Source organism: Lolium perenne, chromosome 3 (assembly GCF_019359855.2).
Source record: "Lolium perenne isolate Kyuss_39 chromosome 3, Kyuss_2.0, whole genome shotgun sequence".
Taxonomy (NCBI): domain Eukaryota; kingdom Viridiplantae; phylum Streptophyta; class Magnoliopsida; order Poales; family Poaceae; genus Lolium; species Lolium perenne.
Window position 1 is genome coordinate 350,731,256 of NC_067246.2, and position 53,144 is coordinate 350,784,399.

Sequence of the window (53,144 nt, forward strand, 5' to 3'; positions counted from 1 at the left end):
GAATAAGTGCACCTCGTCCTCCTCCAGGCCGCATCTGGAGCATTCTTTATCAATATGATTAGAGAACCTACCTGCACGCTTACCGGTGGGAAGAGCTCGTCGCAATAGTCTCCAAGCAAAAGTTTGTACTCTTGGCGCTAATTCCTTGTCCTTCCATGCATGAATGAGCAAGTTTTTGACTTCGGGTGGTATCTCCTTAGGCTGTTGACTTGCTGGCAGTACCATATTGTTCCTGCAATGCTTATAAGCACTCTTTGATGACCATTTTCCTGCAGGGGTTAGTTTCCAACAAAGGTTATCTTGTCCAGACGCCTTTATAATTGGAGTGGAAATAATTTGCTCGGCTGTTTGAGGCTCAAAAAGGCTTTGGATGAGATTGACATTCCAAAGGTTTTGATTTGGTAGCCAAAGATCTCTGATGATAGCCGGGTAAGTAAAAGGATGTGGCTGGATGATCAAGTTGTCATGGATTTCTTCCCATCCAGAGAACCAAGGAGAGCTCCAAATGGAGGCACTGCCGTCGATAATCTGGTAAAAGGCGGCTGATTTGAGGAGTGGCTGGACTTTGAGAATGGCTGCCCAAAAAGCGGATTTTGGTCTGTTTGGCTTCGCCCTCCAAATGGAGGTGTCAGGGTGATATTTGGACTTCAAAATCAAGGCAAGATGACTATTGGGTTCTTTGGCAAGTCTCCAAGCCGCCTCCTTGCGCCGCATCTCCGCCTATATATTCGTCCCTGACCTAAAAACATCGACAAGTTCGACGGAAACAGAGAAAACCATCCAGAGCCGCCGCCATCGCGAAAGTCCAATTCGGGGGACAGAAGTCGCTGTTCCGGCACCCTGCCGGGACGGGGAATTGCCCCCAGAGCCATCTCCACCGCCGTCTCCACCGCCATCTTCACCGCCATCGCTGCCTCCATGATGAGGAGGGAGTAATCCACCCCCGAGGCTGAGGGCTCCGCTGTAGCTATGTGGTTCATCGCTCTCCCATGTACCTCAATACAATAATCTCATGAGCTGCTTTACATGATTGAGATTCATATGAGTTTTGTATCACTATTCATCTATGTGCTACTCTAGTGATGTTATTGAAGTAGTTTTATTCCTCCTGCACGGTGTAATGGTGACAGTGTGTGCATCCGTGTTAGTACTTGGCGTATGCTATGATTATGATCTCTTGTAGATTATGAAGTTAACTATTGCTATGATGGTATTGATGTGATCTATTCCTCCTACATAGTGTGAAGGTGACAGTGTGCATGCTATATTAGTACTTGGTTTAGTCGTGTTGATCTTTCATGCACTCTAAGGTTATTTAAATATGAACATTGAATTGTGGAGCTTGTTAACTCCGGCATTGAGGGTTCGTGTAATCCTACGCAATGTGTTCATCATCCAACAAGAGAGTGTAGAGTATGCATTTATCTATTCTGTTATGTGATCAATGTTGAGAGAGTCCACTAGTGAAAGTATGATCCCTAGGCCTTGTTCCTAAATACTGCTATCGCTGCTTGTTTACTGTTTTACTGCGTTACTACTGCTGCGTTACTACTGCTTGTTTACTGTCCTGGGCAAAGCACTTTCCTGGTGCCGTTGCCACTGCTCATATATATTCATACCACCTGTATTTCACTATCTCTTCGCCGAACTAGTGCACCTATTAGGTGTGTTGGGGACACAAGAGACTTCTTGCTTTGTGGTTGCAGGGTTGCATGAGAGGGATATCTTTGACCTCTTCCTCCCTGAGATCGATAAACCTTGGGTGATCCACTTAAGGGAAAACTTGCTGCTGTTCTACAAACCTCTGCTCTTGGAGGCCCAACACTGTCTACAGGAAAAGGAAGGGGGCGTAGACATCACCTCACATAGCATTTAAGTTTATGAATGAATTTAGAAATCTGCGCCACTGAAAATTGGTTCTAGCTAAGTCCTACTCACCTCGACTTAATTTCACGAGCACACCTCGTCGCGCTTCTCCTCCTTCTGTGAGGACTCTTTTGTCTTCGCAACCACGTTCCTCAAGAACTTACTTTCACCGGTCCGGCATGTGTCGTCTTAGTTCTGCCTCCGACATCCATATCTATTGTCTACGGTCTCACGTTACTTTTCATCTTCCTCGAGGTTGACATCAACATCACTTGAAAGCATGTGTAAAGTACACAATAAGGTTTCTAGCTGAAAGAAACACACCGAAGTACAAATGTATTTTCTAATCACTTTCATCAGATCGATCTTTTGGTTGCATTGGCTAGAGCATGCAGTTATACATGGTACCGGCGTCAAGAGGTCTTAAGCCCTAGACCTAGCTAGCGCAATATATAATGAAAATATTGTAGCCCACTTTTAATCAATGTTTAGGCATGAGCGAGCCACACGATGAGAGAAAGAGTTCCAATATAAACATATTTTCTAGTTTCTTCCATAGTAATATAGTAATGGGTTGCAACAAAAACACATAAATAGAAAAATAAACCCTTACAACAAGTCCAATGGTGAGCGCTTCTATAGATATTTACCGAATAAACAACCGGGCGAAAATTTTCTCCTCCAATTCTAGGGAAAAAGGCTAGTGATCTAGGGTTCCATCCGCCCGTCTTATTCATACCCGGCTGGGAATCAATGGTTCCTCGCCTTCTCTACTTGTTGTTCCTACAATGGGTGGAGGTGTGGACCTCAGACCTGCGCTCAGCATTGTAGTAAGGTCCCTAAAGTTAGAGTTTGGTCAACATCAATGATGTTAATGGTGGCTATGGCGGTGCCGTACTGGACAAGCACAAGGTATCCCTTCCTCCTCGTCCACCTCGTCAGCGGCGATCTCGACGGTGGCGTTGAGGAGGCAAGGGAATCGTCTAATCCCTGCTCCCATGAAATGGTGGATCTCGTTCAGTCTACGTGTGTTACAGGTTTGGTGTTAGACTGAAGGGTTCAATGGCGATGACTTCACCTCTCGGACGCTGGTTCTTAGGGGCACGTGCACGAAAACTGTCATTAACAATGTCAGGCCAACTCCGGTAGGGGAACGGCGTGTCAGCAGATCGCTCTGGCGGTTGTAGTGGTTGTTACATGGTCGAAGGACCTCCCTGTAATGTGTACTATGTTTGGGGTGTTTTGTACTTCCTCCGAATTTCTATAAAATATCTAAATGATTGTCGCAAAAAAATGGTGAGCCCTTGTATAGACGTTGGGCGGAGGAAAAAAAAGGAACTAATCCTCGCGTCTGATGCGAGAGTTAAGAGCTTCGCCGCAAGCTTCTAATAGCAGGTGCTTGTTTCCCTAACTATTTCCGGTCCGATGCCCCAAGCAAAATTCTAATGATGTGGCCAGTGCAACATTTTATGTAGACTCCTATAATTAAGCGGCTATAGGATCGTACGATACAACTACCGATCAACCGAAAACAAAATCCCGACGCCTGTTCGTAAGCGTCTTCGTTGTACATGACCTTAAGCAAGGATGGAAGACTGCAGGAATTTGCAACAAAGAGCATTTGACATCTGGGAGAAAAAAAAAGCATTGCAATGGAACTTTCCTAAGTATTCAATCTTGCGTATCAAACACCCTAATAAATAGAGAAAAGGGCGCTCATAAAAAATCAAAACCTCAACATTTACGTATAATTCTTTTATTAAATCAAAGGAGCCGTACTATATTAGTAAAATAAAAGAAAATAAAAAGCTAAAGAAATTAAGATGTCAGCAGTGGCGAGATGGGATCGGAGGCATTGGCGGAGCTAGACTTATTCAAGGGTATGTGTTATCACCAGAATTTGACCGAGTCAGAGGTGGGCCACGATTGAGAAAGACTTAAAGATATACATGGAAGGAAAAACAAGAATTGGCCATATACACGAAGTTGGGCTGAATTGCCCATTGTATCTGTAATTTAGTGGATCGTATCTTTAGATTAAAAGTCAGAGTTTTACTCGTGCACGGTTAGGTGCACGTCCGAATTAGAAAGTCCGCCGGACTATAAATATGTATCTAGGGTTTATGGAATAAACAACAACACAACGTTCACCCCAAAACAAACCAATCTCGGCGCATCGCCAACTCCTTCGTCTCGAGGGTTTCAATCAGGTAAGCGACATGCTGCCTAGATCGCATCTTGCGATCTAGGCAGCACAAGCTCCACGTTGTTCATGCGTTGCCCGTACTGAAGCGTCTTTGATGGCGGGCAACGTAGTTATCATAGATGTGTTAGGGTTAGCATAGCTCTTCGTATAAACATGCTTACGTAGTGCAACCCTCGCATGTCTAGCCGCCCTCACGCCTATCTCAGGCGTGGGGGCGGCACCCTGCTTGTTCATCATTTAGTAGATCTGATCCGTTATTTATTGCTCCTTGCTCCGCAAGGATTAGTTTAATATCTGCAATAGTTAGGCCTTACGAAGGGGGGGAGGATCCAGCGGCACGTAGGGTGGCGTTCGCAAGTCCTAAACAGGATGTTCCGATGATCAACGTCACGTTGGTTGTGTGGCCTTGTTTAGGATCGGCTTACGAGCACCGTGCGTGGCCGCGAGGCCCAACCTGGAGTAGGATGATCCGATTATGCGGTGAAAACCCTAAATCGTCGTAGATCTCATTAGCTTTATCTTGATCAAGCAGGATCACCAAGTATTCGTGCACCGTACGGATCATGGGTGGATCGGCTCTTTGAGCCGATTCACAGATAACCTCGAGAGCCGATCGAGGCTCTTATTTAATGTTTACGTGTATGCCATGCAGGAACTAAGCGAGGCGTCCCCATCACCTTCCCGACCAGGTATAGGTCAGGTGGCACGCCTTGCACTTCGCATCGCCGCGTGTGACCAGAAGAGCATTGCGGGCCATCGCTCGGAGGGGTCTCGGCCAGCCGCAGCTCTAGGCTCTTCCCGGCTCTACCGTGTTGACAGCCGCCGCCCGCCGGTGGGTTTTGGCGATCAACACATTCTCGCACGCCCGGTGGGACAATCATCTACATCAACCACATCGCCATCTACATCCGAGATGGCGGCGGACGGCACGCCGCCACCTACGAGGAGCTGCTGCCGAGCTCAAGAAGAAACATGACGAGATCAAGGCCACCCTCGAAGCCGACCTCATCGGCTCTTTCGCAGAACCCGTACCCATGGCATCAGATGGAAGGGGTTCTCACCACAAGGTGCACTCGATGGGATAGATCTCTCGCCCGTCGGAGGAACGCACCAGGGCCCTACGGCAGGAGATCAACTACTTGGTGGCTCACTCGCTACACCGCCACTCTGAAAACTTGGTCAACGTGTTGGAGCGTCTCGCTCTGCGCGTGATCCAGAGATCATGAGCCACCGGTACTCGCCGTCAGGACCAGCTCTCGGGACGCATCAAGGAGAGTTGCCACTCCAGTCCCGTCCACCGCTGCCATATGCGTTGGCAGCACCACCTGAAGTGCCGGCTACACCGCATTCGTCGTCTACAAGATCGGTGGTGACCCTAGTGACTACAGTTCTTGGCTGAGGCGCCCAAGGAGATCCCTCAAGGATACGCGTGCACGTATGTGCCGGATTGTGGCAACCGGCCACTCTCAAACCAGGCCACAACTTCGGGGACTCCGGCGCAAACGGGAGGAACGTCGGCAACGAGCTTGAGAAGCGTACGTGGCTAACTAAGTACGCCACCCCGACGAAACTCCAGAGCCCAGCTCCTGCAGTTGGCTCGTAGCTGGAAAAGCAAACATGGCTGGCTAAGTACGCCACCCCGGCGAATCTTCGTAGTGCAACTCCTGCAGCCCAAAGACAATGGGATCAGATCGGTACCATATTGAGAGACCAGTTCGGCATGGTGCCGAAAAGAAGGGCAATCGGCTATTCCAAGCCGTACTCGACGAGTACGAGATGATCCCGCTGCCACCTAAATATCGGCTCCACGACTTCTCCAAATTCGGTGGATCGGATGGCTCCAGCTCCATCGAGCACATCGGCCGATATTTGGCGCAACTAGGACCGGCTTCGGTGTCGGATCAGCTACGCGTGAGGCTCTTTTCACAGTCCCTCACAGGATCGGCTTTTGGATGGTATACCTCTTTGCCAAAGAACTCCATCCAGTCTTGGAAGCAATTGGAAGAACAGTTCCATACGCAATACCATTCGAAGCTTCCGAGTCTAGCATTGCCGATCTAGCACAACTACGTCGAAGCGCGGAGAAACGGTGACAGAGTACATCCAGCGCTTCAGGAATCTTAGGAACCGATGTTATTCGGTTCGTATAATCGAAAAGGAAACGATCGAATTGGCGTAGCCGGCCTTGCAACGCAGCTCAAGGACATGGCCTCCCAAGCAGATTATCCCTCGCCGGGCGCACATGGTTCGAAACTATCAGATATGAACAGCGCCACCTGCACTGTACCAAGACAAGTTCAAGCGTGCGGTAGTCATGGTCGATACAGAGGAAGGTGAAGTGCTGCGGAGACCAAGAAGTAGCGATGGCTGAGTGGACTCGGGGAGGAACCCCGTATCCTGCAAATGGGTAAAGCCACCGGGGCCGCCTGTGGGATTTGATTTTGACGTGACCAAGACTGAACAAATCTTCGACCTCCTGCTTAAGGAGAAACAGTTGACGATTCCCGAAGGTCTCAAGTTCCCTACGGCGCAAGAGCTAAACGGAAAGCCGTACCGCAAATTCCACAACTCGCTTTCCCATGCCACCAACGACCGCAGGGTGTGGCGTCGGCACATCCAAGCGGCGATAGAGAAGGGGCGTTTAATTTTCAACCAAGTACGCCATGAAGGTAGACACCCAGCCCTTCCCCGCCGTTAACATGGTAGAAGTCATCTACCCCGAGGGCTGCCGGCCAGGTCCCACGTTCAGCATCAACATGGTAGGGCACGGGAACCACTGCGGCAAGGATGGAGATGAGGGCAGCTGCTCTCGTAGCAAGGACACGAAGAGGCCGCTCCACGCGATCGGCTCCATCATGATGGCAAGCGCTACGTCACGAGAGGGAGAAGTGAAGAACATAAGATATCAGCGACCTCTCTCCGATCACCTCCTCAACAAATATGTGAGTCGCATGACCAACGCCGACGGTCCAACCGTGATGATGAAGGAGATCGTACGGCTAGAGAAGCCGAGAAGACAGCGTCGGCAGGATCGCGATGAGGAGGAGCACGAGCGCCGTGCCACGGACAGGCCAAGGGAGCAAGATGACAACGCCAGACACTGGGACTGCCCTTTCTTCAGACACTGCTGGGATTCAGGAATGAGCCGATTGCCCACAATCGGCAATTGCCCAGAATGCAACAAGAAGAAGAAGGAGGCAGCCAACGTGTCTGTGTTTGAGCGCTTAGGGCCTCTCCCACCACCAAGCAAACGCGCTGAGTCACCTCGTTGGGCAGATCTTGAGGATTCAGAAGACGAGGGACTAGAAGAAGAAGAAGACAGGTACCACCGTCCAAGGTGGTGCCCCGACGGACTCAGCCGTTCACGTAAACGCAGTGGTTCGGCGGTTGCGCGGCCCGGAGGAAGCCGAAAGGTTATACCTGCATACGCTAAGAAAGGCACGGCCTGATCTGGCCGCAAAGGTTCAGCGAGCCCTGAATGAAGAGGGTCGTCCACGGAGAATGGAGTGGCGCCCCAAACAAAGGAGAGCCGATGATGAAACATCGGCTGGCACGAACATGGTGTTCATCCTCCCTTCAGAGTTCAGTGCTCCAGGGTTACATGAGACATCCGTGGCACAACTTGACTGCGGCCCACGGCCGGTTATCTTTGAGAAGCCACAAGATAAGAGCTACAGGCATCTGAAGGCCCTATATTTGCGAGGATATATCGATGGGAGGCCTGTGAACAAGATGCTGGTAGACACCGGAGCGGCAGTTAACATCATGCCGTATTCTATGTTACGTCCGGGGACGCTCTAGCTCGGATTTAATCAAGACCAATGTAACATTGAGCGATTTCAACGGCCAAGCGTCCGAGGCACAGGGAGTTACGAACGTGGATCCGACCGTAGGAAGGAAAACTATCCCTACAACGTTCTTCATCGTCGATAGCACGAGGTTATCTTATGTCTGCTTGGGAAGAGATTGGATCCACGCCAACTGCTGTATTCCCTCCACGATGCACCAATGCATAATACAGTGGGATGGAGATGAGGTAGAGGTCGTCCAGGCCGATGATTCAGTTGAAGTTTCAACGGCTGGCATGAACGCATGGGAAGCAGCAGGCCAAGAACCCCTCTCTGGCATCAACTTAGACGACTGCGAACGCATCGATGTGACAAAGGGAAGGGTTAAGCTGGTTTTATCCACCGGCCTGACCATGTAGTCGAAGCAAAGCGACGTGTAACTTGGCGAGGCTGATCCTTGTGATCGGCCCCAAAGGTCTATGAAGGGACATTACGGAACCTTCAGTCAGTGCTCCAATCATTATGGAGGCCGATCCCAGCAATCGGCCAAAATTATCCTCACCACATGTTCTGCTTGTGTTCACCTTTGACCCTATCAGGAGCCGACGTGCGAATTACAGAGCCGATATCTGCCATTCTTTAACAGATTCGGCTCGGGGGGCACCTAAATACTGGAACAGATGCGGGGGTACATGTGTGCAATGAATACTGGGGGCTGATAGGAGAAAATCGGCCAGTAAAAAAAAAAAAAACAAAAATTTACAGCCGATGCAAGGGCATCGACTTTAGAATTGAAAGGCAGCCGATGCGCAACCATCGACTTTAGTGGAATTATGCAATGTCTATCGAGTCTCCGCCAGATCCAGGCCAACGGTGGTACCTTCTGTTGCCTCGAGTGAGTAAAACAATGGAAACTTCTTCAGCTACTTCGAGCCGATCCGGGTTCCTGAACCCCGTTGTCAAGGATTTCCAATCTTTGGGGCTAGTTCAGCTGAGACGGAAGATTATCGGCTGATTGGAGGAAGAAAGAGGATCGGCTGTGGCGCATTCTCTTTGACATTCTCGCCCCGAGTAAGGCTCGGGGGGCAGTAGGCGCGAGTAAGACTCGGGGGGCAACAGGCCTAGTGGATACTCTGTAAGAGCCGATGGGGATGCCATCGGCTGATTTTTCATTGCAGCCTCCTTCACAGATGATGAGTATTGAAAAGGACCATTGGTTTTGGTTGGAAGAATTCCAAGGTTTTCCTAAAGATTCTGCATTATCCGCCGGAATTTAAAAATAAAAATCATCAGTTGAAGAAGGAAAGGGCGAATTTCGGAGGTCCGATGCGGTGCTATCGGCTCATTACGCATTGGCAAAGGGGACGAATCGGCAAGGTCAGTAGAAGGAGGAATCGGCTAAATTAAACTCAAAGGAAATCGGCAAGATCAAATTGGGGAAAGTTATTCATTGATTAGATTTCTTACATAAGGAGCTGATTGCTCTCAAAAGGAAGTACTAGGGGATACATTGCCCCATCTACTACTACTGGCCCTATTCTAGAGGTCCTATCTACGGGCCATCACTGCCCTCGTCGTCGCCGTCGTCGCCGCTGTCGGCGCTGCTCCCGGCGGGCTCGTCGTCGCCCCAATGGCCGCCGACCGGGTCCTCGTTGTCTTCATCCTCTTCGTCAGCGTCGTCCTCGTCGCTGTCGAAGTCGCTAAGATTGCCCGGCCAGGGGCAGAACCGCTTGGCCGGCGGCTCGTCGGAGGAGCTCTCGTCGTCGTCCTCCTCCTCCTCTTCCTGCTCCTCCTCCTCCCCGGAAGAGGTGAAGTCGCAGGAGAAGCTGTCGTTGTCGCTCTCCTCCTCCGTTGCCCCAACGGCGAGGAAGCGGAGGTCGCTCTCCCCGTCCGTCGAAGACTGGTCGTCCTCGGACCAGATGGAGAAGTCGTGGTCTGACTCCTCCCCGGCCGCAATGGCGCGGCGGATGTTCGCTGCATGGGCCTCTGCCGGATTGTACTCCGGCGTCGGCTCACGGGATGCGGAGGACTGGCTGGAAGGACCCGATGGAGCAGAGGAGGAAGAAGACATGGTGGCAGGAGGGCTTTTGGAGTACTAGTGCGATGGAGATACGGAGGAGAACTGTGCGTAGCGGTTAAATAAAAGGAGATATAGTGGAAATTCAATGCCACAGCAGTTTCCGAGGAAGTGGTGCCTAAGAAGAAAAAAAAAACTGCCAGATCACGCGGAGAAGTTGAGGAGGCAGGGCATCATGATGAAGGATACTGCGACGGTTCTGCCACGACATGACCCGACGAAGGAAAACAGAGTGATTTTGGAATTACCAATTCCAAAACCAGGGGGGCATGTGTTATCACCAGAATTTGACCGAGTCAGAGGTGGGCCACGATTGAGAAAGACTTAAAGATATACATGGAAGGAAAAACAAGAATTGGCCTTATACACGAAGTTGGGCTGAATTGCCCATTGTATCTGTAATTTAGTGGATCGTATCTTTAGATTAAAAGTCAGAGTTTTACTCGTGCACGGTTAGGTGCACGTCCGAATTAGAAAGTCCGCCGGACTATAAATATGTATCTAGGGTTTATGGAATAAACAACAACACAACGTTCACCCCAAAACAAACCAATCTCGGCGCATCGCCAACTCCTTCGTCTCGAGGGTTTCAATCAGGTAAGCGACATGTCGCCTAGATCGCATCTTGCGATCTAGGCAAAGACAAGCTCCACGTTGTTCATGCGTTGCCCGATCGAAGCGTCTTTGATGGCGGGCAACGTAGTTATCATAGATGTGTTAGGGTTAGCATAGCTCTTCGTATAAACATGCTTACGTAGTGCAACCCTCGCATGTCTAGCCGCCCTCACGCCTATCTCAGGCGTGGGGGCGGCACCCTGCTTGTTCATCATTTAGTAGATCTGATCCGTTACGATTGCTCCTTGCTCCGCAAGGATTAGTTTAATATCTGCAATAGTTAGGCCTTACGAAGGGGGGGAGGATCCAGCGGCACGTAGGGTGGCGTTCGCAAGTCCTAAACAGGATGTTCCGATGATCAACGTCACGTTGGTTGTGTGGCCTTGTTTAGGATCGGCTTACGAGCACCGTGCGTGGCCGCGAGGCCCAACCTGGAGTAGGATGATCCGATTATGCGGTGAAAACCCTAAATCGTCGTAGATCTCATTAGCTTTATCTTGATCAAGCAGGATCACCAAGTATTCGTGCACCCCGTACGGATCATGGGTGGATCGGCTCTTTGAGCCGATTCACAGGATAACCTGAGAGCCGATCGAGGCTCTTATTTAATGTTTACGTGTATGCCATGCAGGAACTAAGCGAGGCATCCCCATCACCTTCCTGACCAGGTATAGGTCAGGTGGCACGCCCTTGCACTTCGCATCGCCGCGTGTGACCAGAAGAGCATTGCGGGCCGTCGCTCGGAGGGGTCTCAGCCAGCCGCAGCTCTAGGCTCTTCCCGGCTCTACCGTGTTGACAGGCCGCTGCCCGCCGGTGGGTTTTGGCGATCAACAGTATGCAATGCATACCCAATAAATTTTGTAAAAGATTTTTCGTAATTATGCCCATATATACATGCATGTGTATGGTAGCCTCTTTTTTACGTCTAGAACTAAGAAAAAATCGATACTAGCAGCCTCCAGCAGACCAGCACTCTCCAGAGCTGGTAACTTGGGTAAAGTTTACTTTGGGCTGCTATTGGACTGCTGCCACACCTACCAGCCACTTTACTTTGGGCTACTATTTTCCTCGGGTGTCACTTAGGAGTTAGGATGGAAGATAATAATTCTTCATTCAGTGTTTAGCAACTACTTCATTTCACTAGAATAACACTCGGTTGGATTTAACCAACAATTTGCACTGGCTCATTGGTTGATTTGGTTCGATTCATATTTGGTAGTAGACAGTGACAGTTATGGTCCATTGCCATGCTGAATTTGAGATGGTTAAACCGTAACTTTCTACTCTATTTTTTAAAACACAACCATGATGTTGCTCCTAGCAAGAACAATTTGTAGTTTCATTGACTTCAATACAAATTTTTATGTTATGTATTAGTATGCTCGAAAAATTTGTAGCTCCGCATACCCGATTTAAAAATCCTGGCTCCGCCACAGATCGGAGGTGTCGCCACAATCAAAAAAATCAGTTGGATCAGATCATCATCATCATCATTTTTCGTTAGAAAAGTTGTGTGGTTGTCCCACCACCAAAGGCCTATTCCATATCTTATCTTCCAAACAACTACTCTACGAACCAACCACTGGCGCGCTACCATTCATCTCTTCTCAGCCTAGTTATTAGAACACAGCTATCTCTCCGAGGTGATCATACTACTAAAAAACAATTCGTGCGAATAATTTCCAAAGCAGCTAGAGGCCTTAATTAGTTCTGCTCACTTAACCCACTTCAGATTTATCATACTCCTTTTGTTGTTGAAAAAGAAAGAATGTAATGATAGTGATTAACAGAGGCAGCTATCTGAACTGAATTTTCTGGGAACCATCCCTGATCCGTTGGTAATTAATTGATTTATTTATTCACAGCTGGCTGCTGTTCTGCTTGTTCTGGTGCCCTGTTTCACATCTACAGGTTATAGTCTGAAATGATCACAGCTTTTTTCAACCCCCCATTTTGTTCAAAATGTCAAGCCAGTTGAACACTTAATTCATACATAATTACATGCACATAGGATAACTGCTGAATTGGACCATATGAATATGACATACTGATTGACCTGACATGAAGTCAATGATCGACAGTTATAATACTCTGGTGTTTACTGTCCATATGTGGAGTATTAGGCTGTAAAAGCATTTTTTACATTAGTTATGGCCGTACAGATCGAACCAATCAAGCCTGAACCTCTGTACGCACGACCATTCAGTGTACGATAACTGTCCGACGAGCAATCTTGTGGTTTGCCTCACTTTTATCAGGCTGATGGATGGCTCGATGTGCATGTTGTACGCATAGCAGCTCTCTACATATAATACGTACTCCAGGAGGAGCTGTCAGTTCAGGAATCCTGTTCTTTCGTGACGTTGGTGCACGTGTGGGCCCACATGGCAGTGTCCCCAGCAGATTACATGGTACATAGAGATAGTCTAATCCACAAACAAATCCTTATCTCTGGCCTGGCCCTTCAACAGGGATAGCCTCCATCCACGTCTCCTCTCGCCACCCATCATAATCCATGGAAAAACACATCTACATCTCTGTCACCTTATCCCACTACAAATTTTAAATAAGGATGAGATGACAGTTCAATTCAGACCAAAATACTAAAATGTATATATATGTTTATTTTGCTAGCTTCTTCCATATGAACTATCCTAGATCTGCAATGATGTACTCCCTCGTTCCATAATTCTTGTTGTACTTGTAGTTCAAGTTTGACAAAAGGAATTTATGTCCACTCAAGGGATAACTGCACGTACACATTTCCTTCATGCTTGTTGAAGCCAATTTCATGGAAAGTTCAGTACAGTTTGTCCAATATACAAAAGAAAAAGTGTTGACAAAGAAGTAGCCTCCACTATAGTTTATTTCCTATTTGGCAATAATCCTTTAGTTGGCATAGTTAAGAGACATCTATTTAAGAGCAATTATGCGGTACTGGATAACATGGCCCACAAAATAATACCTGGCCACAAGAACACACATAATGTATAATTATTTATTTTGGGAGGAATCATTATTGTGGAGATTCCTTCCTTCGAAAGCGATGTGCTACCGTTCAGAAAGACATTGTGTATACCGCAAGGGATGTACAAGAAAGCTGTTGCTCATAGCCAATATGTAAGAACAGGGGAGGTAGAAAACACACAAGAAAAAAAAATCTGGATTTTGTGATTGGCCATTGACCACTTTTAGTTGAAACCAAAGCCTGCATTTGTTTATTTAAATCAGAATATGTACCACTAAGTTACTATTTTGACACCTAATGTTGTAAAAAAATAATGGTGCTGGATCTTCTTATGCACAGACTGTGTTAGCCTAATATAAAAACTAGCACCGTCTGTCTGCTTGTGCAGTATGCTAGGTTTAGTTAACAATGTAGTTCTGGCAGATCTTGGATTTTTAACAACCTCACAGACCAATGACAACTATGATAATACTTAATCAACAAAGTGTTTTTGTCCCATGTAATGCAAAAGCTAGACTCCTTTTCCTCCCCTGACCAAGCAAGAAAATCCTACCCACCTTTTTTTGTTCCCAAACAAAACAAAAATTAATCAAATTCGATATGATCTTAAATGCTATTTTGCATAATGTATGGGAAATTTCATGGCCAGTTATGTGCACCAGAAAGACAGTGCACCTACCATACCTACCAGCTAGAAGGCCGGTTAGACACACCACTAATCAACCCTGGCCTAATTAACGCTGCTTGCAACAGACTTTTCTATCTTATTTTATCAATATAAACTCATAACCCCACATGAGCATATGTATGTGCATATGGGACACGTCATCAGATCTGACTGAGCTTACACCAAGCTAGAACCAACCGCTGAAAAGGTAGATAATAAAAACCAAATGTAGATCTAGATCATACCATTCACCCTCTGCCTACGGTAGTAAGCTTGCAACGGTAGATCTACTTCCACTGAACAAGCAGTTAACAGGTGAGTACACACTGACACACATATACTCCACTTAAAAATAGAACTAAATTCCACACAGAAGTAACACTACCAGGTAAAGATGATAGAGAAGAAAAAAAAGTTGGCAAAAATTGTCCAGATACTTATATTATATCTACTATTTGCATCTACTTTGGACGCTTCTTTTATATAGTTACTTTGAGCACTTATATATATATAGTATAATTACTTCGAACATTTTTTAAATGAGATAAAATACTTGTCATTTTCATTAATAAGGAGAAGAGAGTTGGCTAGTTTATTAGTAGAAAATCGACCAAAAGCAGGTACAGACACACTCGTCGATCATCATGTAACACGGCTGTCGTGGGGGCACATACAACCACCCTTGCTACCAACAAAGACTACACACACAACACCAAAGCGAGGGTCTTCGCCGAGGTTTCTCACTAGTGTCGCTCTCCGATTTCACCAAAGAATGACCATCTAGGAAGATCTCATCGTAGCTCCTCGTGAAGCCTAAACCACCTATACCAAACAAACAACCCTTCCCACAGATGATGGACAACTCCGATTCTAATGACAATGTCCAAAGAGAGGATGGGCAAGGCCACACAAAATAATATCTTTACGACCCGGACACCACTTGCTAGGTCAGTGTCTTCGGTCGATGAAAGCTCGGAAGAAGAGATAGCAGCTTCGGTTTCATAGCAAGAGACCAGTCGGACACTAGAGAAGAAGCAGACTAGTAAGGTCTTGCCGCGACCAAACCATCACTCACCATCACCGTCGTTGCCGCGCAAGACGCTACACTAAACGCAGTCATCGCTGGGTGGGCACTTGGCAATCGCAACTCCAACACATGCATCTAGCTGAATTGTTCAAGGGAAGCATGGACATGGTCACTAGTCTTTTAACACAACGACCTAAAGGGAGAACGACATGGACAAACCCTTGTCGCCTAACCCTTCGCCGGGTCTAGGACCTTGCCAGAAGAATTGCCCGAGGCCAGATTGTGGATGTAGAGAGCTCCACAGTGGCGCCTCCATGGAGTACCGCGACGCCCACAAAAGTGTCACTGGAGGTCGGCAAGCAGGGTAGACCTTCTCCCATAGCCTCAACATACCACAAGCCCGTGCATCTGACTTAAGTCTCTGGCCCGCACATTCACCGACCCATGAACCTCCAGAGTGGCAGGAGCGCCACTGCCATGCCCAAGAGGCCAAGACACCACAAAACTCGTCGCTACAGAAAACTTGGCGACCCAGTGCCAGCCAAGCCCGACAAGATCCAGCAAATGCCCCGATGCATCTCGAAGAAGCTAAGAGTGTACGAAGTAGCCTAGGAGGTGAGGGCGCCTCCTCGCCTTAACTGGCCGCAACAGGGGGCCAAAGCCTGTCGTCGCCGTAGGTCAAACCATGACGATGCCGTCGCCACAACCCACAACCCAGAGAAGGAGACACCCGATATACGCACATGTAGGTCCCCATGCCCCATTACGTTGGACGGTCGCGCGCACTAGGGTGATGCGAACCGCCGCCTGGACACCATCAACCACCACATCCGTCGAAATCGCTAGAGTCCGCATCACGCGTGAGGTCCGAGCCTCCCACCTATGGCTATAGGAGGAAGGCCCCTCCATCGCCATTCGCCGGGCATGCTTAGCTCAATTGCCTCCTCCGGCGGCAGCGAGGGGAAAAAAGGGGCCTGCCGACGTGATCTAGGGCACCACCCGAGGTCGGGGGTTGTCTTCCACTTAAAATTAACGCTATCAATGGAAAATAATAAAGGGAAATGGCAAATTTTGTTTACTTGCATCTAATATGAACAGTTGATGAAAGCAAAGCCAATAGGTAAAGAGGGCCCGGTTCGTCCAGACCGAACCGGACCGGACCGGCCGTCCCAAGAGAGTGAAAAACCGGAGGAGGATGTGAAAAAAAAGTATATAGTGGGTGTGGTGGTATAAAGAAGAGGGACAGGAGAGGATAGCTGAGGGTTTAAGCGAGGAGAGAACAGAGCGAATCGAAGGACAGAGATTCAGAGAGAGGCGGAGGTTTTTCTCCATCTTCGTCGTCCCCCGATCGATCCAGGAGGGAACCGCAGGGTACGTATCTGTGGCACCGGCAGAGATCCAAGTTCATCGAACAAGGGCGGAAATTTCGATTCTTTTTTGGCGATTTCTTATCTTTCCCCGCGCGAGATCCTCCCACTTTCTTGTTGGCACCCCTGCTTTGATTTGATCTGGTGGTTTTCCGCGCGGATCGACCGCCTTTCTCCGGGGGCGCGGTTTCCGATGGGTTCCGCCGGGGGTAGCTCGGATTCCGCGAGGGACCGGTCGAATTATGCTCCGTGATTTGGTTTTGGACATGGTCGACGGAGACTCCATCTGGATTTGTCCAGTCCTGTGCTGATGGGTGTGAACACATCACTTGCAGTTTCAGATGGATTCTTCCGGGGGAGGGGGGCGGGGGAGGGGAGGGGCGGATTCGACCGAATTATGCTCCGCGATTTGGTTTTGGGGGCCGATTCTCGGCTGACGGAGCCTCTTAATTCCATCGGATTTGGCAAGTCCTGGTGTGTGCACGCTGCACTGATGTGATCACAACACTTGCCATTTCAGACATTTTCGGAGTTGAATTTTGTGAGTTGTCCCTTCGATTTGGTAGGAGACATGATTCACGCCGTTTCTGCAGCTTTCAGCAAAGAATTACTGTTCATCTCCTCAATCAGGACATGATTCATGCCGTGGATGTGATTTTGTTTTTTCTTAATTCAGAATTTGGCTTGGTAGTATCTTTCTTGGATCTGCAAAACATGCCCTGTTGATTCCTCTGTCTTGACCACCAGAGATTTTTTCTTCTTCAACTGAATAAAATCGTGTCTCTGAATTTGTTTACAGAAACCAATGAAAAGGATTCCTGCGCAGGTGCTCAGTCTTGGGTGACTCGTTCCAGATGCTCCTTGGAGGTGATCTCACTCTCCTATAAAATCTTCACCGTTTCTTGCTGCTATGGCAAGTCCTACAGCATCAAACCATCCGACTTCAGGTTGCCCTGGGATTGGCCAAAGATGGCCTCTTTCCCTTTTAGAATGATCAGTGTCTTTTTTTTTCTTCTGGTTGGAGCTGAGCAGTTCCTGCTTTGCTGTTTGAGCAATCAGTGATTGGGAATCGTCAATGAACTCGATCTTATTTGTTGCAGATAACGATAATCCATGTGCGATTTCTGTTTGTTTACTGCCTCCAAAAGCCATTCTTTTAAGTGAGATCAAGATATGGTGGTGCGGAAGAGGTTGGATTATGGATCTCGCGGCCACCAGGTTCCCGCTATGCCGCGTGTTCCAAGCTCAGCCCGGGTACATATTTGATCCTGTCTGTCATGAACCACAATTTACATATTGGATATATTTATTAACTGTCAACGATAATTCAGGGGAAACGCTCAACGAGGAGAAAGAAAGACGAGATGTGTGCGTTTGATTTGCTTGCCACCGTAGCGGGATCACTGTTAGGGGATCAGGAGAACTCGTCCAGTGTTCCTAACATCGGTACATCAGCTTCAAGCTATGCCAGGAAGAAGAAATCAGTGAAAGCCGAACAGGGTGATGATGTTCTGCCGCTCAATTCCATAGCTGTGGGGAACTGTATAGTGGGTTCTGGTGGTGCCTGTGCCTCTCCTAGGCAAACTAACATCTGCTCTGCAGAAAACTCGTCGACACGAAATGAAACTGACTCAGTATTAGAGTCACTAACTGTGGAACCAAATATGTTGGTTAAGGACTCTTTGTTTAGTTGTACAAAATCGTGTAACCGTGGTCATGGTCTTGGCGGGATTCCAGGGTGCTGTCCTGGAGCACTGTCACTAGAGGCTAACCAATTGCAGGTGAAGCAACCTAAAGATGGTGATGCCGCAGCTCTGTACAGTTTGGTTAGCTCTGTGGATCTAGATGGCAGACCTCCTGCTTTGGTTAGCTCTGACAGTAGCTCAGGAATGCCTTTGTGCAGCCATGACAAAGACCGCAATACCTCCGGCTTATGTCGTGCTGAAGTACAGCATGCTGCAGATAAAGATGATGACGAAAATTCTTCCGGGTGCACCCATCCATGCACCACGGGAAATAAGAGTTACGCGCCACATTATACAGGCGATAGTAGTATAAGAAAGTTGTTTGCCTCCAAGTTCAGGAAGGCTGCACGTAATAGGATGTGTGGAGAGATGTCAAATAAAGGTATGGCAATCCCTACAAAGTTAACCTTTGGCTTATATACAGTCTTCATAGTTGCCATAGAGAAGAAAATTTCTGTTGATTCTCTCCACCATTATGGCACACTAAATATTGCAGGCATTGGACTAAATAAGGGCTATTCAATTTTTTTCATTGAACTAGGTAGCAAGCAAAGTTTCTGTGGAAATAAGATATCCACCACACGTCAAAAGGTACAAAGGGCAATGTTCAAGAGAAAAAAGATAGTGCGCCGTAATTTTACAGCATCTTCTACTAAGGGGGTTCTAACTGATGGTATGCTGCTTCACTAATTCACATTTATGTACAATTGTTCCATTGCACATAGTCATTGAAACTTGCCCTCTATATGCCATTTGATAGCCTCAGTCCTTATTTTGGTATACTTCCTAAAAGAAAATGCTGCTTGCCATTTCAGCCAGCGGGGCATCATTTTCTGTGGAAGGTCAAAATCCTGGATCTGAGGACTACAATGGTACTCTTGGACATATAGATTTGCTAGTTACTTCGTCAACAATGATAGCTTATCATTTTGTTTGTTTTTCGTTTCAGTTAAGCTAAGAATCAAGTCATTCACCATCCCTGAACTGTTCATTGAGATCCCTGAAAATGCAACAATTGGTACGTTGAAGGTAAAGGCTACATCGGCTTCTAGAAGTTAATTTGTTGGTAATATTGCATTATAGATTGTTTGCGGAATCTGCAACATTTGTTTGTTAAACTAATATTTTGTACTCTGTTCTACATAATTAAGGAAAAGACAAGTTACTTCCTGTAACTGTTGAGTTGAACTATCATGGTTAGATTTCTAAGTTTAAGCAACTGACCAAATATTACCTTCTTATGAGTGTTTCAATGTTTGTTCTCGTGATAGTTTCAATGTTTTCCAGTTACTTGCATTTCCTACCTAGAATGTCTTGCATGCTGTTGACCCCCCTGCAGATAAATATTACCTTCTTATGAGTGTTTCCCAGTAATATTCTTCATTTTCTGTACAGAGAACTGTAATGGACGTTGTTACTAGTATAATTGAAGGCGGCCTCCGTGTTGGTGTCTTTCTTGAAGGAAAGAATATTCAAGATGACAGCAAGACACTTCGTCAAGCTAGAATTTGCCACGGAGAAAATCTGGATAATGTAGATTTCACACTGGAGTGTGAAGCTGCACATAACTCTTCCCCTGGGGTCAGAACACCAGAGGAAACAGATTTTCTTGGTGCAGATGCCATGAAACCATTAGCCATGTAAGGCGTAATGTGCTACTGTATGGTAGTTTTTATTTAGGAAGAAAATTGTCAAGATGCATCTGACTGGACCATAACCATATCTGAAGATCATTGATGGTTTTAATATTCCATGATTTGCAGGATAAAGTGTGAAGAGCCTTTTTCTGAAACTAAGGCCAGTGGTAACAACCAGCATTCTATTGTGGAAATGACCATGCAAGAAACACCAGGGAGCTCACGAGCCATTGTCCCTGTTGCCTCTCCAAACGCAGATGCTCTAGCCATTGTTCCTGTCTGTAAGTCAAAGCGAGCCACCATGGGGCAAAGGCGCATAAGGAGGCCTTTCTCTTTGCCTGAGGTGGAGTCCCTAGTGGACGCTGTTGAACAGCTTGGAACAGGAAGGTTTGTGCCCAGTTGTTCTCTCTATTGGCACGAGTTCATTGCCGCAAACATGTTCTCATGCTGGCATCTTGGTCTGTTTTGTTCAGGTGGAGAGACGTTAAAATGCTCGCGTTTGACAATACTGATCATAGGACTTATGTTGACCTTAAGGTAATTCAGTAACCAGAGTCCACAAGCTCACCTCCCCACTACATTTTGTTTCGAGCTATTACTTGAAATATCTTTTGACGGCAACTTTGTGTTATCGCTACCATTTGATCAGGAACTACTGTATTGTATTGTATTGCTCATTGCCTACTGTTAGCTAGTGTTTCATTTCTTTCTGTGAACATACTGTACCAATGGGTGTTACTCAGATGTGCTAAACTCTGAAATATTTCATGGATGAACCAGGACAAGTGGAAGACCCTGGTGCACACCGCGAGCATATCCCCGCAGCAGCGTCGAGGCGAGCCCGTTCCGCAGGGGCTGCTCGACCGCGTGCTGGTGGCGCAGGCCTACTGGTCCCAGCAGCAGCAGCTCTCAGGCAAAGCTTCAGGACAGGGCTCCTCCAGCTGCTGAAATCTGGCTTGCATCGAAGGGAAAAACTGATGCTACTTCTGTACAAAAAAATTGTCCAAAGGAGGTCGACTAATTTCTGTATTTATTCCAAACTCACAGATCAATTTCCCCTTTTTTTTTGTGTTCTTTCTTTAGTTTCTGTTCAGGTCAGGTGCTCTCTTTCCTCTGTTGATTAATAAGAGAAAACACCTGGTTTGACAACCCCTGTAAATGATTTTATAAACTATTTGGATGCTTCAGAATTTTACTAGAAGCTCATAAAGAAACTTAAACTATTTCCAGTTGTTGCACATTTTCCCACAAATATTGCAGATTGTTTCCCCCGTAGAAGATTGTTTTTTGTAATTGGTTGGAAAGAGAAGACAGTTAAATATTTTAGGTTAGAAAAAGACAGTTAACACTTTTGTTTTAGGAAATAAGAAAGACAATTAAGTTTTTTTAGTGCATGAAAAAGTCAATTAATTTTGTTTTGAGAGATTTTTTAAAAATTCTAGCGCACTGGATATGGCCCATTTGCCCAACATCCAGCAGTTACCACTCCCGGAGGCGCACGCCCGTGGCGTCGTCAGCCAAGTTGTCCCGGACCTCCTCCACGGCTACTCCAAGCTCGGCCATCTCTGCGACGCCCGCCGCCTGTTCGACCGGATGCTGCACCGGGACCCCTCGTCTCCTGGTGCTCTGCCATCGTCATGTATGCGCAGCACAGCTGTGAGGAGGACGCGACCTCCATCTTTGCCGCCTTCCGGAGTTCCTGCTCGCCTGCGTGCAGTCCTGGGCGGTTTGGTTCAGCGACCAGATGCATGGAGATGCCTTGACCGGTTTGTGCTCGCGAGCGCCGTCAATGCTTGCTCTGCAGTTGGCTTTCAGTAGGGTGGCAGGCAAATGCACGGCTATGCATATCGGTTTCAGCAGAAATGGATGCTTCAGTGATCAATGCACTCAGCCACTGACCGATCTGTACTGTAAGTGCTCAAGCCTCTCATTGGCTCGAAGATGTTTGATTGCATGCTGCTTTGGCTAGGAAGCTGTTTGATTGCATGGTGAACTGTAACCTTGTGTCTTGCACAACGATGGTTGCTGCTTATATGCAGAATTCGCTCTATGTTGAAGCCCTGGCCTTGTTCTTGCAGCTGAACCTGGCTGGCTGGCTGGCAGCCGGATGTTTTTTTTAGGGGAATCGTGAGCTTTATTGATTATAAATTATGGTTTTTACAAGTATCTTGAACTTGCGTGGCTCTTGGGCAGCGATATGGCAAGGAAGGCAGGTACATGCTTCTGGTATAAAGGCTGCTCTGGAATTTGGTGATCATGTCAAGAATTCTCTCATTGGCATGTATGCTAAAATATGAGCATCTAATTGAAGGCGGAGAGGTTTTTAAAGCCTGGCAAGAATATGACGCAGTTTCGTACAATGCATTGATCAAGGATGCACAAGGCTGGGTGATCTTACATTAGCAGTTGATGTATTCACTGAGATAAGATATTGCTCCTTAAAGCCAAGCCTACTGACTTTTGTTTCGCTCCTTGGGTTCTGGTCATCGCAGCCACAGCCAGACATCGAACTCAGCAAGCAGATTCACAGTCTCATCATCAAATCAGGAACTTCATTGGATCTATATGCAGGTAGTTCTCTAATCGATGTCAATTCAAAAATTTCCCTTGTGAATGATGCCAAAGTTGTATTGAGTCTGATGCACAACAGGGACATGGTAGTCTGGGATGATATGGTTTTTGGTCTTGCACAGAATGAGCAAGGAGATGAGGCTGTGAAGCTCTTTAACCAGCTTCCTATCTCTGGGTCAACACCTAATGAATTCACATTTGTTGCACTTGTAACCATGGCAAGCTTGTTTCATGGCCAGCAGTTTCATGCCCAGGTCATCAGAGCAGGTGATAACAGTGCTCCCATGTTTCAAATGCTCTCATAGACATGTACTCTAAGTGCGGCTTCATCAAAGAAGTACAGCTGTTGTTTGAGTTAACATTGGGAAAGGATGCCATCTGTTGGAACTCCATGATTTCGACGTACGCGCAGCACCGGCATGCCGAGGAAGCTCTTCGTGTTTTGGGGATGATGAGAGGGAATGGAGTAGAACCGAACTATGTGACACTTGTTGGTGTGCTATGCTTGTTGGAGTTTTGGCCTCTCTCGCAATGCTCGTCTCTTGGGAAATTTGGAAAGAAAGGAATGCTCGGGTCTTCCGTAACAAGTCCGTCACCATCGCTATGCTTGTGACAAAAATCAAAGAGGAGGCAAATTTGTGGTGTCTAGCCGGTGCCAAGGCTCTAAGTAATGTAATGCCGCGAGAGTAGTTGCTTGTAATATTTGGTCTTGGCTTTTAGCCGAGACGGGTTGTAAAACTTCTAAAATCTTCTCCTTAATCAATGAAAATGGCAAATCTTTTGCCTTGTTTCAAAAAAAAAAGACACTTGTTGGTGTGCTATCAGCACGTGCTCATGCAGGCCTCATGGACGAAGGTTTACACCATTCTAACTGTATGAAAACAAAATATATATGCCATCGAACTAGTCACCTTTTAATGTGTGACCAACGATGCACAGGTGTACAACTGCAGAAAGCAATGCTATGCTTGAGACTGATATTTAAGGAAATTTCATTGATGCATACAAATAGTCAACTACCAATTAAGCGACCTGTCCATGAGGTAATATTAACACTGAAATTCTTTGATAGAGTTTGAATCTTCTGTACAAGAAGTGTTTTTTTACCACAGAATATTTACAAACTTGAGCACTGTTTCTGAATTTGGTGAGAGAATTGCACAGCTCCCACCTGATAATAGAAGCTCCTGAAAAAGTTAGTTGCTACTCTGGTTCAGCTGTCCAACAGATTACGGTCACTACATAACTGTAATGGAAATCTTCACTAGCATAATTGAAGGAGGCCTCTGAATGGGTGTTCTTCGAGGAAAGAGTATTCAAAATGGCATTGTGAGTTTGTGACATCTACTTAAGCTAGAATAGAAAGCTAGATAACATGGACTTTACGTGATCTCATTTTTGTGAAACTATATTTAGTGATAACAGACAGGGTTTGGAATGATCCGGCTTCAGTTCATTCAATATTAGCATGCTGACAAGCATTGCCATTGTTGTCTCTCCCCTCTAGTGGCCCAAAGACATATAAGGAGGCCCTACCATTTGCCTGGGGGGGGGGGGGGGCCGGACGGACTAGTGGGAGCTGCTGCATTGCGTGAGATCAGAAGGTCAGTGCCCAAATATTTTCATCATATCGGCCACAAGATCAATGCATGTGATGTCTAATGTCACACTGCGTCTCGTATCAGCCTCTTGGTCTGTTTGTTCAGGTGGAGAGTTATTTTAATGCTCATGCTTCATGATGTTGATCACACGACCTATGTTACCCTTATGGTAAATTTTCAGTAACAAAACCAGCCTCTTTCTGCTACAGTTCATTTTCAGCTATTATTTGAAAATCTATGATAGTGCATATGCTTCAATTCTAGCCATAGAATTGATAACAAAATATTTTTTATTTTCATGAATAAACTACAATATATGTTAACGGTAAGTTTTTAAAATATAATTAGAAAGAAGAACAATAAGATGAATTGACAAGTTTAGAAATACACGGTTTTATTTGTTCGTCGTATAATATTTTGAGGTGTTTTATTTTACTGCTCCGTCTTTCCAATGCTAACAACCCATGGTGATTGCCATTAGAGACGGCGTTGCCTGAATCATCTCTAGAGAGATGGATCCGTTGCAACAGATTCGAACGACGGAATGCAAGAACTAACAACCTGATATTGTTGCCTGATGCAAGGTGTTTTGAGTCACAACTCAAAAGAAGTGGCGGATCCAAAGGGTGGCCAGGGTGGTGCATGGACCACCCTGGAATTTCTACATAGCCTATATATTATAGATTTTTTTTAAATAAATATAATTAAATGAACAATTGAACTGTTGGACTACCCTGACATTTTGTGTTGGATCCGGCACTGTCAAAAGTGAGTTGCTAACCCTGTGACTCAGTGATTAGTCAACGGAATCCGCTTTATAGTCGCCATAAGTCGCTGTTTAGTCGCGAGTTGCCGTGATTTTGAGAAAACGACTTGGCAACTATACAGCAACTCAAAAACCTTGGCCTGATGAGTTAACAATACAATATGAGTAACCAAACAATGTCCATTACAGATAAACATATTAATAATATTAATTAAAAAATCAATTCAAGAAACAACATAATAACAATATCAGAAAGCAGAACCATAAGACAAATTGAGGAGGTCACACCATGTCAAGGAAATCGGACCTGACACTTTTACCCAACTGAAATCTGAGCTTCAAGACAGGCCATTTGCCCAGCAGCCAAGTAATAATGGGCAGCAAAGCTACCAGAACACATATCGCAATTGCCAACCAGTGGAGACGTGAGGCCAGCACCGTGTATAAACCAGTTGAAAAGGCCATAGTTGTTGCCAAGTATGCAAATGACATTAGCTTCTTAGTGAAGGATGTATAATAAAGCAAGAACTCGTAATCCTCCCACCTTGCTATTATGCATATGAAAGCCACAGCAAAAGAGGAACACATTGCTAAGACGTCAAAAATCAAGAATGTCTGAAATGCAAACTTCTTAGACATGATGGGAAGTCCCTCGCTTCCGGCATCACTGCTATATCCTCCAGGCAGGGTGAAGGCAGCAGCAAAGGTGATTGTTGTAATGAGGATCGCCACCAATGAAGTGTTGCTTGTGTATGTTTGAGTTAGTGACTTTGCAGCTTTTCTCGATTCATCAGTGGTCAGTTTCTTGGCTTCCATGTGAAGATTATGAAGAGAGTCAGCCTCTTGTGGATTAGCTTTAGACATAAGCATTATCACTTCATTCTGCATGAATCCAAAGGAATGGGCTGTTTAAAAACTTGCGGTATTAAATCATAAGTACTGCCTCCGTTCCGTATTAGTTGTCGCTGATTTAGTAGTGAAATCAGCGACAACTAATACGGAACGGGGGGAGTAGTTTACTGTGTTCACAAAATTCTTGCATAAAACTATTTTTCTGAATTGATCATGAAACAATCAACTAAGAATAAGCTTAATGCTATTTTTTTAATGTGAAGTACCACATATAATAGTATAAACAAATGGTTTGGGGATTTTATTTGAACAATGGTTAGTACACTTCAATAAATTGCTTCATGCGACTTAAAAGCTTAAAATGTTTCTTATTGTTTATTTGTCTAAGCTAAGAGCTGCCAACAGTTGTGTGGCATTGACTAAAATTGTTTTGTTTGTTGCATTATATAGAATGATTCTATGATTAGTTTGCTTGTATAATAGAGGGAAGATTTACAAAAGAGTTAAACTAATATTTTGCCATATTTGTAACACTGTTTATATGCTTGATCAATATTGTAGCATACGTACATACCCAGTTTAAAGTCTTGGCCTTTTTCATGTTGTACAACAGTTCCCAAGCCGCTGAAAGACCATCATTGTCAAGCACTGTTGCATCAACATCCTCATGAGACAACAAAGCAGCAACTACTGTAGGAATGCACTTCTTGACTGCATAATGCAGAGCAGTTTTTCCTTTGTTGTCTTGCACGTTAACAAGCTTGCGAAGTATTGGCATCCTTAAAACAAACTCAATGAAATCTTCTTGATCATGCAGTACAGCTGTATGAAGCAATGTCTCACCCTTGGCGTTGTGATAAGGAGCATCAGGACAGTGTTTCAGAAGCTCTCGGGCAGCAGCAACTTGACCTCGATATGCGGCATCGGTAAGGAGGGAAGTACCCGCGCTGTTTATTTCATACCCTAGAGTTGAATCATGTTCCAGCATTACTCGTAACACGTCAACCTTGCCATCAAGCACAGCATGTCTTACTGGATTGCGTATATCTCTGTCAGTTTCTCTCGCCAATACAGGACATTTCTCCATAACCATTTTCACAATTTCTGAAAAAAAAGGGTGTTAGTATCATGGATAACAAACTGCACGAAAATGTAATTTACACTCTGAATATTATATATATATCTTACTTTCATCGCCATTTTTAACAGCAGCATGCAGACAATTGCGACCATGTCTCCCTCCCGAATAGGCACAAGAAGGAGTTTCTATTAGTTTCTCGCAGACATGTGTATAATTTCGCATCGCCGCGAAGAACATGGGTGACTCATTGCATTTGCTCACAGCTTGCGACAGTTCAGGCTCTGCTTCTATCAACTCCAGTGCAAGCTTGGTGTGACCGTTGCGAATGGCATGGTGCAGGGCGTTAAATCCGTACCTGTCTTGTTGCAAGATTGCCTGCCTCAATCGTGCTTGACAGCAGCACGAGAGTAAAGAAGACGCCAAAGTGACATAACCATTTGTCACTGCAGCGAGAAGTGGCGTCTCCTCGTCCAAGTTTACAGAGCTAAGGAGAGACTCCTCTAGCGCCACCACATCTGTGCAGAATACCTGGTGATCATGGCTGGAGGATATGTGAAGGCAGGTGTTCCCCTGCAGAGTCTTTCCGAGAAGGATGTTTCTGTCCTGTTAAGCCATGGCCTGCATTGATGCGGAATTACCAGACATGGCTGCTTCCATGAGTCGTTTGTCCATCTCTGGATGTGCCTCGATCAGCTACTCCCGATGACCTGGTGCTGCACTCTGTCCTCTGGATCACTGCAGGAAGAAGGAAAACAGCCACTGATGGAGAGGCCAAGTAAATGATGATTCAGAAGAGGAAAACACTAAGGACTTCACGTATGTTCACAGTTTGCACGGCAGATTACAGTGCAATATTATTTCCCTTTGTGGTCTTTGGGTGAAACCCGAGGCTCACTTGAAGGGGGAACAGAAAGGTCAAGTCATCGATGCTAGTATGAATATTAGCTTGTCTGAATCGAAGCAAAAAAGATAAAGACCATGGTGTTGTCTGAATGCACAGGCAAGTTTCAGTAGAGTAACTATAATCTTAACCCGAGAAGATGAAGAACAAATCCAAGGTTTTGGCAGAAAAAAATACAGGTGGCAATTTGTTTCCCAATAAAGGCTCACTTGAACAAGACACAGGAAGGACATGGCCTAGCGTGGCATCGATGCTAGCATGAATATTAGCTTCTCTAAATCTGGTGTTGCGCATATACTGATCCAGTCGAACGCAAGAAGATTCATGAGAACAGCTCTCAATGCACAGGTGTAGTTTCAGTAGAGCAAGTCTAACCTGAATTCGAGAAGATTAAGAACAAATCCGAGGTTTTGGCACGGAAATAAAAAATTAAGATGCCAATTAGCACAGCTCATAGTTATAGCAAAGGCAGCATAAAACTGGAGCCCCAAATCCAGAAGAGAGAGCCATTTTACGGATTTAGGTTCTAAAACAGGCTCAGGCTCAGTCTTCCAACAAGGTCCTAAACTACTTAAGATCAGTGCAAGAAAATCATGTAAAGCCAATGAATCTGGTAACTGAAGGAAAAGCGAGTTACGCACCTCACACAATAGGAGAGACTAGTATGTAGCTAGCAAGATGAAGATTGCACCCAGCAGCAATGTTCTATGGAGATGGCAAGACTTAAAGAGCTGCAAGTCAAGTCAATGTTCATGGAGACCAATTCAAGTTAACATTGCATCACTCAGTTCGATAGGAAGGTGAGGTATAGTCCATAGGATGGATTACCACTTGCCATGTTTGCAATGTCATCTAAAATTTGTCCCTTTTCTCTATCTAAAGTTAATTGTTTTTTATCAAAAGAAAAGTTATGCGCAAGTTGCGATTTTTTTATCAATGGAAAGGTTAATCTGTCTAGACGTCATGTTGGCTCAATGGGATCTAGGAGGCGACGCCAGAACTTGTTGGCCGCGCATCCGGCTCCAACAAGGAGATCCTGACTCAAATAATCGCATCGCAAGATGGAGTTACTATTTTAGTAATTATATAGACCTATCAATAACTTTTTTTTTTTGCGGGTAACCTATCAATAACTTAACTCTGAGCAGTTGGAGATTCATTTTAATCATTAACGTACGGACGGATGGAGACAAGTAAAATTGACTCGTCGAACAGAATAGTCTAGCCAGCTTGGATTACCACTTGGCTGATGTATTGGCTGCCATCTATAGTATTCTTTCTTTTGTTATTCCGTCTTTGGAGGACATGACGTTTTCGCTCCCATGTGCGTATGTTCTCTTTTTTGAAATGCATCTCGAACATATCTGAAAATGTAAAAAAATCAAAACAAAATGTCCATCTATATGTCCTTATCCTACGTGCTTACAAAGTTGTTTCAACAAAAGTTAACTTTTTGTGCATCATGTGTAAAAAAGACAAATTTACATGCCAATTTTTCCCCTGAATTTTTAACATTTTGAAACTCATATTTTAGATAAAGGGGTATATACACCTGAGTCAAAAGTGTATTTCCATCTTTTTTATTTAGTCAATTACATACTCCATCCCTCCCTAGAGAGTGGACAAATGGAGATCGAGCTACATGAAGAACTTTATTTTTAAAATTTGGAAATCATATTTTTAAAACTTAAAAAATCTGAAAATGATCGTGGATGTAGCCAATGATGAAATCTAGAAACAAGCAAAATCCCAATGTAAAATTATCTGTATTTTAGACTACACAAAAATAACAAATATGTAGATCTGAATATAGTGAATAGTGCATATTTCAGAACTATGAAACTTGTTAGATTTTGTCATTTTTGTGTAGCCTAGAATACAAAGAATTTTATATTGAGATTTTGCACGTTTGTAGCATACATCCCTAGCTACATCTTGGATATTTTTCATATTTTGAAACTTTAGAATATAACTTAAAGAACTATGTGTAGCTTGGTCTCAATTTGCATTATTTGCTCCCTCCTACCCATAATGTGTTCCCCATAATTATTCATGCAAGACAAACTTTGATCAAGAATATTTCCTCCATTCTAAAATGCTATACATCTTAAGTCTAAAATTTGTTCTAAATTAATCTACATTTTAGCTTTGTAATCAACAACAACACAGAAAATGAAGCGGTTTTGTCTTTTCAATTGGATGTCACTATTTTTAATGTAGCTTAGATTACTTAAAGCAGTACTAATAAATGTAGTACTAGTTTGTATCATCTTTTCTAGAATGTTGATTAAATCAGAATGGTGAGTATAGATAATAACTTGAAGATCTACGACTAAATGCATATGATATGAAAATATATTTTATGATAATTCTAAAAAATATTATTTTTTATTGTATATGTTTTTTTATTTTTATTGATCAAACTTTATATCATTATATGCAACATATTTTGGGCAGTATGCACGGAATAAATAGATATGCAGATTATACTCTTTTTTTGAAGAAATAAACAAAACAAATGCACATTGGTTATGTATAAAATAACTATCAAATGTGTAAAGAAAGAGCCAGTAGCATAAGAAAGCCAGGACTCAGTGCCATGTGTCCATTCTCCAGACCACTCTCGATGTCACATGATCAAGATATTAGGCTGGTGCCAACGCGGGCGGCAGCGCGGGCGGTACCGCCCGCCGCACTACTAGAAAACATGCTATCAGTGGCGCACCAGTTTTTGCTATCAGTGGCGTACTAGTGGTGCGCCACTAATATCACGCCACTGCTAACTTTTAGTAGTGGCGCACCTGTGGTGCGCTATTGGTAAGCTAAATAGGAGTGGCGCATCATAGTGGTGCGCCATTACTAACATATAGGGTGCGCCACCAGGTATTGATAGGATGCGCCATTGCCGGTTACTTTGAAAGAGGCCTGTGCTGATAGGGTGCGCCACTAAGTATTGATAAGGTGCGCCACTCCACTGCTGGTTATTTTAAAAGAGGCAACATGGGCTGGTGGCATGCGGTACTGAATGCTTTTAAAAAGGTAACATGCGGTTGGACGAGCGTTGAGCGGTCTAAATGCATTTTTATTATCAATCAGAGGTATTACAGGACCTAAATAAACAATACAATCAAAATTACTACACTTTGCAACTAGGACCCTAAAGGGAAAGAAAAAATGCAATCGAATCCCGCTCAGCTCCTCCGCCTGGACGAGGCGAGCGCGGCCGCGAGCTGCGTGTCTGCGAGGGGGGCTAGTGGGGCGGTCTCGAGGACGAAGAACAGCGGTCTCGAGGATGGAGAACTGCTGCCGGGGACGTAGGCGAGGGTGGCCTGGACGTGGGTGTCCGCTGCATCTTCTTCCACGGATCTCCGGCGCATACCGCCCCACGGCCGCTTCCTCAGGCACCTCGCCTCGCCGCCGACCCTTGCTCCTGCGCCTCTAGCGCCAACTCCGCCGCCCGAACGCGAGCAGCATCAGGCACCGGCTGAGTGCAACCGGGAGCTGGAGTGAGCCCCGACCGCCGGACGCGGAGCGACGAGGCGAAGACGGCCGATACGGGGCGGGTGGTGGGGGAGAGAATGAGGGGGTGGTGATACGTCTCAAACGTATCCATAATTTCTTATGTTCCATGCTACTTTTATGATGATACTCACATATCTTATACACACTTTATGTCATTATTATGCATTTTCCGGCACTAACCTATTGACGAGATGCCGAAGAGCCAGTTGTTGTTTTCTGCTGTTTTTGGTTTCAGAAATCCTACAAAGGAAATATTCTCGGAATTGGACGAAATCAACGCCCATGGTCTTATATTTCCACGAAGCTTCCAGAAGACCGAAAGGGTTACGAAGTGGGGCGACGAGGCGCCGCCACCATAGGGCCGCGCGGCCAGAGGGGGGCCCGCGCCGCCCTATGGTGTGGGCCCCTCGCGCCGCCTCCAACCCTACCCTTCCGCCTACTTAAAATCTTCGTCGCGAAACCCCCTGTACCGAGAGCCACGATACGGAAAACCTTCCAGAGACGCAGCCGCCGCCAATCCCATCTCGGGGGATTCAGGAGATCGCCTCCAGCACCCTGCCGGAGAGGGGAATCATCTCCCGGAGGACTCTTCATCGCCATGATCGCCTCCGGATCGATGTGTGAGTAGTTCACCCCTGGACTATGGGTCCATAGCAGTAGCTAGATGGTTGTCTTCTCCTCATTGTGCTATCATGTTAGATCTTGTGAGCTGCATATCATGATCAAGATCATCTATTTGTAATGCTACATGTTGTGTTTGTTGGGATCCGATGAATATTGAATACTATGTCAAGTTGATTATCAATCTATCATATATGTTGTTTATGTTCTTGCATGCTCTCCGTTGCTAGTAGAGGCTCTGGCCAAGTTGATACTTGTAACTCCAAGAGGGAGTATTAATGCTCGATAGTGGGTTCATGCCTCCATTGAATCTGGGACAAGGATGTAAAAGTTCTAAGGTTGTGAATGTGCTGTTGCCACTAGGGATAAAACATCGATGCTTTGTCTAAGGATATTTGTGTTGATTACATTACACACCATACTTAATGCAATTGTCTGTTGTTTGCAACTTAATACTGGAAGGGGTTCGGATGATAACCTGAAGGTGGACTTTTTAGGCATAGATGCATGCTGGATAGCGGTCTATGTACTTTGTCGTAATGCCCTGATTAAATCTCATAGTAGTCATCGTGACATGTATGTGCATTGTTATGCCCTCTCTATTTGTCAATTGCCCAACTGTAATTTGTTCACCCAACATGCTATTTATCTTATGGGAGAGACACCACTAGTGAACTGTGGACCCCGGTCCATTCTTTACATCTGAAATACAATCTACTGCAATACTTGTTCTTTACTGTTCTTCGCAAACAAACATCATCTTCCACACTATACGGTTAATCCTTTGTTTTCAGCAAGCCGGTGAGATTGACAACCTCACTATTACGTTGGGGCAAAGTACTTTGATTGTGTTGTGCAGGTTCCACGTTGGCACCGGAATCCCTGGTGTTGCGCCGCACTACACTCCGTCACCAACAACCTTCACGTGTTCCTTGACTCCTACTGGTTCGATAACCTTGGTTTCTTACTGAGGGAAAACTTGCTACTGTACACATCACACCTTCCTCTTGGGGTTCCCAACGGACGTGTGTTACCTGCACGCATCAGTGGCGGCGGAGCCCGGCGAGCGGCGCGACGCGACGCGGCGGAGGCGCAGATGAAGAGGCAGGGGCGGCGGCGGAGCCTCTGCAACGCATCTGCAACACCGACGCGAGGACGGTGTAGGATAACGTAGCATAGAAAACAAAAATTTTCCTACCGCGAACACGAAATCCAAGCCAAGATGCAATCTAGAAGACGGTAGCAACGAGGGGATTGTCGAGTCTCACCCTTGAAGAGATTCCAAAGCCTACAAGATGAGGCTCTTGTTGCTGCGGTAGACGTTCACTTGCCGCTTGCAAAAGCGCGTAGAAGATCTTGATCACGGCGCCACGAACGGGCAGCACCTCCGTACTCGGTCACACGTTCGGTTGTTGATGAAGACGACATCCACCTCCCCGTTCCAGCGGGTAGCGGAAGTAGTAGCTCCTCTTGAATCCGACAGCACGACGGCGTGGTGTCGGTGGTGGTGGAGAAATCCGGCGGAGCTTCGCTAAGCGTGCGGGATGTGGTGGAGGAGAGAGGGCCGCTAGGGTTTGGGAGAGGGGGGGCGCCGGCCACTATGGGGTGCGGCCACCTTGTGGTCTTTATGGGTGGCCGGCCCCCTCCCCTTGGCCCCTCATTATATAGGTGGAAGCCCCAAGTGTTGGACTACAAGTCTCCGAATAAGACCCGAACCCAAAACCTTCCATGTGATAGGGAAACCTACCCAAGGTGGGAATCCCACTTGAGGTGGGATTTCCCCCTTCCATGTGGGGGGTGGCCGGCCCCCATAGGGGAGTCCACTTGGGACTCCTCCCCCTTAGGGTTGGCCGGCCATGGGAGGTGGAGTCCCTCCGGGACTCCGCCTTCCTTAGTGGTTTCTTCCGGACTTTTCTAGAACCTTCTAGAACCTTCCATAGAACCTTCCGGATCATTTTAAATCACATAAAATGACTTCCTATATATGAATCTTATTCTCCGGACCATTCCGAAACTCCTCGTGATGTCCGGGATCTCATCCGGGACTCCGAACAAATATTCGAACTCCATTCCATATTCAAGTTCTACCATTTCAACATCCAACTTTAAGTGTGTCACCCTACGGTTCGCGAACTATGCGGACATGGTTGAGTACTCACTCCGACCAATAACCAATAGCGGGATCTGGAGATCCATAATGGCTCCCACATATTCAACGATGACTTAGTGATCGAATGAACCATTCACATACGATACCAATTCCCTTTGTCACGCGATATTTTACTTGTCCGAGGTTTGATCATCGGTATCACTGTATACCTTGTTCATCCTCGTCTCCTGACAAATACTCTTTACTCGTACCATGGTATGTGGTCTCTTATGAACTTATTCATATGCTTGCAAGACATTAGACGACATTCCACCGAGAGGGCCCAGAGTATATCTATCCGTCATCGGGATGGACAAATCCCACTATTGATCCATATGCGTCAACTCATACTTTCCGGATACTTAATCCCACCTTTATAACCACCCATTTACGCAGTGGCGTTTGATGTAATCAAAGTACCTTTCCGGTATAAGTGATTTATATGATCTCATGGTCATAAGGACTAGGTAACTATGTATCGAAAGCTTATAGCAAATAACTTAATGACGTGATCTTATGCTACGCTTAATTGGGTGTGTCCATTACATCATTCATATAATGATATAACCTTGTCATTAATAACATCCAATGTTCATGATTATGAAACTAATCATCTATTAATCAACAAGCTAGTTAAGAGGCTTACTAGGGACTCATTTGTTTGTTTACATAACACACATGTATCAATGTTTCGGTTAATACAATTATAGCATGGTATATAAACATTTATCATAAACATAAAGATATATAATAACCACTTTTATTATTGCCTCTTGGGCATATCTCCAACAGTCTCCCACTTGCACTAGAGTCAATAATCTAGATTACATTGTAAGGTACCTAACACCCATAGCATTCTGGTGTTGGTCATACTTTGCCCTAGGGAGAGCTTTAGTCAACGGATCTGCTACATTCAGATCAGTGTGTATTTTGCAAATCTTTACTTCTCCTTCTTCGATGTACTCGCGAATCGAATGATAACGCAGCTTGATATGCTTCAGCCTCTTGTGTGACCTTGGTTCTTGTGCATTGGCGATGGCACCCATGTTGTCACAGTAGATGACTAGTGGGTCCAATGCACTAGGAACCACACCGAGCTCTACAATGAACCTCTTCATCCATACCGCTTCTGATGAAGCCTCTGAAGCCGCTATGTACTCCGATTCTGTTGAGGATGTCGCCACCGTGCACCGCTTCGAGCTTGCCCAGCCATCGCAGCACCATTCAATATAAACACGTACCCAGACTGTGACTTAGAGTCATCAGGATCAGTGTTCCAACTTGCATCGGTGTAACTTGTTACAACGAGCTCTTGGTCACCTCCATAACAAAGAAACATATCCTTAGTTCTTTTCAAGTACTTCAGGATATTCTTGACCGCTGTCCAGTGTTCCATTCCTGGATCACTTTGATATCTGCTAGTCAAACTAACAGCATGTGCTATATCCGGTCTTGTACATAGCATGGCATACATGATAGAGCCTACTGCCGAGGCATAGGGGATCTGACTCATCCTTTCTCTTTCTTCTGCCGTAGCCGGACCTTGAGTCTTACTCAAGACCTTGCCTGGTAACATAGGTAAGAATCCTTTCTTACTTTCATCCATTCTAAACTTCTTTAGAATCTTGTCCAGGTATGTACTCTGTGATAGCCCTATTAGACGTCTTGATCTATCTCTATAAATCTTGATGCCTAATATATACGATGCTTCACCAAGGTCTTTCATTGAAAAACTATTATTCAAATAACCCTTTACACTGCTTAATAGTTCTATATCATTCCCAATCAATAATATGTCATCTACATATAATATCAGGAATGCTACAGAGCTCCCACTCACTTTCTTGTAAATACAGGCCTCTCCATGACACTGTATAAACCCGAAGTCTTTGATCACCTTATCAAAACGTCGGTTCCAACTTCTTGATGCTTGCTTCAATCCATAAATTGAACGCTGAAGTTTGCATACTTTGTCAGTATTTTTAGGATCGACAAAACCTTTGGGTTGTACCATATACAACTCTTTCTCAATGTCTCCATTTAAGGAACGCCGTTTTGACATCCATCTGCCAAATCTCATAATCGAAAAATGCAGCTATTGCTAACAAAATCCTCACAGATTTTAGCTTCGCTACAGGTGAGAAAGTCTCATCGTAGTCAACACCTTGAATTTGTCGGAAACCCTTTGCGACAAGTCGAGCTTTATAGACAGTAATATTACCATCAGCATCTGTTTTTCTTTTGAAGATCCATTTATTCTCGGCAGCCTTGCGGCTATCAGGTAAGTCTACCAAAGTCCATACTTTGTTATCATACATGGATCCCATTTCGGATTTCATGGCTTCTTGCCATTTGTTGGAATCTGGGTTCATCATCGCTTCTTCATACGTCGCAGGGTCTTCATCATTGTTGTCCACAGTCATGACATTTAGACAAGGATCATACCAATCTGGAGTGGCACGTTCCCTTGTCGATCTGCGAGATTCAGTAGCTATCTCATTTGAAGTTTCATGATCATTATCATTAGCTTCCTCTGTTGTCGGTGCAGGCGGCACAGGAACATCTTCCGGTACTGCGCTACTCTGATCAACGAGCAGAGATTCTTCAATCTCATCGAGTTCTACTTTTCTTCCAGTCACTTCTTTAGTGAGAAATTCTTTCTCAAGAAAGGTTCCGTTCTTAGCAACAAAGATCTTGCCTTCGGATCTGTGATAGAAAGTGTACCCTATAGTTTCCTTAGGGTATCCTATGAAGACGCATTTCTCCGCTTTGGGTTCTAGCTTGTCCGGTTGTAACTTTTTTACATAGGCTTCGCAACCCCAAACTTTCAGGAACGACAGCTTAGGTTTCTTATTAAACCATAATTCATACGGTGTCGTTTCAACGGATTTTGATGGTGCTCTATTTAAAGTGAATGCGGCTGTCTCTAATGCATAACTCCAAAATGATAACGGCAAATCAGTAAGAGACATCATAGAACGAACCATATCTAAGAGAGTTCGATTACGACATTCGGACACACCGTTTCGTTGTGGTGTTCCCGGCGGTGTCAATTGTGAAAGTATTCCGCATTTGTTTAAATGCATGCCAAACTCATAACTCAGATATTCACCTCCGCGATCAGATCGTAGAAATTTAATCTTCTTGTTACGTTGATTTTCTACTTCACTTTGGAATTCCTTAAACTTCTCAAAAGTTTCGGATTTATGTTTCATGAAATAGATATACCCATATCTACTCAGATCATCTGTGAAGGTTAGAACATAACGATAACCACCGCGCGATGCTACACTCATTGGTCCGCACACATCGGTATGTATGATTTCCAATAAGTCAGTAGCTCGCTCCATAATACCAGAGAATGGAGTCTTAGTCATTTTTCCCATTAGACATGCTTCGCATCTATCAAGTGACTCAAAGTCAAGTGATTCAAGTAATCCATCGGTATGGAGTTTCTTCATGCGTTTCACTCCAATATGACCAAGACGACAGTGGCACATATAAGTAGAATTATCATTCAATTTAATTCGCTTAGCATCAATGTTATGTATATGTGTATCACTATTATCGAGATCTAACAGAAATAAGCCATTTTTTCAGGTGCTCGACCATAAAAGATATTATTCATAAAAATAGAACAACCATTATTCTCAGACTTGAATGAATAACCGTCTTGCATTAAACAAGATCCAGATATAATGTTCATGCTCAACGCGGGTACAAAATAACAATTATTGAGGCTTAAAACTAATCCCGAAGGTAGATGTAGAGGAAGTGTGCCGACAGCGATCACATCAACTTTGGATCCATTTCCAACGCGCATGGTCACTTCATCCTTTAGTAGTCTTCGTTTATTCTTTAGTTCCTGTTTCGAGTTACAAATATGAGCAACCGAACCAGTATCAAATACCCAGGTACTAGTACGAGAACCAGTAAGATAAACATCTATAACATGTATATCAGATATACCTTCTTTCTTCTTCTTGACAAGGCCGCTCTTCAGATCCGCCAAATACTTGGAGCAATTACGCTTCCAGTGTCCCTTCTCCTTCCAGTAATAACACTCAACATCAGGCTTAGGGCCAGTCTTAGGTTTCACAGGAGGTGTGGCAGCTTTCTTGCCACTCTTCTTGTTCTTGCCTTTAGACTTGCCCTGTTTCTTGAAGCTGGTGGTTTTGTTGACCATCAACACTTGGTGCTCTTTCTTAATTTCAATCTCAGCAGATTTTAGCATGGCGAAGAGTTTAGGTAACTCTTTGTTCATGTTCTGCATATTGTAATTCATCACAAAGTTCTTGTAACTAGGTGGCAGTGATTGAAGGACACGATTAATCCCCAGTCTGTTAGGAATCACTATTCCCAAGTCACTGAGTTTCTTCGCATGCCCGGTCATGGCGAGCATGTGCTCACTAACGGAGCTGCCTTCTTCCATCATGCAGCTGAAGAAGTGTTTCGATGCTTCATAGCATTCCACGGCCGCATGAGTTTCAAAGATAGTCTTCAACTCATTGATTAACTCATGTGGATCGTGGTGCTCAAAACGTTTTTGAAGATCGGCTTCCAGACTGCATAGGATGGCACACTGAACTTGAGAGTACCGAGTTTTCCGAGTCGCGTAAACATTCTTTACTTCATCGGTTTCAGTTTCTGCAGGAGGGTCACCTAGCGGTGCATCAAGCACATATTGCAGATTTCCGCCATTGAGGAAGATCCTCACATGACGGAACCAGTCGGTGAAGTTGCTACAGTTGCTCTTAAGCTTTTCTTTCTCTAGGAACTGGTTAAAATTGATTGAGGACGCCATATCTACAACATATTTGCAATAGTTTAGACTAATGTTTATGACAAATTGAGTTCAAATTTTAATTCAACATAATTAAAAACTAGGTGAACTCCCACTCAAAACAATATCCCTCGCATTGTCTTAGTGATCACACGAACCAAATCCACTACACCAAGTCCGATCATCACGAGACAAGATGTAACTTCAATGGCGAACACTCAAAGTGTTCATCATATCAATCATATGATTCATGCTCTACCTTTCGGTATCACGTGTTCCGAGACCATGTCTGTACATGCTAGGCTCGTCAAGGCCACCTTAGTATCCGCATGTGCAAAACTGGCTTGCACCCGTTGTATGCACTTGTTGATTCTATCACACCCGATCATCACGAGATGCTTCGAAACGACAAGTCTTGGCAACGGTGCTACTAAGGATGAACACTTTATTATCTTGATATTTTAGTGAGAGGGATCATCTTATAATGCTACCGTCGCGATCTAAGCAAAATAAGATGCATAAAAGGATTAACATCACATGCAGTTCATATGTGATATGATATGGCCCTTTTGTCTTTGCGCCTTTGATCTTCATCTCCAAAGCACGGACATGATCTCCATCATCAACGGGCATGATCTCCATCATCGTCGGCGAAGCACCAAGGTCAATGGCGCCGTCTTCATGATTGTCCTCCATGTAGCAACTATTACAACTACTTTGAAATACTACTCAACATGAAATTTAAAGACAACCATAAGGCTCCTGCCGGTTGCCACAATACAATAATGATCATCTCATACATAGTCATCATCACATTATGGCCATATCACATCACCAAACCCTGCAAAAACAAGTTAGACGTTCTCTAATTTGGTTTGCATATTTTACGTGGTTTAGGGTTTTCGAGTAAGATCCAATCTACCTACGAACATGAACCACAACGGTGATACTAGTGTTGTCAATAGAAGAGTAAATTGAATCTTCACTATAGTAGGAGAGACAGACACCCGCAAAGCCACTTATGCAATACAAGTTGCATGTCGAGCGTGGAGCAAATCTCATGAACGCGGTCATGTAAAGTTAGCCCGAGCCGCTTCATCCCACTATGCCACAAAGATGCAAAGTACTCAAACTAAAGATAACAAAAGCATCAACGCCCACAAACCATTGTGTTCTACTCGTGCAACCATCTATGCATAGACACGGCTCTGATACCACTGTAGGATAACGTAGCATAGAAAACAAAAATTTTCCTACCGCGAACACGAAATCCAAGCCAAGATGCAATCTAGAAGACGGTAGCAACGAGGGGATTGTCGAGTCTCACCCTTGAAGAGATTCCAAAGCCTACAAGATGAGGCTCTTGTTGCTGCGGTAGACGTTCACTTGCCGCTTGTAAAAGCGCGTAGAAGATCTTGATCACGGCGCCACGAACGGGCAGCACCTCCGTACTCGGTCACACGTTCGGTTGTTGATGAAGACGACGTCCACCTCCCCGTTCCAGCGGGCAGCGGAAGTAGTAGCTCCTCTTGAATCCGACAGCACGACAGCGTGGTGTCGGTGGTGGTGGAGAAATCCGGCGGAGCTTCGCTAAGCGTGCGGGATGTGGTGGAGGAGAGAGGGCCGCTAGGGTTTAGGAGAGGGGGGCGCCGGCCACTATGGGGTGCGGCCACCTTGTGGTCTTTATGGGTGGCCGGCCCCCTCCCCTTGGCCCCTCATTATATAGGTGGAAGCCCCAAGTGTTGGACTACAAGTCTCCGAATAAGACCCGAACCCAAAACCTTCCATGTGATAGGGAAACCTACCCAAGGTGGGAATCCCACTTGAGGTGGGATTTCCCCCTTCCATGTGGGGGGTGGCCGGCCCCCATAGGGGAGTCCACTTGGGACTCCTCCCCCTTAGGGTTGGCCGGCCATGGGAGGTGGAGTCCCTCCGGGACTCCGCCTTCCTTAGTGGTTTCTTCCGGACTTTTCTAGAACCTTCTAGAACCTTCCATAGAACCTTCCGGATCATTTTAAATCACATAAAATGACTTCCTATATATGAATCTTATTCTCCGGACCATTCCGAAACTCCTCGTGATGTCCGGGATCTCATCCGGGACTCCGAACAAATATTCGAACTCCATTCCATATTCAAGTTCTACCATTTCAACATCCAACTTTAAGTGTGTCACCCTACGGTTCGCGAACTATGCGGACATGGTTGAGTACTCACTCCGACCAATAACCAATAGCGAGATCTGGAGATCCATAATGGCTCCCACATATTCAACGATGACTTAGTTATCGAATGAACCATTCACATACGATACCAATTCCCTTTGTCACGCGATATTTTACTTGTCCGAGGTTTGATCATCGGTATCACTGTATACCTTGTTCATCCTCGTCTCCTGACAAGTACTCTTTACTCGTACCATGGTATGTGGTCTCTTATGAACTTATTCATATGCTTGCAAGACATTAGACGACATTCCACCGAGAGGGCCCAGAGTATATCTATCCGTCATCGGGATGGACAAATCCCACTATTGATCCATATGCCTCAACTCATACTTTCCGGATACTTAATCCCACCTTTATAACCACCCATTTACGCAGTGGCGTTTGATGTAATCAAAGTACCTTTCCGGTATAAGTGATTTATATGATCTCATGGTCATAAGGACTAGGTAACTATGTATCGAAAGCTTATAGCAAATAACTTAATGACGTGATCTTATGCTACGCTTAATTGGGTGTGTCCATTACATCATTCATATAATGATATAACCTTGTCATTAATAACATCCAATGTTCATGATTATGAAACTAATCATCTATTAATCAACAAGCTAGTTAAGAGGCTTACTAGGGACTCATTTGTTTGTTTACATAACACACATGTATCAATGTTTCGGTTAATACAATTATAGCATGGTATATAAACATTTATCATAAACGTAAAGATATATAATAACCACTTTTATTATTGCCTCTTGGGCATATCTCCAACAGACGGGTCGATCCCCGCATCTGCAACGCCAGCGCGAGGTAGGAGGAGGGTCTCAATTGAGCCGAAGACGCCAACGCGGCGGAAGCGGCGATCTAGGACGGGGGCGAGGCAAGACGGGGACATGGATGGGGTCGATCTGGGATGGGGTGATCTGGGACGGGGATGGGGGCGATCTGGGATGTGAGGCGAGATTAGAGGAGAGGGGATGAGAGATCGATGGCAAGTGTGCGGTGGGTGGGTGGAGAAATGGTAAGTGTGAGTGGGTGGAGCATGCGGCCATGTGCGGTGGGTGGGGTCGGGGGACAGCGGGGTGCCGCGTGGCGTGGGACTGGGTTTGTGTCCGTCGGTGGGAAGTAGTAGTGACACACTGCTATTTGTGCTCCACTGCTAATTGTAGTAGTAGTGGAGCACCTGTATGAGGTGCGCCACTGCTAACTTTAGACCTTATTTATAATATAGCTCCACACTTACGAATGGCGCATCATTTATAGGTGCGCCACTGCTACCTTAACTAGTAGTGGCGCACCAAGAAGTGGTGCGCCACTGGTAAGTCTGTGGGAGGGGGTGGATCTGGCATAGCCATAGTGGTGGCGCACTACTGACCATGTGCGCCACTGGTAACATGACTAGCAGTGGAGCACCTCTTTGTGGTGCGCCACTGCTATATAGTAGTGGCGCACCAGTGCAGTAGTGCGCCACTGCTAGTGATATTACGGCTAGGCCTTTTTCTAGTAGTGCCGGGAGGCGAGAGCGGGGCTATAGGGAGGCGAGACGGCAGCGCGGGGCGGTGGATCCACCGCCCGGCGGTAGCGCCCGCTACCGCCCGGCTACCGCCCGCGCTGGCGCCGAGAGGGGGGCGAGAGCGAGGCGGTGCGCTGGCGGGTCGGGGCGAGAGCGGGGGCGAGAGGGAGGGGGTAACGGCTAGCTGATGTGGCGCGATCTGATTCGTCCACGTCAGCTAGCCGTTGGGGTAGCCGTTGCTGGCTCAAAAAATTCAAAAAAAGCCAAAAACCCCAAAATTTCATCCCCACCCCCTAAAAATATCCCCCATATGGTTTCACTCATTCCACACCTCACTTCATCTCCTCCACTCTCCATTTCCACTCCTCTCAACGGCATGTCTTCGTCTAGCAGCAGTTCGAGCGACGGAATGGAGGGTGATATGATCGGTGCATTCCAGGCGGAGTATGAGGAGGCGATGCTCAACCTCGAGGCGGAGCCAAGACGGCCGCGACGCCATCGAGAGTTCATCAGGCGTGATCGTCTGGGTGCCCACGATCGGCTCTACGACGACTACTTCACCGACAACTGTGCTTATCCTCCGAGCTTCTTTCGGTGAAGGTATCGGATGAGGCGATCCCTTTTTCTACGCATTGTGGATAGATTGGGTGAATACTCTCCGTATTTCACCCAAAGAGTTGATGCTCTCAACCGTGCTGGTTTTTCTCCCCTACAAAAGTGTACTGCGGCTTTGCGTTTATTAGCTTATGGAGCCGCTGCAGATACGATAGATGAGTGGCTTAAGTTAGCTAGACTAACTTCATCAGATTGTCTAGATAGATTTTGTGAAGGCATCATTCACTGTTACGGGGAAGAGTTTTGCCGTCGACCAACTATCGCGGATACTCAGCGTCTGTTAGCGAAAGCCGAGGAGCGTGGCTTTCCGGGCATGTTAGGGAGCATCGATTGCATGCATTGGCAGTGGAGGAACTGCCCAGTGACGTATGCCGGTCAATTCACAAGGGGAGACATCAAACACCCTACCATAATCTTAGAAGCCGTTGCGTCGTATGATCGTTGGATCTGGCATGCCTTTTTTGGAGTGGCCGAGTCCAACAACGACATCAATGTACTCAATCAGTCGCCGTTGTTCAGTGATGTCCTTAGGGGAGAAGCACCCATAGTGAACTTCACGGTGAATGGACACGAGTACAACTGGGGTTACTACCTTGCCGACGGCATCTACCTCTCCTGGCCGGTGTTCATGAAAGGTGTTACTCTTCCACAAAGTGAAAAGCATCGACTGTTCACTGCTGCTCAATCAGCTTGGCGCAAAGATGTTGAGTGTGCCTTTGGAGTGCTGAAGGCTAGGTTCAACATTCTAGCAGTTCCGGGACGCTCCTACTCGAGGCGTACTCTTGGGTTGATCATGCGTGCATGTGTCATTCTGCACAACATGATCATCGACGATGAGCGTGATACAAATTTGGAGGACATCCATGAGACAGTTGATTCCAATATCGGCCCTGCGATACACAACAATGCACCACCAAGCCTAGCAGCCAGGATTCAGATGGACAACGAAATGAGGGACTCACCGATGTATACACAGCTCCAGCATGATTTGATTGAGCATGTGTGGGCTAATGCCTAGATTATGTAATTTTTTCAAATTTTTATGTAATTTTTTTATAATGTAATCGGTAACAATTTTAGTTGAATAAAATAATTTTCTTGCATTATTTTGAATGTTTTAATCTGAAAAAGAACTGATGTGGAGGAGAGGAAAGCTGATGTGGAGGAGAGAGAAGTGAGAGCTGACACTATAGCCCGTGCACTGGCACCGTGGGGTGAGAGTGGGGTGAGAGTGGGGTGAGAGTGAGGGTAAAAGCTGACGTGGCGAGGCTATAACCTATGATGCATTGGCACCAGCCTTAGTCACTTTTAGATGCCTCTTGCAGATGAGAAGGTTTGGGTAAATTTAACACTTAAGTAGCCAGGGATCTCAGCAAATGCGTGCCATTTTTGTGAACAGAGGAAGGGCCGAAGGACCCTGCCACCACTTATCTTCTTTACTATTAAACGCTGGTGTCATAAACAGGCCAAACGAGTCGCAACTTTTCGTAGGCCCAATATCTATGTGCAAATACCAGCGATACAGCCCAGGCGCCCAACAAAAACCAGCGATACGACCCGTGATGGACTCCGTTGCGTCGGCTGTGGTGCACGCAGCACGCGTGGTCGATCTCAGATGCTTTTGGAAACTATAGGTAGATCACGTAGAGTCCTACAGGCTTCCGTATCACACGCTCCTTTTCTAGCTCTCAGCCCTGGTTATCTTTTTTTCGATAAAGGATGCTTTATTACTTCAAGAAGCAATTACATCCAGCCTCTCCATAATCAGGATGTACACAGCTGTTTGTTGTCTCAAGTGACCAAAGTTACATAAAACAAAAATAGGCGAAATACATATCGGAACGATGAATCATATAACGCCTAAGAGCTAGGTGGAGCTTCTATCCTTAGACTATACTGCCACCCATGTAGGGAAAAAGTATCCCTCGCCGTATCCTCCAACCGTGTACAGACCTCCGTAAACAGGTCTCGATTCTCCACCCGCTGAAGAGGTAACCACGAACGGAGAATACCTGTGCATCTGTAGATAACCTGCAACAAAGAGCAATTTTTGTCATTAAAGATCTTGTCATTTCTACATAGCCAGCGCGCCCAGATAACTGCTAGCGCCCCCATCCTAAGAAGCATTTTAAACCTTGAGTTGATACCATGAAGCCAATTGCCAAATACATTAGCGACACTAGTCGGAGGATACAAGGTAGACGCTACTTGGATGACTGACCATATAGATCTCGCAAACTGGCACTGGAAGAATAAATGATTGATGGTTTCATCATGATGACAAAAGACACATCGTGTACTTCCGTGAGGTTCCATCGAAATTCATCTGGCTCTGGTTATCTATCTATATATAATTATATATACACCTAAGATGGAGGAGAGATCGACCACAACAAAAACTACACGAGAATACGATCATGGATCGAAGATACGACGGAACGGCGCCTCAAGATGCTACAGAATAATATCCTTTGGAGCAGTGCCGGCTGGCATTCATCGCAAGCTTACAAGCTTTGACAAGAGAGATTGATGTAGCCAGAAAAAAGAAATTTCTAAGACGGATTCACGAGGAAAGACAGAAATTCTGACTCTGGCCTAAGGCTAATGCGTACTGTTATCAAAAAGGCGTCGTGAGGTTCCTTAACCTGGATACTCCTCCCGTTGGTTGACTCAAAACTAATGAGGATGGCTCTTTTCTTTCTGAAACAGGTACTGCGAGAGTGGGTGCCATCACTGGTGGAAAAACAGGCTTCGGGTGAGCCCCATAAGTCGCGATGCTGCAGGAACCGCGACTAATGGTACCTTTAGTCGCGGTTCGGGAGGAGAACCGCGACCAAAGGCTCCGGCCTGTGCGCTCGGTGGCCAGCCGGTGCACGTGGGGGTCTTTAGTCGCGGTTGGCCAGGCCAACCGCGACTAAAGGTGCCCGAAGGCCTTTAGTCGCGGTTGGCCAGGCCAACCGGGACTAAAGCCCCTCCCCTATATATACCCATCCAGCAGCCAACACTTAGCCATTTGGTGCCATTCTCTTCACAAGCTTCACAAGTGGGTGTTAGGTTTGCTTTTGGTTCCTCTTATGCACATAAGGTGTTTGATGAAATGCCCCAAGAGCATGAAACAAACATGATATGAAGTGTTGGAGCCACACTTGAGCTTTCTCATTTATTTTTTCCTCCTCGATCGCGGTTAGCAACTTGAACCTTTGATGTGTCGTTGATAAAATGTGCATGTGTGTGTAGTTCATTGTTTAATTTATATTGTTTGTAGCTAGTTAGTTTAACAAATGCATGATGGTTAATTATATATTTTATATTATAATAATGCAGATGAATCGACAATGGATGTACGGTAACCGACTCTCCGGCGAGTTCAGTGCGGGTTTGAAAGATTTCCTCGTAGTGGCTAATGCGAACAAGCAGGGGGGTTTTGTTATCTGTCCATGTGTTAAATGTAAGAATCAGAAGGGTTACTCTTCCTCAAGAGATGTTCACATGCACCTGCTTCGGCACGGTTTCATGCCAAGCTATAATTGTTGGACCAAGCATGGAGAAAGAGGGGTTATAATGGAAGAAGATGAAGAAGGGGATGATTTCATCGATGAAAGCTATCTTGCTCATTTCGGTGATACTTTCATGGAGGATGCTGAAGGTGAAGGGGAAGGTGAAGGGGAAGGTGAAGAAGAGGCACGTGATGATCCCGTTGATGATCTTGGTCGGACCATTGCTGATGCGCGGAGACGCTGCGAAACTGAAAAAGAGAGGGAGAATTTGGATCGCATGTTAGAGGATCACAAGAAGGCGCTGTACCCCGGATGCGATGATGGTCTGAAAAAGCTGGGCTGCACACTGGATTTGCTGAGATGGAAGGCACAGGCAGGTGTAGCTGACTCGGCATTTGAAAACTTGCTGAAAATGTTGAAGAATATGTTTCCAAAGAATAACGAGTTGCCCGCCACTACGTACGAAGTAAAGAAGGTTGTCTGCCCTCTAGGTTTAGAGGTTACGAAGATACATGCATGCATCAACGATCGCATCCTCTACCGCGGTGAATACGAGAATTTGAATGAATGCCCGGTATGCACCGCATTGCGTTATAAGATCGAGGCGATGACCCTGGTGACGATGTTGAGGGCCGAAACCCGGAAGAGGGTTCCCGCCAAGGTGATGTGGTATGCTCCTATAATACCAAGGTTGAAACGTCTGTTCAGGAACAAAGAGCATGCCAAGTTGTTGCGATGGCACAAAGAGGACCGTAAGTCGGACGGGGAGTTGAGACACCCCGCAGATGGAACGCAATGGAGAAAGATCGACAGAGAGTTCAAAGATTTTGCAGCTGACGCACGGAACATAAGATTTGGTCTAAGTACGGATGGCATGAATCCTTTTGGCGAGCAGAGCTCCAGCCATAGCACCTGGCCCGTGACTCTATGCATCTACAACCTTCCTCCTTGGTTGTGCATGAAGCGGAAGTTCATTATGATGCCAGTGCTCATCCAAGGTTCGAAGCAACCCGGCAACGACATCGATGTGTACCTAAGGCCATTAGTTGATGAACTTTTACAGCTGTGGGGCAGACCTGGTGTCCGTGTGTGGGATGAGCACAAAGAAGAGGAATTTGACCTACGAGCGTTGCTTTTCGTAACCATCAACGATTGGCCTGCTCTTAGTAACCTTTCGGAATGTCAAATAAGGGATACAATGCATGCACGCACCGCTTACATGAGACCGAAAGTGTACATTTGCCAAATTGTAAGAAGAACGTGTACCTTGGGCATCGTCGATTTCTTCCGAAAGGTCATCCAAGAAGAAAGAAAGGCAAGCATTACAACGGCAAGGCAGATCACCGGCCGAAGCACTGCGGAACACACCGTGTGTCGAGGTATTTGATATGGTCAAGGGTTTGAAAGTCATCTTTGGAAAGGGTCCTGGCGGACAATCAGTTCCGAAGGAGCCGACGGGCACGTAGCCATGTGGAAGAAGAAATCTATATTACGGGAGCTAGAATATTGGAAAGTCCTAGAAGTCCGCTCTGCAATCGACGTGATGCACGTTACGAAGAATATTTGCGTGAACATCCTAAGCTTCTTGGGCGTGTATGGGAAGTCAAATGATACAAAGGAAGCACGGCAGGACCAGCAAAGTTTGAAAGACCCTGATGACCTGCATCCGGAACGGTTTCAAGGTCGTGCCAGCTACGCTACGACCAAAGAAGAGAAGGTCATCTTTTTGAATGCCCGAGCGGTATGAAGGTCCCGTCAGGATTCTCGTCCAATATAAAGGGAATAATAAACATGGCGGAGAAAAAGTTCCAAAACCCGAAGTCTCACGAGCGCCACGTGATTATGACGCAATTGCTTCCGATTGCTTTGAGGGGCTCCTGCCGGAAAATGTTCGAGTAGCCATTGTGAAGCTATGTGCATTCCTCAATGCAATCTCTCGTAAGGTAATCAATCCAGAAGTTCTACCACGGTTACGTAACGATGTGATCCAATGTCTTGTCGGTTTCGAGTTGGTGTTCCCGCCATCCTTCTTCAATATTATGACGCACCTCCTGGTTCACCTAGTCGATGAGATTTCCATTCTCGGTCTGTATTTCTACACAATATGTTCCCCTTCGAGAGGTTCATGGGAGTATTAAAGAAATATGTTCGTAACCGTGCTAGGCCAGGAAGGAAGCATCGCCAAGGGCTATGGAAATGAGGAGGTAATTGAGTTTTGTGTTGACTTTGTTCCCGACCTTAAGCCGATTGGTCTTCCTCAATCGCGGCACGAGGGGAGACTAAGTGGAAAAGGCACGATCGGAAGGAAATCAATGATATGTATGGATGGCCATTCTCCTGATCAAGCACACCACACAGTTCTGACCAATTCCAGCTTGGTGGCTCCGTACTTTGAGAAACACAAGAATATTTTACGCTCGGACAACCCTGGGAAGCCCGAATCCTGGATTAGGAAGGCCCACATGGAGACTTTCGGCGGTTGGTTGAGAAAACATTTAATGAGTGACAATAAGGTTGTAGATCAGCTGTACATGTTGGCCAAGACACCATCTTCGACTATAACGACTTTCCAAGGGTACGAGATAAATGGGAATACATTTTACACGATCGCCCAAGATAAAAGAGCACCAACCAAAACAGTGGTGTCCGCTTTGATGCAGCAACCGAGAATGGGCAAAAGGTCACATATTATGGTTACATAGAGGAGATATGGGAACTTGACTATGGACCCTCCTTTAGGGTCCCTTTGTTCCGGTGCAAATGGTTCAAGCTAACAGGAGGTGGGGTAAAGGTGGACCAGCAATACGGAATGACAATGGTGGATTTCAACAATCTTGGTTATCTTGACGAACCATTCGTCCTAGCGAAAGATGTCGCTCAGGTTTTCTATGTGAAGGACATGAGTAGCAAACCGAGGAAACGGAAAGATAAGAAAACGATCAGTACATCATGCGATGATCCAAAGCGCCACATTGTTCTTTCAGGGAAAAGAAACATCGTGGGAGTGGAGGACAAGACAGACATGTCAGAAGATTATAATATGTTTGCTGAAATTCCGCCCTTCAAAGTGAACACCGACCCAAGCATTAAGTTAAATGATGAGGATGCTCCATGGATATGGCACAATCGTAAGCAAGCAGGGACACAAGGGAAGAAATGATGTGTAATAATTTATTAATTGTACCAAACTTTGTTGAATGAATCATGTGAATTATATTACCCGTGATGTGTTTGGTGTCCATTTTCGAATGATTCAATTGACTCGAGATAGCACTGATGATACATGAAATTTGGAGTGACTAAGTCATACTCCTGCATACATGAAATTTGGAGTGACTAAGTCATACTCCTGCATATAGGAAATTTGGAGTGACTAAGTCATACTCCTGCATACATGAAATTTGGAGTGACTAAGTCATACTCCTGCATATAGGAAATTTGGAGTGACTAAGTCATACTCCTGCATACATGAAATTTGGAGTGATTTAGTCATACTCCTTCCTAGGCGTATAATATGCATACTCGTAGTCTTCATAGCCGCCGCCGTTGTACTGGTAGTCGTCGCCTTCTAAGTTGCCCGCGTCGTCGTCGCTGCTGTCGTCGCTGCTGTCGTCGCTGTCGTCGGGCGGCGCTCGTGGCTCGAACTGAGGGTAGCGCAGGCGGGGGATATCGCCGGCCGTGATGTAGTCCATGACGCTCTGCAGAGTCCGGCCGTACCACCATAGCCGACGGCCGGCCTCGTGGAAGTTTCCAGGAGGCAGACCGTCCTCCTCATACCTGGCGAGCGCCCTCTCACGCCGATTGATGAAGAAGGCGTCCCAAGTCTGCTGGTTATCGGGATGCCAGCGGGGATTCATCCGCTGCTCCGGCGTGAGGTCGAGGTAGTAGTGGTTCGTGATGGCCGCCCGGCGCGCAGTACCCTGAGGGACGGGAGGGACCGGCACGCCGCCGGCGCTTAGGCTCCAGCCGGCAGGGACGCGGTAGCCCGGAGGGCAAGGGTAGTTCGAGGCGCAAAGCTCCTCCACCTGCTGGTAGGTTAGAGTGGGTGCGGTGGAAGCCATGAGAGAGTGATGAGAGATTGTAGAGATGTGATGCTGGCCAAGCCGGGCTACCTATATGTAGTGACAAATGGCGGGAAAAATGGGAGCGGGAAGACAGGAGGCGGGAAGAAAGAGGCGGGGAGAAAGTGGCGGGAAGAAATTGGCGGGAAAAAATTGGCGGGAAGAAAGAGGCCGGAAGAAATTGGCGGGAAACAATTGGCGGGAAGAAAGAGGCGGGAAGACAGGGAAGAAATGGCGCGAAGACGAGGAGGGAAGAGGGGGTCGGCGGAAAGAGGCGGGAAGAGGGGGCCAACGAACTTTTGAATTGAATTAGTTTTATTTTTATGAATTTTTGATAATTTGTATTTTTAAATTTTTGAATTGAATTAGTTTTATTTTTCTGAATTTTTTGATATATTATTTGTATTTTTAAGATTTTGAATTGAATTAGTTTTATTTTTATGAATTTTTTGATATATTATTTGTATTTTTAAGATTTTGAATTGAATTAGTTTTATTTTTATGAATTTTTTGATATATTATATGTATTTTAAACATTTTGAATTGAATTAGTTTTATTTTTATGAATTTTTTGATATATTATATGTATTTTTAACATATTGAATTGAATTAGTTTTACTTTTCTTAATTTTTTGATATATTATTTGTATTTTTAACATATTGAAATGAATTAGTTTTATTTTTCTGATTTTTTTGATATATAATTTGTATTTTTATAATTTTGAATTGAATTAGTTTTATTTTTCTGATTTTTTTGATATATTATTTGTATTATATGATTTTCAAAAGAGAAAAGTATTTTCAAAAAAGAGCTTTAGTCGCGGTTGGCCTGGCCAACCGCGACTAAAGGTCCTTGCGCGCGGGAAATTAAAAACCGGGCGAAAATCCCTTTAGTCGCGGTTGGGGTTGCCACCCGCGACTAAAGTGATTTTAGTCGCGGTTGGCGACCCCAACCGCGACTAAAGCCCCATCCCTATATATTCCCGCGCCGCCCGCGGGCGCATCAGTTTCTTCTTCCTCTCGCTCGCTCCGTTGCCGACGCCTCACTCGCCGTCGCCGTCAGGCTGCCGCGCCTCGCCGTCTCCGTCGCCGCACTCGCCGTCGCCGTCGCCGCACTCGCCGTCGCCGCCGCCGTCTCGTACGTCGCCGCCCCGCCCACACCTGTCGCGGGGGCCCGGCGCTCTCCCCTTCGCGCGCGCCTCGTCGTCGCCGCGGCGCGCTCGCGATGAGAGAGAGGAGAGGGAGAGAGCGCGGCGCCGTGGCCGCGCGCGCCTCTGCTCGCCGGCGCCGCTCTGCTCGCCTGAGAGAGAGAGAGGAGAGAGGCCGGCGGCCGCCGTACCCGCGCGCGGTGAGAGACAGAGAGAGGGAGAGGAGAGAGCAGCGCGTCCCGGCATTTTTTTCTTTCTTTTTTAGTTTTTGTTCTTGTTAATTTTAAAACAAAAAATAACTAAAATTTGAGTTAAAAGTTTGTGTAAAATTTAAAAACTAAAATTTGACTTAAAAAGAACTACAATTTGACTTAAAAAAGATTGTGTAAAAAAACTAAAATTTGACTTAAAAAAGATTGTGTAAAAAAACTAAAATTTGACTTAAACGAATTAACATGTTGTTAATTAAAATTGTAAACTAATTAAAATTTGACTAATTAAGTTTTCTTAAGTTACAGAATTTTGATCACTAAATTTTTTACTAAAATTTGTTTTTTTAACTTAACTAAAAATTTGTACACTAACAAAAGTTTGACTTAACAAAATTTAACAAATATGTAATATGTAACAAAATTTAACAAAAATTCTAATGATCAAAATTTTAACTTAAGATAACTTAATGATCAAAATTCTGTAACTTAAGAAAACTTAATGATCAAATTTTAAATGATCAAATAATAGTAAAAATTTTCTTAAGTTAAAATTTTGATCATCATTAAGTCTAAATTTTGTTAAGTTAAAATTTTGATCATTTAGTCTAAATTTTGTTAAGTAAAATTTTAACTTAACAAAATTTTATTTGGGATCGAGAGGGGGCGGCGAGGGTTATGTGTCCTCGGCACCGCCACCGCCCTCTCGGTCACCGCCACACCGGTCTCTCGGTCACGCGGTCACTGCGTCCCCCTTTCGCCACCGCCACCTCTCTCTTTATATGTAGAAGAGATGTGATAATGCTGGCATATACACAATTAATTTTTTTGACTACATGTTTCGGGATCGACATATGGCGGACGATAGAGCTGACCCGATTCTGGACAACTATGATCCGGACGCTGAAGACCATATGTTCGGCATCATAAAAGGCGATATTCCATATGTGCCGACCGGAGAAGAAGAAGATGATATCTCTTCTTATCTGAACCTTGAGTGTGAAGATGAAGGGCGCCGTCAGCAAGCAGATGATGCCGAAGAAACGTCGATAAACGACGATCTTCA

At 45.6% G+C, this 53,144-nt stretch overlaps 1 protein-coding gene and 3 pseudogenes across 3 annotated transcripts; 3 read left to right on the forward strand and 1 right to left on the reverse strand.

The window, feature by feature from the left end:
- Positions 1-17,226: 17,226 nt before the first annotated feature.
- On the forward strand, positions 17,227-21,186 carry LOC127346202 (telomere-binding protein 1). Of its 3 annotated transcripts, none has more exons than XM_051372755.2 (10): positions 17,227-17,448; positions 17,682-17,835; positions 17,913-18,708; positions 18,868-18,999; positions 19,142-19,198; positions 19,276-19,355; positions 19,722-19,966; positions 20,090-20,350; positions 20,437-20,500; positions 20,744-21,186. In XM_051372755.2, the coding sequence occupies exons 2-10, from the start codon at positions 17,755-17,757 to the stop codon at positions 20,909-20,911; spliced, it is 1,884 nt and encodes a 627-aa protein (XP_051228715.1). In that variant the 5' UTR covers positions 17,227-17,448; positions 17,682-17,754; the 3' UTR covers positions 20,912-21,186. The 3 variants fall into 3 exon arrangements, with proteins under 3 accessions (XP_051228715.1, XP_051228717.1, XP_051228716.1); XM_051372756.2 differs by having other exon boundaries at positions 17,282-17,528; XM_051372757.2 differs by lacking the exon at positions 19,142-19,198.
- A 229-nt stretch (positions 21,187-21,415) lies between these two features.
- On the forward strand, positions 21,416-26,497 carry LOC127340578 (pentatricopeptide repeat-containing protein At4g39530-like; annotated as a pseudogene).
- On the reverse strand, positions 25,043-28,479 carry LOC127346203 (uncharacterized; annotated as a pseudogene).
- Positions 28,480-42,957: 14,478 nt separating this feature from the next.
- On the forward strand, positions 42,958-44,224 carry LOC139838336 (uncharacterized; annotated as a pseudogene).
- Positions 44,225-53,144: the final 8,920 nt, after the last annotated feature.

Bases quoted from the DNA above. Each gene is read 5' to 3' on its own strand.
- LOC127346202 (XM_051372755.2), top strand. From the start codon at position 17,755: ATGGTGGTGCGGAAGAGGTTGGATTATGGATCTCGCGGCCACCAGGTT. The intron at 17,836-17,912 runs GTACATATTTGA...ACGATAATTCAG, and splicing joins GTGTTCCAAGCTCAGCCCGG to GGGAAACGCTCAACGAGGAG. The intron at 18,709-18,867 runs GTATGGCAATCC...TCATTGAACTAG, and splicing joins TGGAGAGATGTCAAATAAAG to GTAGCAAGCAAAGTTTCTGT.